Source organism: Amphiura filiformis, chromosome 10 (assembly GCF_039555335.1).
Source record: "Amphiura filiformis chromosome 10, Afil_fr2py, whole genome shotgun sequence".
In the NCBI taxonomy this organism is placed as follows: Eukaryota; Metazoa; Echinodermata; class Ophiuroidea; order Amphilepidida; family Amphiuridae; genus Amphiura; species Amphiura filiformis.
The window spans coordinates 44,834,740-44,906,828 of NC_092637.1; the positions used below are offsets into that span (position 1 = coordinate 44,834,740).

A 72,089-nucleotide genomic window follows, 5' to 3' on the forward strand; every position below is an offset into this window, starting at 1 on the left:
AGAGCGGTTCTCGGCTTTCGCGGTTCTCGGCATTCGCGGTTCTCGGTAGTGTGGGTTGGTCCGTATGTGACGTTTCTGTTCAGAACCTTGTGTGACCCTTCCCCCGAAAAAAAATCATCCGCCACCACTGGTTATAACAAGGGCCTTGTAAATGCAACTGGTGAGACAGAGCCTCGAATGACGTTTGTGTTTTCAGTCTGATTTCAGTTCCCTAACAGGTACAAAGTTTACGCATTATCATTAGGCCTACCAAGTATTGTATGTCCTATAATCTCTTATGTATGACATGGATCTTTACCATGATTGTGCAAGCCAAAAAATATCATTTCAATACCCCAAACATGCGTTAAAAAAAGACCATGTTTTACACATGCAACCTCAAGTTTAGACATATAATTTAATTTTCCCTAAACCCTCATGCACGGGAAAAATCATGCCGCCACCATTGGTTATGACAAGGGCCTTTTAGGGTGCACACCAGTAAATAACCCTCACTGACTTTCTGTACAGACAGGGGCCGGGAAAACAACTCAGTTCTTCAAAACTTCCCCTTTCTGCAAACAGACGGTCAGATGACGACATCCATTGTAAAATTTAATATATGGATTTCAGGATTTTTTTTCCAGAAATATTGTAAAAAGTTCAACCTATAACCCATACAGCTAACGCCACCTCACAAACAGCTTGGTGTTTCTGAAATGTAACACATTTTGAAAGTCGTCATAAAAAGTCGGATCCTGCTAAATTTACACAGACAATCTAATTTACAGGCCTAAATGATGATTAAATATGAATCAGGGCCTAATAGTTGCCTTTTAAGCCTTTTCTAATGTATTACATTAAGTCATATTGCACATTTCCTCGTTTCAAATACTGTTTTTTTCCTTCCAGGGTGTAGCTAGACTTCTCCGTACTCCACTTGCCAATTGTGCTTCTGGCTATTGCATTTAAGCTTAAAACTCTGATTATTATTTGTGCACAATTGATAGATTTTCACATCTAATCTTTTCAGTCACCGTACGCCCTCTGTTTGTTAGCTTCCCAAGTGGACTACTGACTTTGGATTGCGGATAACTTTTTAACACGGGATTCTATGGAGAGTTAGGCCAATTTCTGGCCTAACTAAAATTGGTCATGATGTAATGCATCTTTAAATGAATCTGGCTTGTGATTGGTCCCCAGATATCGTTATTGATTGAACAAATTCATCAGGACCGGTAGAGTAAACTAGTAAACCAGAGTTCGTAGTATCTGATCCAAGAAAATGCACTTACTGTGTACGTTTCAACAACCACTGTTGTCTTTGTCAACACTTGATGAGGAGTGACTGCAATCTACTGACAACCAACGCTAGAGGGATATGTAAAATCAGGCGGTTTTTGGCGATTTTAGCCATTAAGCCCCCCCCACCGCATAAATCTGAAAGCCCTCTGAGCCCCCCTCCTGGAGACGCTATTGCAAAATCAATGGAGAGAAACTATACTACCTTGTTTCTTAATAAAATGTAACGGGGTACATCAGGCAACTATGAGAGCCAAAAAGGCCTCAAATTGAGCAAAGAAAGACATTAATTTTCACGTGCATTTCAACCAAGACGCTTCATTAGTGGTGTTCGCCCTTAATGTCATATTATCATGACCGTTTTATTTTGTTTTATGTTAAGGGCTGGGGTATGAACGTTTGGACAGTATTTATTGTGGGACATTAGAGCACATCAGACATATCGAATTGCATTCTGAATACTAAGAATGTCCTGATATCAAATAATTTTGATTTTTTGAAATTCGCAATGTAATACACATTTTATGACAAATCATTAAAATTGATATTTTTGATATATAACAGTCCTCGAAGTAAATTTTATAAATTTAATGATACATTCTTTAAGTATATGTAGCTGGGAGGAAAGGCCGACGATCAATTGAAAATTTTGAGCTTTCGTATTGAAGATATGGATTCCCCCCCCCAAAAAAATAGGTCTTTTTGGGAAATAAAATCCATATCGTCAATATGAAAGGTCAAAATTTTCAATTGATCGTCGGCTTTTCCTCCCAGCTACATACACTTTAAGAATATGTCATTAGATTTATAAAATTTACTTCGAGGACTGTTATATATCAAAAATTTGAAAAATATCAAATTTTAATAATTTGTCATAAAATTTGCATTATATCGTGAATTTCAAAAAATGAAAATTATTTGATATGAGAAAGACATTCTTCGTATTCAGAATGCAATTCGATATGTCTGATGTGCTCTCATTTCCCACAAAAATACTGTCGAAACGCTCAAAACGCTCATTCCAGATCCCTTAAGTATATGTCATATTACATGTTTCACATTTGTACGATTTTAAATAATTCTTTATCATGTTTATAGGACATGCTCTGTTATATTTTTATATCCTCTTTTCATTCTTGAAAAGATAGATCATGCTTTTATTTCACCCATTGGGTATTTCTTTATTAATTTGTGTTTATATGGCGATTTCAAGTGGGATAATAACTCCTGGATGACGTAAGCATAATGTTGATAGATTTAAATATCATTATAAATAGGCACTTAATAATAATGATATTGAAATAAATTGATAAATAGATAAATTAATAGATAAATAAATAAAAGATATATAAGCCTAGATAAATAATAAATAAATGATAAACTAGGAGTAAATTGCAAACATTAAATATCTTAGAGCAAATGAGCATTTAATAAGTTTTTGCGACAAATATTTTGCCCCTTCTTGTACGTTTTATCATTATTTTATCTTTTACTAATTTTTTTTTTTTTGGGACATGCTCGCTTATTTATTTTTATGTGTTCCTCTTATCATTTGTGAAGTATTTCTTTATTTTTGTTTTAGTACAAGTGATCACTGAGTATGTTTAACTGTGGAAATATCGGTAGATAAGGTGTTTTTATTTCACCCTTGAGTATTATTTATAAGTGTATCAACATACATTTCACATGTCATGATTTTTCATTGTTTTATTTTAAAGCAATTCTTTATTGGGGTGCATGCTGTCATATATTAGGTGTTTTTTTTTCATGTTCCTCTTGTCATTCTTGATAGATGGCTGTTTATTTATGTCGCGTGTTAAGTATTTTTTTAATTTTTGGTCGAAGTGTATAATTATCATCACATGCTGTACGCTGTTTATTTATTTCGCCCTCATTTTCTTTACTTTTGTTTTTAGATCTTTAGTTCTTTATTTTTGTTTCTGTGAATATCATCCGAAAAGTAGGCCTTCTGCACATTATGATTTTTCCTTGCTTTATTTAACTCTTTACTGGGGTGCATGCTCTCTGCTGGTTTTTTCATGTTCCTCTTATCATTATTGACAAGATAGCACCTGCTGTACGCTGTTTATTTATTTCGCCCTAAATTATTTCTTTACTTTTGTTTTTAGATTTTGAAGTTGATATCATGATATCACACGCTATGTTTTATACCAACCGCATTGTCTGGTTAAAGACAGTTCTTGTTTTAAATCCTGAATACAATGTCAACATTCAGTTCGTTCACCTCACAATGCGGTGCGATGTTATATAACTGTATATATTGCAGGGTTGCCAAACCCGCGATGTAATAGGCCTAGGTCAATAGGATGAGTTTTGAAGATTTTCCTCGCGACAATTTCCTGTCCTATAGACACCAATTGATGGTTAAGAAAAATATTGCATGACTTCTCAACATTGGCTTACGCGACTTCTGGTAGTTTTTTATCTCATAGAAACCAACGGTTGATAAAAAAAAATATTGGGCGACTTTTCAATGATTTGACCCGCGGTTTGCCCTCATTTGTTTGGCAACCGTGGTCTGTGTTAAGTGAATATATTTCGGTAAGAAAATAATTATCATGTAGACAGAACGGACAATATAGTCATAGGCGCTCTCCTCCATTTTGAGAAATATACTTTTACACACACACTACATTTATAATTAAAATGATCAGCCTTAAAGTTTTACCTTTTAGTGGGTTAAGCCAAACCTAAGTGGATAAAATATAAATCAACACTTCTGGCACTGATTGGTTTCCGTAGTTGTTATATGGAATACGAGCTGTCTGTAGCTACAAAATTGTCTGCAAATCGGCTTTTGCCGGGCCTCTCTTTTCGGCGTTTTTCTCATTAAATTAGGGTCCCGTTCAAATAAAAAATAAACTGGTGTCTAGATGTAATCACAGTTAACACACCAGGAAAATTATAGAATACACAACAACCTAGTTACACCTGTAGACTGCGAACAAACATGCACCTGGCCAGACCTGGCCGTAAAACAAAGTGTTCTCCCTACGGATACCCTTAAGGGTCACACAAAAATTACAGTTTGTTATCTTTAATATGGAAACCACTAACTAATGTTTACCTCTTCATCTATCACAATATTATACATGCATTGGATTTCCATGCATTTTATAATATGTGACTCCTCGCCACAACTGAGCCCGGATGTCGCCAATCATCATTTTTGAGATATTCAACCAAAATATTCTGCTTGAAATTAGCTTTAAAATGATGTATATCATGTCTATAGTACTTGACATTTAAGTAGTGAAAAATCAATAAAACAGTCAATAAATCCTTTCTTTCCTATTGTTTATTGTTAAGTTCGATGGAGCATATCTCAATAGTGCAGGTAGTAAATTTAACTAAAATGACATAGTCTCCATAAAAGCTTCCACGGAATATAGAACAGAAATGGCAAAGACGCCATGGAAACTCCTACAGAAATAGCTAAGTCGCCACGAGAGTGATCACGTGTATGAGGGCGGTATAACAAGTCCATTTTATTTTACGCCGTGGTGACTTTGTCATTTTTGTAAAAGTAGACACGGTAGTCTATTGACCCAGTCGCTTAAAACGTATTAAAATCGTATTAATACTGGTTGCTCTTGCTCATTATAGTCTTCAACATTCAAGAAAATAATGTGTTATTAAAAAAATTGTCTGAAGATAAGCCGGGCCTGAAGATAAATAGTAACACATAATTGACAAAAATTGTTAAGTTAATTCATGTATAAACTGAAGGGACTTAATGTGTTAATATTGGCAACATTTTTCAACTTGAAAGGGATATACTCTTATTTGAGTAGATATGAAGCGAACAATATATATTATATTTACAATCGAATTTTATCCTCCTGTCGTTTACATTGCACACAATATAAATGATAGGCCTATACTTAATTATAACTTTTTTTATATCCTCATGCTTTGTCTTCGTGACGAATCGGTTAGTGCTATAATACGCCTAATATTATAGGCCTACGTAAGATGCGTGATATATAGCATGACAAGACTACAAATGTATAAAAAAAAAGTATAAACCGACTCAGTATAATGTAGGGCCATATGGCATATATAATATTGAAATAGGCTTAAGGAATTGGAGCTAATTGGACAACAACGTTTGTATGGTGTTTTTGTGGAGCCATCAGACACACCAAATTGCATTCTGAATACGAAGAATATCCTTATGATCAAATCATTTAGATTTTTTGGGTGGGTGTAGTTCTGTCCTGGCAAGAAGAAGTTTATGTTCACTAAGTCATCTGACCCCGGGCCACGAGGCTCCCAGTGTCATCTCAGGTCAAATTACTAAAAGTGTCGTGTGGATATGAAACTTGGTAGGTACAGTCACCATTTAGAGCCAAATTTTGGAAGGTCACCCAGGGGTCATCTGAGGTCAAATTACTAAAAACTGTCGTATGGCCATGGAACTTGGTGGGTAGGCCCTACAGTCAACATTTAGAGCCAAATTTCTGGAAGGTCATTTTGGGGTCACTAGGGGTCTCTGAGGTCAAATTAGTAAAAACTGTCATATTGGGCATGAAACTTAGTGGGTTCAGTCACCATCAGCCAGGTAATCGCGCCCGGCCGAGAACCGCCAAATATGGCTATTAAACCGCGTTGTAGGCCTAATGATTAATATTATCATACCGCATGCAGTTGATAGCACCGTATTATCATGACTATGTATGCCTAGTGTCTAGCAGATCGCTTGTTTCAAAGTATTGTCATGACTATGCTAAACGAGCCCATGCACAAAACTATGACTCCCAGATTTCTGATGGTATAATATTATAAGTTTTGTGGAGCAAGGGGGATGATGTCAGTGATTACGAAGTGCCCCTTTAAGATTGGCTATTAACTTGACACCAAAAGACCTATAAAGCATAATAGTGAACTTAGACTAGAGTGGTAGGCCTATACCGCAATTGAACACTTAAAATGATGCTGTGACGTGAACACTGCTGGGTCTATATTTTCTATATTAAAAAGCATGATAGTACATACCATGTCATACATAATTAAAACTGGCTATATACCATCTTATGGCCTTGGAGCAAGATGATGATGGGGGATGATGATGTTCATTATACGAAGTGCCCCTTAAGATTAGCGATCAACTTGACACCAAAAGACCTATAAATTATATACGAACCTGAAGAGGTACCGCAATTGAACTGCATGCTGTAGATACTGGGACTATAAGGGCATAATTATACACACTCGTATATATATATTATAATTTTCTATATATGGAACACAGCATGATACATAATTAATACCATCTCTACTGAGATAGCACATGTAAGATTGTGTAGCTTGCTATCTATAGTAGATAGCACCGATGAGGGTTTCTGGTGGTACGGTATACAATGGTACAAACTTTTTTGGAGTAAGCATGTAAAAAGCGTATATTCACACTAACAACAACCCACACACCCCACACATGTATACCTGCAGACCCCACGTTCATCAACTATATCTTCAATGTATAGGGCCTAATTTATAGCTTTTGATTTTGAGCGCAGAATTCAGAAAAATAGAGTTTGAACTCACTTTACATTATATTACACCCATGGCGACTTTGTCATTTTGGTAAAAGTAGACATGGTGACTTCCCTATTTTTGTAAAAGTAGCCACGGTAGTCTATCAATCCAGTCGCTTTGAAACGCTTGTTGAAAATCGTAATGCTGGTTGCACTATTCGAATCCTCGAAACTACTGTTTTGTGCGACGATAATTATACATTATATTTTATCATTGCTGTTTATAATGTTGTTAGTGTTTGTGGTGGTGGTGGTGTGTGTGTGTGGGGGGGGGGGTGTTTGGGTTTTTTGGGGTGGTGGTGTGGTGATAGTCTATCATTCATATATAAGTTCATTCATTCATTCATTCATCCATCCGCTCGTTCAACAATACATTCATTCATATATTCGTCTCAGATTCATTCATTCAACAATTCATTCATTCACTCCTTCATTCATTAAAGATACACATCTTGTAATCTTTATAAGATTGTAAATCATTATTTTATAAATTCAATCTAATAGTACTGCCATACTGGAACTATAAAATTTGCAACTCACTTTGCTCGTGTTGCGTCCGAAAACTTCGGATTTCATCAGGCATCTGATCGGAAGCAACGTAGCAAAGCGAGTTGCAAATTTTAGTTCCAGTATTATTAGTATACATTGTATATAGGCCTAGGCCTAGATTGAATATAATTATAAAATAATGTTTTGAACTACTGGATGAATAATCTACACCAAGATATTGTAAATCATTATTTTCTATTAATGTATGCAGTGCATATTTTAATAATTAGATGTCGTAAAAGCCTATCCTATATTTTGCATATTATCATATCATATAGGCCTAATTATCTTCATCGAATTATATCCCCAATTGTTCCCATTGTTTGCGTGTACAATAGGACATTTGCATATGAGCCGATCACATTGGTCAAGTTGATCATACTTCCTGGATTCCGACCACTTCAAATAATTATCCTCTATTATTTAGTCATACGTTTTTATTTCAGTAGATATGAACCAAACAATATTATTGAATATTATTAATAATAGAATTATACCCCCGCTATTGTTGCTATTGTTTATGCATATAGTGCGGCATTTGCATATGAGCTGATTACCTTGGTCAAGTTGATCAAATTTCCTGGTTTCCGACCACTTCAAATCATGATAGGCCTACTGTATAGTTAAAAGCTCTTAGCCTATATCAGTAGATATGAACCAAACAATATATATTATTGATAATCTATTGTTGCTATTGTTTATATAAAATTTGCATACTGAATCACGTCGACACTTTCTTGATTGTGACCACGGACCACTTTATCCTCCATAGGCTATAATAGACATATAATAAGAATAATTATAATAGGCCTACTATATAATATAATATAATATGATATAATATAATATAATATAATATAATATAATATAATATAATATAATATAATATAATATAATATAATATAAAATATAATAAAATATAATATATAATATATAATATAATATATAATATAATATAATATAATATAATATAATATAATATAATATAATATAATATAATATAATATATAATAATACAAATTATGACATGAAAATGTAATACGAAGCATGTCTTTCTGATATCAAATAATTTTCATTTTTTGAAAATCACAATATAATACAAATTTTATGACAAATTATAAAAATTTGATATTTTTCGAATTTTTGATATAACAGTCCTCGAAGTAAATTATATAAATCTAATGATATATTCTTAAAGTGTATGTAGCTGGGAGGAAAAGCCGACGGTCAATTGAAAATTTTGACATTTCATATTGAAGATATGGATTTTTTCCCAAAAAGACCTAATTTTTTTGGTGTTTTGGGGGAAAATGCATATCTTCAATACGAAAGGTCAAAATGTTCAATTGATCGTCGGCTTTTCAACCCACCTACATACACTTTAAGTATAAATCATCAGATTTACTTCAAGTACTGTTAAATATCAAAAATATCAATTTTTAATGATTTGCCATGATGTGTATTAAATTGCGAAAAAAAAAAATTCAAAATTATTTGATATCAGAATGACATTCTTCGTATTCAGAATGCAATTCGATACGTCTGATGTGCTCTAATGTCCAAAATAAATACTGTCCAAACGTTCATACCCCAGCCCTTAAGTAGGCCTACAAAATACCGTTTATAATAGTGAAATAATTATACTCATAATCAAGGTTTAGGCTATGCAAGGCCTATACCGTATAGTACGGTATGTTAGCCGCAATATATTTTGGGCAAATATGTGTGCAAAATACGACACTTTAAAATAGTAGGCCTAGGCCTATTTTGTTTAGAATGTTAGCATCAAGTTTTCAAAAATGTTTTTGAGTGTTATTTAAACGATTTTATACCCTTTATAAAACCGGACATTTTAACGTTTTTTGTAAAAGTGTGTTTGTTGGGTAGTGTACTAAGCTCAAATAATCATGGGTCATGAACATTGGAGTCGCCAAATCCCGGTGCGTCTCTGTCTCACGCCAAGCAATTCCAAAAAGTTGACATGTTATGAGGCCCAAAAGTTTCCATAATTCCAGGGTTCAGACCAACCTTAAAAGGATGCACAAAGGATTGAGGTTTGGTGTGAATTTACTTTAACAGCAAGTAACAGGATTTGATCAACTTTGAAATTCCACACCTGTATAAGCAGCCATTTTGGATTTATGCAAATTAGGTACTGTTCCACTACTTGGATTTTCGGGGACTTCTTTAATAATAATGTTTTTTGAAATGAATGGTGATTAAATGGATTCTGTTGCAATTAGTGATGGGTTAACCCCTTACTCATCTTAATTTGATTGGCCTACTAGACCGTGTTCCAACCAGCAAGTTTGCGTAAAAGTTGACAACCAGCTTTTTTTTTTAAATTGGGTATACTGAATTTGATTCAATTGTCTGCCAGGCAGAATTTTGAGACTGTGACCCTCAAAAAGACCCAATAGGATAGTATATAGGGGGGCAAATTTGATACCAAGAACACTTTCCAAGATGTCAAATTATTCATCCATCCCAAGGATCCCAGATATGTTTGTGCGCATACAATCTACAGTTAAGAAGTTATGGGACACAAAAGGTCCAAGTTCGAATTGCTTGTTGTGAATGGGTCCAAAGTTGCTCCAACTTTAGTAAAAATCAAGACAAATTGTTCATCTACAATCAAGTGCAAATTTGCTGGGACACTTTCATAGTTCAATGACCCTCCCCGCACCCCTTATTCTATGTTGTATATACCAAACGCCTCATTTTTAAAATGGCCTATATTTTTGCTCCAACATTGGTTGGTGGGGGAGGAGGGGATTCGAAATAGGTTGGAAACTATACAAATAAAATATCACATGGTGGACTTCATATGACCGGTTTTATTGAACAGATGGCGCGAAATATGAACAAGTGTCCCAGGGAAATTTGCACTTGATTGTAGCTTAGAGGCTTCAGAAAATGAAAAGTTTGCACTATCTACCATGTCTAGTTAGTATGTTACACGGCAAAGAGTTAAATAATGTTGGATTCAATAGCATTAAATATTTATTTATCATCTCTCTTCATAGTAACTATTCTTTCCCTGAATCACTTGAACTTGAGGAACAGTTTGCCCCCATTTTAACAAAAAACGGAGCAGCTTTCATTTTTCAACCGGCCTGTACAACATGCAAATTGAATTGATCTTAGACATGCTGAGCTTCATAACTTTGTAACTATTATTATGTTCTATGTGCACAGATGTTACTTAAATTTTGTGATCTTTAGGCCCAGACGAAGATTGATATGTTTTTAGAGAATTTGGAGCATGTTTTAAATGTTGTATTAAATTTTGTGCTATCGCATATTTTCTTTGAACTGAAATGCTTAAGGGGGTACCGGTACTACACCCCTGGCCAACTTTGTGCCTATTTTTGCATTTTTTCTCAAAAATTATAGCGCATTTATATCGCGTTAACGTTGTTAGTGATGGCAGTGTGAAGATAAAAGTCTAAGTTAGAAAACCTTCTCACACAGACCAATACGTATACGTATGAGCTTTGAGTTACACCACCCTCAGGATTGGAATTAGATAAATGCATGCACTGTGTAGAACACAGGATTGTAAAGTAAACTTTATAAAGCTAATGATTATGATATGTACTTTGTATGTATAGCTGGGATGAAAAGCAGACAATCAATTGAAAATTATGACATCACATATTGAAGATATTATACCGTATGGATTTTTTTTTCCAAAAACACAAAAACAAATTAGGTCTTTTCGGGAAAAAAATGTATATTTGAAAGTTCACAATTTTCAATTGATCGGCTTGGTCGGCTTTTCATCCCAGCTACATACACTTTAAATACATATCATTAGATTTAATATAAAGTTTACTTCAAGGCAGACTTGTAGTACCCGTACTCGGGTCCCAATTTCCAATGTCCCCAGACCCGTACTCATGCCAGATTTTTTTGAACACCCTATAATGTGAATTAGATATTTATATGTATAAAAGTAATGCCAGTTTTAGCCAAAGGAAATTTTACATTAAGTGCTCTGGTATGAACGTTTTGACAATATTTTTTGTGTGACATGAGAGAACATCAGACATATCAAATTGAATTCTTCTGATATCAAATAATATTGATTTTCTAAGGTTTTTTCTAATTTCTTATTTTATTAAGTACTTTGAACATCAAACAAAAACAATCTTATAATAAATCATGCAATTTATTTTTATACATGTTACAGTCTTCGAGTTTTCCTTTTATGCCTTAAAAGTTGTTTAAACCCCACGGAATTGCATGACACACATATTCCACTGCATAAATTAAAAGCTTGTTAAATCCTTAATTGCTTAAGTTTAAAATTAAGATTAACACTATGAAAATGCAGTTGTACTAAGTTAGATGCACCAAAGTGCAGAAATTCTTTATGCACACCAACTTCCCATTGGAATTACACAGAGCTCCTCCACTTCCTCCACCACCCGACTAATTAACTTGATTAAGCTTGCTTGTGACAACAGTCAAAGGTCAGCTCATCCAGCACCCCCGTTTCCTGTTTCATTGTTATGCAAATAGCGATCGATCAGCGTGGTGACTTTGCCTGTTTGGTAATAGTTTCCGTGGACATTTCAAAACACACCATAGGTCCATAGCGTCCTTCACGATCGATATCCGTGGTGACTTTGTGCTTCTTGATTTTTCTTCCGTGGAGACTTTGTCGGTTTGGTAAAAGTTTCCATGGAAAGTACCGTGGTGACTTCCTACTTTTTGCTCTCATTCCTAGCTCAATAGTGGCACTGGCGACATCCGGGCTCAGTTGTGGCGAGGAGTCACATATGTGCTAGATGAAGAGGTAAACATTAGTTAGTGGTTTGCATATTAAGGATAACAAACTGTAATTTTTTTATAATTTTTTCCAATTGTTTTCAAATTAACTGTGAATGATCCTAGCACTTCAGAATAGGTCCAGTGGTTCTCCTAAGTCGCCGAAAACTTTGGAAAAGAAATTTTAAAAAAATTATTAAAAAAAATTAAAAAAAAAAAAAAAAAAATTTCCCAGAAAATCGGAGTACTCCGATTTTCGGGGGTTTAAAACTCGGGAAATCGGAGTAACTCCGCGAAAATCGAAGTAGTTGGCAGGTATGAAATAGTTACTCGTCATATTTCCATGTATCGCCCAGGCCTATTAGTGGTATGTAACCTCTAGGTGTCTACCCAACATCAAGATACACAGGATATGCTTTTCTCATTGTACTCAACCAGTGTCAACTGACAACAAGGCTCATTTTCCAGACTCTGGGTGCCCTCACAACCAAACACCTACATACATTAGACATGCTTTTCTCATTGCACTCAACTGTCAGCAAGGAAAGCATCAAGGTAGACTTTCTAGTCACTAGGTGTACTCACAACCCAACACATACAACATCAGATATGCTTTTCTCATTGTATGCCACTGTCACCAAAGACAATACGAAGGTAGACTTTCCAGTCTCCGGGTGCCTTTACAACCAAACACCTGCATACATGAGATATGCTTTTCTCATTGTACTCAAATGTCAGCAAAGACAGTATCAAGGTACACTTTCCAGGATCAGTGTGTCCTAACAACCCAGCACATTAATGCATCAGATACGTTTTTTGATGCAACACGCCACTAGGATAGTAATAAAAGAAATTCTACAAAAACAAAATATTTTATTATAGTTCAATTTTATTGTAACATATTTTTTCAAAAATTGTCATGAAATAATATTAAATGCTTACAAATTCAGATAAGCACACAATCACATGCATTTAAAGTTATCTACCCTGACACTAGTTCTACATTGATAATGGCATGAGTGGTGGGTGGTGAAAAGGCAAGGTCATAGTCGTATATCTTGCTACTTTTATATTTCCTGCCAGTTTTATCTTTTTTCTATGGGTTGTCAGCATGTTTCATTTCAAAACTTTCCAACTTTAACATACCACCCCCACTACAGAACTATTCCCTCTGAAATTCATATACCGTAAACGTTCGCCTAATAGCGCTACGGGTTCGCTTGACATAACTGGAATTTTAGACACAAACTAAAACTAGAGCAACTGTGCCCTTTGCAAGGGCACGAGGTAAGTTAGGCGGATGACTGTGACGATCTGATCAAGCAGCAATACTGTGCTGGATAGTATTAATTTTAATAAGACTGTTTCATTAATTGCCGTTTTAATATACCTTGATCGTGGAAAGCTGGCATTTTGAAAACTTGACCTTTGACCTCTGTATGGCCGCCTTAATGACATTAAATGAATTTTAAAATATTTAAAACATGTTCAGAATGTCATAAGGATCATTGCATTTAAATTTCAGCTCAATTGAAGCATTTTGAAAACTTGACCTTTGACCCCTTTATTGCCCCTTAATGACCTTAAATGAATTTTAGAATATTTTCAACATGTTTAGAATGTCATAAGGATCATTGCATTTAAATTTCGGCTCAATCGGAGCATTTGGAAAACTTGACCTTTGACCCCTTTATGACCCCTTAATGACCTTAAATAAATTTTAAAATGTTTTAAACATGTTTAGAATATGTCATAAGGATCATTGCATTTAAATTTCAGCTCAATCGGAGCATTTTCGGTTAAAATGACCTTTTTGACCCCTGTGACCCTGGATGACCTCTGACGTTAAACAAATCCATAAATTTTGTAGCCAGCTACCCAATACTGCTTGTGACTGAGTTTGGTAAAAATCCGATTAAGGATGTGGAAGTAGTAGCAAATTGTGAGAAGAAAGAAAGAAAGAATGATTGTGACGATCTGATAAAGCAGCAATAGGCCTACTGTGCTGGATAGTATTAATTTTAATAAGACTGTTTCATTAATTGCCATTTTAATATACCTTGATCGTGGAAAGCTGGTATTTTGAAAACTTGACCTTTGACCCTTAATGACCTTAAATGAATTTCAAAATATTTAAAACATGTTAAGAATGTCATAAGGATCATTGCATTTAAATTTCAGCTCAATTGAAGCATTTTGAAAACTTGACCTTTGACCCCTTTATTGCCCCTTAATGACCTGAAATGAATTTAAAAATATTTTCAACATGGTTAGAATGTCATAAGGCTAATTGCATTTAAATTTCAGCTCAATCAGGGCATTTTGGAAAACTTGACCTTTGACCCCTTCATGACCCCTTAATGACCTTAAATAAATCTTAAAATGTTTTTAAAATGTTTAGAATGTCATAAGGATCATTGCATATAAATTTCAGCTCAATTGGAGCATTTTAAAACTTGACCTTTGACCCCTTTATGACCCCTTAATGACATTAAATGAATCTTGAATTTTTTTAAAAATGTTTAGAATGTCATAAGGATCATTGCATTTAAATTTCAGCTCAATTGGAGCATTTTGAAAAACTTGACCTTTGACCCCTTTATGGCCCCTTAATGACCTTAAATAAATTTAAACATGTTTTAAACATGGTTAGAATGTCATAAGGATCATTGCATTTAAATTTCAGCTCAATCGGAGCATTTTCGGTTTAAATGACCTTATTTGACCCTGTGACCCCTGGATGACCTCGGACGTTAAACAAATCCATAACTTTTGTAGCCAGCTACCCAATACTGCTTGTGACTGAGTTTGGTCGAAATCCGATCAAGGATGTGGGAGTAGTAGCAAATTGTGAGAAAGAAGAAGAAGAGGAAAGAAAGAAATGGCAAGAAAAAAATAAGTTAGGCTGCACGCCTAACTTAAGTACCTCCCATAAAAATCCCACCAGCAAATAAAGTGCACATACCCTTAATTCTTGTTGGGATTTTTAGAGAAGGGAGCTCTCTATTTATACATGAAATTTACCCCAGGCAAACTAGCCCAGGAGAACATTAGGAGAACATTAGGAGAACATTTACGGTATTGCTTTAGTCATCCATATCATTTAATGACAGGCAGCATCCATGGATAATGTATCCAACAAATTGTGTTAACTCCCTTTGTCTCATGAAAGCTAAGATTTACATCTGGCCACACACCAGCCACAGAATGTGTTAGGAACCATGAATGTGTACAAGACACTCTAACTGGTACCAATCTACCAGGCAATTTATATACCGGTATTGTCTTCTCCTCTTGTCTCTTTTGATCTCAGTAACATAAATTATTCCAACCTAAAGTACTATGGTTTGCCTTATAATTTGGGGCTACTGGTTAGACGAAAGTGTATACTTAATGGTTACACGAGACACCACGACAACTTGTGCCTATTTATGGTTACAAAGTATTTACGTTATGATCATAGAGCAAATGTTGATGATACAAGGTGGGTAAAACTCCAATGAAAGCTTACGCTTGGCAGTTTTATACAATACCATATTTGTTGTATTTATATAATGTTCGCTAGTTTTATTATATTGATTGTTTATTTTAAAGACATGATTGCAATGTTTCATCAAAGAGATAGCAAAAATGGAACACTGGTTTGAACAGCAACATAACAAATGGTTCAGTTTGATTTCAGGTTTGGCCTTTGGCAACATCAATACTTATAGAATGTGTCCTTAAATCACTATTAAAATGATACATCTTCAATTCATGGCAGGAAAACCATCTTGAAAGTTTAATTGAAATACATTTGAACCATTATGACATTGTTGTTGAAACCACATACTTTTGAACAAACTTTGTTCCTTGAACCACCCTATACATAAAATTTACACCAAGTGCAAGTTGTATTAAGTTGTGAAAGTGTACAACACTTTGAAAGTCATAAGTATACCAAACACAATGTATGCATTTACATACATGATTTTTAGTAGATCAGGGTCCATTTCACTAATAACATAAAAGCTCTGTAAGTCTCCAAATAGAATTGTAACTTACGATCAAAAATCCATTTCACTAAAATGATTTACGATCAGTACCGTTCATAAGTAATAGGGATTTACTACAGGAACCCTTAATAATATTACGTCTAGTAAACGGGTATTCGTAAGTTATCAAGAATGAAAAAAACCCAGATTATTGAATTCAATTAAAAATATTCCAAAACACTAATTTTTTGTTAAAGCTGCAAAAAGTGATTACAAATCTAGCCTTGTACAAAAATGGGCAAATTTAATTAACATTGAGAGAGATTTTATATCAATTAAGCAAATTGTACTATATTTGATCTTATCAGTGCCCTTCCCCCAATTAGTATCCCCACTGCATTTTTCTGACTTGCACCTGACCAACTACATGTAGAATGAATCCTTTGTCTTTTACACCGCACATGTATTTGTGTGATGCTCGTACCGTTTTGGACTCGCGAAAATATTTTCCCGCAACTTTGGTTTTGCGATATATATGTGTACATCCATATATCAAAATGATGCACTTGTCGGCTGCTACATATGTCTTTTTTTACATAACAGCTAGGAATAAATACCAGACTCATCTCCAGTGGAGGTCACTTCAAGTCATCCCCAAGTCACATGGTTAATGAATGTTCTCTGTATTCCTAATACATAATAGCTAGGAATAAATACCAGACTCATCTGAAGTGGAGGTCACTTCAAATCATCCCCAAGTCACATGGTTTAGGAATACAGAGAACATTCATTAACCATGTGACTTGGGATGACTTGAAGCGACCTCCACTGGAGATGAGTCTCGTATTTATTCCTAGCTATTATGTGAAATGAGATACATGTAGTACTAGCAGCCGACAAGTGCATCGTTTTGATATATGGATGTACACATATCGGTGTCGTGTCTTTTATACGATCGCACTTATAAGTTCTTAAAATATGTGATCAAACACAAATATGATCAAAAGGTCAATTTGTACACAGCTGCGAAGTCATGACACTTTCTTTGTACACATTAAGTTTATCAGTCTTCAACCTGGACATTGACCGACAGAGGGCAGCACTCTAAATAACCACCCCCTTTTAGCATGTAATTGGATAAAAAACAGTCTTGACATTGAATTTCAATGCTTCAATGTGAGTATACAAATTTAATAATATTATTTAGATATTAATATGTGAGAGTTTTGATTATTAAATACAAATAAATGCATTATTTTAGGAAAAAAAAACATTTATGTTAGTCCACATATTTGCTGGGGATAAACAGTTTTAGGATTCTGCAGGCAGAGCAACATGAACTGATCACGTTTTTTCAATTTTTCTACCTTTTTAATACTAAAAAAACCCATGGTACTTAAATTAATCTGAATACAAATTACAAACTGATTTGTTAGTTCAAAAGTTGAACATAAATACCTCAAAACAAAGAGAGTCTCCATGTGATCAATACTGATCATAACTTTGAGCACAATTAATTAATTAATTAAAAGCAATAAAATTAATGTGAACACAGGGAGAATTGTGCAATAAGCAAATCCAAATGATCTAGAAAATAAGGATTGAAAGAAGTTTGATACGATTTGACAAACGTGGCAAATTGAAACAAATTATGTGGTATGAAAATACATAGTCCAACATGTTCCACATGCATGTTTGATACCAATTACTGCCAATACCTTTGCACAGCAATGATGCTGCAAACTTTTTGAATCGCACCGAATTTCATTTTCATTCAATCTGAGACCATAAAGCATTCAATCATTCAACTTTTCGATCATTGTGATTTTTACGCAAGTATGGTATATCTAGCGGTATCTACGTTTACACGTTTAACGGACCACAAATTCACAATCCGTTTAGGAAAATCACTAACTATTTAAACGTAAAAAAACAAAGTAATTTTTTAAAAACTTTTTTTAAAACATACGTTTACACAGTTAACCGACCCGATTGTGGTCCGTTTAAACGGATAGACAAATAACTGTTAATTTACACCCTAGTGGTATCATACATGTACTGCAGGTAATTAAATTCTCCCCATGTTCATATTGATTTTCATGCCATTGCTTTGACTTAATTGTGCTTAGCAATACAACCACTGGAAATAGTGAGACCTCTTTTTTGAGGTGTTTGGCTTTCAAATAGTGCCCATAGGCACTGGGACAGGCACTCATTGTTTGGTAAGCTTCTTAAAAATTATTTATGAGGACTATGATGCATTAGTGATATTGTGCTAAATGAGAAGACATCTTACACTTCCCATAATGCATTTAATTTTCTGTACTGATTTGCTATCCAGTGCATGGGTCAATAGTGACAATATGTCATGTGCCTCTATGAAGATAACACATCCAGATCTTGTAAAATATCTTGACTATCAACCCATGTTTAGCCAGTCTATTCTCACAATAAAAGCAAAGGGAACCCGTATAAAGAAATGGGAGTATCATTTGATGAAATGGGAGTGTCATTTGATGAAATGAGGTGATGTATTATGTTGCAAAGGATTCTGGGAAGGGTAAGATATCTTCTCTACATACTTCCAAAAGGGCTTATTTTTTCCACACCCAAAAAGTATAAAATTTGCAAGCTTACATACTGCCGATATCAAAATGTTGCTACAAAAATGACTGGGCCCTGTAACACATAACAAGCCTTGAATGAATGCTGAAAATACTAACAAATTTAAAATACAACATAATTTTAATTCAAACACTTTTCATTATCATAATTTTAATTGCAAATAAGAACAGTTAAAATAATTTCAATTATCACAAAGTGGTACGATCTGCTCCATGTTGGAAAAAGGAGGAATTTTTGAAAATTGAGATACTATACTATTTATTATATTATCTTATACTTTATGTTATCATACACTGAAAACACCATGGGTCTAGCATACTTGGTTCTATTAAAAGTTCTGAAGTTTTGTATAAATTTGTATATATGTATTTTCTGATGTATTTTATTGTTTTTCTTACTCCATATTTTTGCCTTTATCTCATATTTCAAATTTGCCGCCTTTGGCCCCCATGGATCAGATTGTGTCACAAATTATCATCAATTAAACCAGGCCAATCTATATTTTGTAGGGTTGAATATCAGGGCTTGTTCTCCTTTTACCCCTTTGAGATGCATAGCAACACCTCACCGAGTCATACACAGCTGACAGTTAAATATTAATAGTTCTATTATAATATAGTTTTATTCAAAATTTGGCTATATATTCAAATTACTTTTGTTTTTTTCCAGACTCGCTTATTCTGCTTTATACAGTACCCTGTACAGTCCAACCTCTTTTATCTGGCCATGATGGGAAGAAGCATTGGTCGGATAAGTGAAAATCCGAATAAGTGATCATGTGTAACTTTGCATTGAATTGTTTAAACTGGGGCTGGGCAACAAAAGAGTACTCATACATGTATGGGGGTAATATCACACTGAAAGATGGTATTTGAGTGTAACATACATTGAAGATATGTCCTAAATGCTTCAGACCATAAAGGATTAAAAGTATTAAAACATATTTTTCTACGATGATCACACTTAGGCCTAAAAAATGTTTGACTGCCGTAACATAAAAAAATAGGGTAGGCAGGTCGGGATTTTTTTAAAATTAATTACCTGTAATTTATTAATTTTATGCAAAAAAAAAAATTCTAATGCCAGGCCAAATTTTTGGGTCGGTCGGGTTACGACAATCAAACAATTATTTTTTAGGCCTTTAAGAGATTGGACTGTAAATAGATTTGCGACATTGTTCTCAGTGTTATAATACTTAATTAATTATTCTATTATAGATATACCACAGCTCACATTTCATTGATCATACAAGCTCAAACCAAACAATTTATATTGAAAGAATCCTTTTTATAGCTCAAATTGTAACTCTCCATGGGAAATTCAACAATAATTTTCCAACGGAGAAAATATTTTCCTTGACCTCCCCGGGACTAATTCCTTCATTTACATGCAAAAGGTAATACATGTATTTGATCTATAAAAGTTAGATATCTTTATATTATATGCACATCCACATGTAACCAGGACTAAAATACATGTAGTATTGATATGGGTGGGTCATTTGCAACGGAGTGTACACTCTCCTTTATACCCAGAAGCAAAAGTGCTAATTTTTTCTTTCTTTATCTACAGATCTCAAAAACCACAAGGCCTGTGGAGCTATAAACATATAATATACGATATTGGGAGATTCTCAAAGTTCTTGGGAGTTTGAAAAAGTGTAAAGGGCATTGGACTTTGACCACTGCCTGCACTCCTGCAGTAAAGGGAACAGAATTAAAACATGCATTAACCCTAACCCAACCAGAGCTCACTAAAACTCACTATTGAAACCACTGCTCATGCATGCATTCCACATGATGCGATGATGCAATCAACCCAAGTCATATACCCAGGGAATAATTGCTGGCCGGGCCAGCGTAACCTCCGTGGCTACAGGCAAATGATCTTCTGTGTGGCCTGCGAGCCTGCGAGGGTCCGAGGTTCAAATCTTGTGGGTATCAAGTGACTTCTTTGTTCATCTTCTCTCCTTTTTCGTTTCTTCTTTCCCTTCCGATAGCTAAAAACACGGACACGGTTAGGGTTTTATGACATATAGCTCAATTCTGTGGATCCATAGGTTGCGGAAATCAGCATGTTTTTTAGATCCAATTTGGGCAAGTAATTGGATGATTATTGACAGGCAAACTTCAATTTCAAGCTAAGACCCTGTTCAATGATGTACATGTCGTCGTTGGGCAGGAAAAACCTGTGTCATTGGCCCCTGAACATGTTTAAAGCAAAATCTTTTATGTAACCTTTTGGCAGGTTTGTTTTAAACATGTTCAGGGGCCACAATCACATAGGAGGTTTTCCCAGCCCATCAACGATGTATGATAATTATTGTATTATTTAAACTCGTAAGATATTTAACATCCAATCATTAAATAACATGGATGCATTGATTTACAGGTAAACATATGTGACACGATCAAGGGAAATGAGTCGGATGTCGCTAAATATTGATTTTGAGATATTGGCAAAGAAAGTGTTAAAATTCTTTTGTTTTACATTGTTTTCAGCGATTGATAAATTGATGTAACTTCACAAAGAAAAGTCGTATCAACATGGGGGTTTCAATTTCTGAAAGCTGTAAATGTCCTCTTTAGAAACATAGGCCTATGTAAAACTCATTTTTGACCAGGGTCGACATGTGACTCATTCCCCTTGATATTACACCAAGCAAAAAAAAAAAAAAAAAAAAAAACTCTTCTACATACCCTCATCATCAACGGGTAAGATACAATAATTATGTACAATACAAAAATAAATCAATATTTACATGTCTAGTACAGTGGTTTATAGTGCACTAGCCTATAAACTTGTGTTGTTTCAACAGACTGACCAGGGGAGGAGGTACTTAGTATCAGCGGCACACCCCTACTACATACCCAAATCAAACTTGAGTAGCCCCCGGTAGACTGAGCACACTTTTTGCAGATTGTTGCGTTCCACACAATTCCTATAGGACTAGGACAAAATCTGAATTTCAAATCAAATTCTGCCAAGTGAGGCAATCAAAATATTAAAACTCCATGTAACTAGTTATATTTATGTGACCAGGGGCCCATTTCACAAAGACTTACGATTGATCTTACGATTGAATTAATAGGGGATTATGTGTGGTGGATCAATTGTAAGATCATTTGTAAGGCTTTGTGAAACAGGGCCCAGATCTGATCCTAATCAACATGTTGCTGTTTCGCGCGTGCATCAATGCGGTGTCTTTAAGCGTGTACGTTCATACGCCACCACTTTGAGCATCCGCTAGATACTTGAAGCTGCGCCCAATGAAATGCGCACTGATGTCACTACCACATTAGGCAAAAGTGAGGACAAAAACAGTAAAAAAATATTTATAGAAAATAGTTCATAAAGGACTTTGCAAGCAAATATTCAAGAGACCTGCCGATTCTATGGAATGCAATAGAATGCTTTGATCATTTAAAAATTGGTATCACAGTTTTGCACTTCCTTATTGGAGTCGTTATATTATACTAGTCTAACTCATGAATATTTTACACCAAGGGTATATCTAATTCTAACTGTGATCATAATTTGGAGTTTGGAGTATTTTCCAACCTGTCATAAAAGATGGAACCTTACATAAGTATCAAAAAGAATAATTGTAACTTTGTCCTAGCCCTATCCATACAACTCTCAAAACCATTATATTGGAAGCTTACTGAAATCTTAAACGGAAGCCTTTTTACAATTACATAAGTACAATCAGCCATTCAACTACCTGCTAAATCAGCTTACACACCTACTCCTACATATCTCACGTAAACTGCACACAAAAAAATATCATTACACTTCAATATAAAGATGCCACTTCCTGAAGAGATTAAAAGAATTGGTTCTGTGCATTTTGATACCTTTCTTGTCACAATACGACTAATTCCTTCAATTTGTATCCATTTAATTATAAAAAAAGGTAAGTTTGATCTAAAAATTACAACATTTCTATTGATTGTCCATCATAGAAGACATGACCTTAAGGGGGTACTACACCCCTGCCCAATGTTGTGCCTATTTTTGCATTTTTCTCAAAAAATATAGTTCATTGGGGACAAGTAAGATATGTATATTATAGGGGCAAGGACCAGGGTTCGAATTCGTTTAAAAATTTTGCGTAGCAGTTTTTGGCTAATTCCTCACAATCAGGATACTTCCATATACTAAAGCACTATAAAAAGTGCTATATAAATGCAAAATTGGGTAGCAGTTACTTCAAAATGTGGAGCAAACTGCTATGCGATACAGCCGAATTCGAACCCTGGCAAGGACTACAACTACTGCGCTGGAAATTTTATTTCAGCACAGACAACAGTTGTGGAGTTACAGTCAAAAATGAGGGAAACCACTATTTGATCAATAAATCAATAACTACTTGCTTTGAGTTGCTGAATTTTCAGTACAGTAGTTGTAGTCCTTGTCCCTATAATATACATATCTTACTTGTCACCAATGTGCTATAATTTTTGAGAAAAATGCAAAAATAGGCAAAAAAATGGCCAGGGGTGTACATGTAGTACCCCCTTAATCTCCCACACTGGGGATATATTTCAAAAGTCACCCCTTCAGGTAATTCCATTTGAAAATTCACATCCCTGTGTGGAAAATTAAGGTTGTGTCTCCCATATATAGCGGGTGTGTGGATTTCAACAAATAGCTCAATTCACAAGGAACGTCTTGCTGCCAAACAAATCTTGCTTAGGCCAAAAAAAAAAAATGGTTTGTCTCAAAGCTCACGAGAAATTTAAAACAAATGCGAAATCGATTTTTTTTTTTTTTACTATTTTGAGAAAAAAGTCTGATTTTCGCCGATTTTTTCTGAAAAAAAAACTAAAAAAAAATTTTTTTTGGAGCTTTGAGACGAACCTTTTGTTTTTTTTGGCCTTATTTTGGTATTATATTGTGTCTTGTCTCAAGTTGAGAGTAGTAATTGCATGTTGGATTTCTTAGTGACCGATTTAAATTATGCGCGCTAACCTAATACCACAGGGTGTATACACACGCGTAGAAGGGCGATTTGACCGTGTAAACGCACTGATTCGAGTCTACCACTACAAAATCCAACATGATGGTGTTACTCTCAACTTGAGACGAGACACAGTATACATGTTTTATGTTTGTGACTTTTACAGAATGAATAGCCCAAGGCTGACATTATAAATTGCCTCAAGTTTCGATTACATTACACATTTGTTTTTTTTAAAGATGCATTATTGTCAGTAACTATCCACAGGTTGCACATACAAGTACAGGGCAAACCTGCAACAGATTTTGAAAGTCAAATCAAGGATTCAAATGTGCATGAATGATGAAAGTCCCATCTGCAATAACTGCCACGTGTCATGTGTACAATACAATTATACAACATACAATGCAGAAATTGTCAGATGTTTATAGGGCAGCTGTTACATGCAGATATAGGGCCTTCTGGCATCACATGCTTGGACCCTTGAAATTATCCTTGGTTCAGGAATTTAAATAACTATCAATCATCAATTTTATTAATTATTAATTTTCCTGTTAACTTACTTTTATACTCTTATCCTGTACACACATTTTGTCAACCTACCTGCATGAAAGCTCTCAGTCTAACATGATCTCTCCCTTTGCATTTATACGTGTATGTATGTATAATGCATTGCACAATGCCGCTATACCATACACAGTTAGCGTACATGTGCTTACTATTAGCACTTTTAAAACATGCACACATGAAGAGCCCCATCCACAAACGTTTAAAGGGTTTTGAGCAAATCATCGATACACATAGTTAAGTAAACCTGCAAATGTGTGTCTCAACCCCATTAGCTCAGTTGGTAAAGTGCTGGACGTTGGTACAATTTCATGTTTTCAAAAACGCTCGATAGTAAGCACATATATATGCTAACTGTCATACAGGGCTCGAAAAAATGTTAATTTCCCGGGAAGCAAGCTAAATTTCCCACAATTTATAACATGTTTTTATATACAAAAAAGACACAATTTCCCTCCAAATACCAGAATTTCCCTGCAAACACCAACATTTCCTGGGAATGAGCTTCCCCAATTCCCCACTTTTTCGAGCCATGACTGTCAAGTTAGAGTTAGAGTAGTGCCAATCATTGATCTTATGCATCAATTTAGCCATCCCCTACTAATGTTGCTATGTTTAATTCTCGGACACAACATGTACAATTTGAAAGCAAAGAGTGTGTCCACATGCATTGATGAATCTGACGCTGTAAACTACGCAAGACTCGGAAAAAATATACACCAATCACACTACGCTATGTTGTTACTATCTGTCGGTCGCTAAGGTCCGAGCTTCTGCATGCTCACACATTTGACACGGCACATACTTTTGTCCGAGAATTAAAAATAGCAACAGTATGTCACCTAATTACATTTACGTTCACACTATATAGTGTAGTTTCACATTGTACGGTACAAAAAACAATTATTACAAACACTTTTTAAATGTTGCTACTTTAGCTACATCACATTCACATAGATTCTACTATATGTAATAACTTTCTTTGATGCTACACATTGGAGTAAATAATTATTCTAGAATCATTCTACATGTACCACTAAGTAGACTAGATATATAATAAATGTATATTGCATAATAACCCAAGTTTTTAGGGGGCAGTAAGAAGTGTCTTGTTTCTTCACAAATCGCTTAATTGCCATCACTGTATGGTCAATATCATTCTGATAATTCAAATATTCTACAAAACCGGTAAATTCCTCCTTATGTCAACAATATTTAAATACCATAATGTTGTTGGGTGCCGTTTTTTGTAAATAAATTAGGTGCATGTTTTTGAAATTTAACAGCCTCAGTGTGGTGCACAGATATTTACATCACTGAGCATCAATTATTACCAATACCACTTCTGTCTCAATCACTGCACAAGTAAATATATAATTATTATTATGTATTAGCGTAGCCATGCAGGATTGTTTTCAGAGGGGTCCGAGAGAAAAATAACTTGACGAAAAATGGAAATTTCTTGCACCCAATTACTTCTTCTTTACTCTCATACTCGCCATCAATTTCCCAAAAGTGTCCACATTCTTGACGTTGTTCGGATGACTGAGCAGAAGATGTTTCTTGAACCAAGTGTAATTACGGGACAGATAATCGCAATAACGCGACATTTGTACGTCGAGTAGCCCAAATGGCGTGCCACGTGGCGCTTCAGAGACGTCGGGGTCGAGAATCGCTTGTGACACTTGGTGCACTTCAGTTGACTTAAGTTGATTAACGAATCAATGTTCTGCAATTTACCCGTTCCGGATTTGGCGCTGGTTTTAGTCGGTGCAGGGGGCTTCTTCTCCGCTGCTTTCTTTGCCATGATGTGAATCTGAACATGACGCCTTAGTGAGCTGACGTACTGGAATTGTTTATTGCACTCGATGCATCGATTCTGGCGCTTGTCCATCAGTAGCATAGTTTCGTTGCTAGTACTAGAATTCTCGTCCTTATCCAGATTTAGTCTCTGTACCACTCCCGACGAGATGCTGCGATGATTCAGCCGTGCTTGTCTGATAGGCGTCTCACGTTTCGGAGATTCCGGTGCTACCATTTTGCGTGCGCTCGCGGGCGATGCCGACCGGCTGGAGGGATTCCGCAAGACAACTTCCGATGTCTTTGAGGAAGCAGACAGTGATTCTGCATCCTTTTTGACAGGGGCTCTCAGTTTTGTCGGAGTTGACAGGACTGGAGATGCACGTGAATTAGTGGTTGAATCTAATCCACGATCGCTTGAGGAATCACGATGCTCGCAAGCAACCTGCTGGCTCGTTCAACCATCACAATCGGCACTGTGACCTTTGTGGGTTGTACTTTACTTGCATCCCCATTCTTAGTTTTGTCCAATTTGACCTCTGCATTTTTATTCTTGTCCGACTTGGTTTCTCCATTTTTGTTTTTGTCAGAGTTGTCGTCATTTTTCTTGCTGGTTTCCGTCTTCTTGCCACCGTCGTCAGAATTCTTCTTGATGTCCTGTTTCGTGTGTAGGGTATGAGTGCTATTGGTATCATCCACCTCATTGTTGACAATCAAATTGATCCATAAACCAACCTTCATTTTCTTGATGGCTTTGGATATGAGAGGGATGGTACGGAACTGCGGGTGTCTGCCGTGCTTGCTCATCACGTGACGGCGCATCTGCGTGTAATCAACGTTTTCGTACTGGCACAGCGAGCACCGATAGCGATTCAACTTGAAATGATTGCAACAGTGCTGCTGCAGTCGACGGATGCCCGACAGGTGCTTGTGACATTTGCGGCATTTGATGTTCTTCTCATCCATGATCTGAAGGACGCGATTCTTTGCGATCTGCTCGCTGCTCAACTTACTACTGCCCACGATATGACCTTCGCGACGATGGATCTGCATGTGACGGTTCACGTTACGTGTACTCGCAAATGTCTTCTTGCAGACCGAGCATGTCGGTGTTTTAACAGGGGTGGTATTTCCACTACCCCCTTCCTCATCAGAAGACCCATCCTCCTCCTCCTCATCATCATCTTCATCTGACGAGGAGTCTAGTTTCTTCAGCTGTTGTTTCAGTCCAGCATCCCGGATTTGCACTTGCAATTGTTGGTCCCGATATTTAACCATGGAGTCTACCTTACTTGGAGTCAGGTGGTGCACATTCAACAGATGGCGCTTCAAATTGTACATGGTCTTCTGCGAAGAAAAACACAGGTCGCATTTGAAGTGTGGCTTCTTGTGCGCACGTTCGTGCCACGCCAACGCCGAAAAGTTTTTGCATTCCTTCTTGCATACTTTGCAGATTGCTTTCTTTGTGTGTCCCTGCTGATGCTGCTGTTTGCCATTAGCGAGCTTCTTCTGCTGACCCAGAGTGACCCTTAACACCTGTTTCGATGAAGTTGGAGTAGACCCATTTCCAACTGGTTTAGCTTTCGACGATAGTATAACTTTACTGGGGCTATTTGACACTGTGTTAACGACGCTGGATGACACCTTTGCATTTTTCAGCAGAGTGTGCAGAGTATTTCGCTTCTCTACTCCGTCCGTCTTCTCCGAGCCTGGACTCGTCTGGCACTTCTTTGCGGTTTTCTCTGCCTGCCGAATGGCAATCTCACCGACAAGTTTCGCCGTGCCATCACTCTCGTTTTTCCTGAAGTTGCTCAACATGTCGAGTTGACTCTGGTAGAGAATCTGATCTGGTCTGATAACCATCTGCTCCATGGCCTTTGTAGTAGCCGAAATTGGCCGGACTAAGATATACGTCGCATCCGGTTTACGAATAATCATCTGTTGCTTCGGTTTCACGTTGATAGGAACTTTTTTGTTTGATTTCATATTGGTTTGACTAGCTTCCTCCTCCGGGGCCTCTGGCTCTATAACTGGTATGGGTTCCTTATCTTGACACATCCACCGCTGAAGACCAGAGGGGGCACTCTGTGCTGATGCTGCTATTGCATTTTCAACACCAACACGCATTGTGCAGAAATTCTTCTTGTGATCGACAAAGTTTAGCAGACCTCTGAAGAGGGAACGGCATGCTCGGCACTCAAAGATTACATCCGTTTCTTGAAGCAAGAGTTGTCTGACAAAGGGCGTGCCTATGAGAGAAAAAAAGACAAGTATAATGATTACAATGTGATCAACCTGAGAATGATCCATATGCCATCTTCTAAACATGTTCACAATGGAGTCTGGACTATTCTTTTTGAAATCCATACACTCCTATGGATGATATTATTACCGTATCTAAAATCTCACTCACAGGGGTGTAGATTTCAAATGGAGTCACCCATTCCGGTAACCCCATTTGAAATTCACAATCCTTGTGTGGAAGATTACGGTCATGTCTTCCATAGGGGGTGTATGGATATCAAATAGAATAGCCAATTAAAAGCACAAGTTGGCAAAGCCATCATCAAAACCGCACCTAAAATGGACAGCATCACAATAACTATTGGCCATACAGTGTACCAGGTCATGGCTGTATATCACTGGCACAACCACCACATGTGGGTTCGGTCCCAGGGTTCGGTAAGGCAACAACAAAAACCTGTGTTCTATGGGCAGATGGACTGACTTGTCATGTGGGGTCAGTCAGTCTGGATAAAATCACTGTCATCACTGAAAGCGTGTACAATCTGAAATTTAAGACAAAATCAATCCCCTTCAGCCCAAAAATGGCTGTTTTTAATTTCATGCAGCTAAAAAAAACCCACAACCCTGAAATGCAAAATCTGCGTCACCCAGACCCATAGAACAGGGGTTTCATCGCCTAGAGGCTAGAGCATGTACTAGTTTTTCCTAACAATGTGTGCTGTCAGCAAAGAGCTTAGACCCAAAGAGAGTGGACTAGGAATTGGTCATGCATAATGCTATGGCATATCCACCATCGGGTGGCGCACATGGAGACCAAAATAGTGAAGCACTATCGGCAAAGCCCGATATACAATGATTTGAGTGTCATATGGCGTTTAACTTATAAACATGTGTTATCGCCACATCCAGGCCTGGAAAATATGTTCATTTCCCGGCAAGAGAGATAAACTTCCCTCCAACTTAGCAGGATTTCCCACCATTATGTATTTCTTTATTCAAAAAAGTAAAATTTCCCTCCAAATTATCAAATTTTCCAGCAAGGAGATTGCCAAATTGCCATTTTTTCCAGACCTGGCCACAACAAGCGCACACTTTAAACAAAGTTCACCCGGGGAAGGTGAAATAATGGGGGGGGGGGGCCCAAATATTTTTCTTGCCCCCCCCCCCAGTTTTGAGGCAAAACCCCCCAAATCACGTCAATTTCCACTTTTTGCGGCAATTTTGGCCCCCCGAAATTCACTTTGCCCCCTTCATTCCCCGAAAAAAATTCATGGCGCCGCCACTGTGCAGAGATATACTAAATGCAGAGATGCCACTTGCTTGTTGAAAAAAATCAGGAAGTTGCGAAGCGTAGCCACTCATTCATTGCCAAAAAAAATCCTGAATATTTGGCTTAAAATAGCAAAAATCAGGAATTCCTGACTGATACATGTATATCAGGAAAAGTGGCATCTCTGTAAATCTCTGTGATATTCAGTGGCTTCATTTTTGCCATATAACATGTTGGCCCGTCACTTTCAAACCGTAGTGCGACCCTGTTGAAAACGCCTTGCAATATTGTGTAACTAGTACAAAAGCAAATTATAGAAAAATATGAAAAGGAAAACATATTTATAGACGAATCCAATTTCACACATTCCTACTCCTCAATGGCAGCCATAGCCGCGACGGGGACCCAGCTATCTCACCTAAAATGTGAAATGATGCGGCCTTGAAGGGTGGTATTTTAAACTGCATTCTATCACCCGTGTTACCGTAGACAAAAGAATGATGACAGTTTACAACACAAAAGAATCTAACATAAAATATTAAGCAGGTTTAATCCACCCAATTGGGCACTCACACCACCTGTTTGGTGCATGCGGGGAACCAAATATGGCCGACCAAATCCTGACCATAGCTTGGCTCGTTGGATTCGTCTATAGAGTTGCAATGTACCTACCTGAGATAAGGACATCAAAGATCTGAGACACCCCTTGACGTGCTGCATGAGCTGGTGGGTTGAGGATGGTAACATCACGTTTGGTCTGCGTATTTGCCCGTTGCGGTGATGGTGATGTAGGCGGGCCATTGACAGTGATGGTCACTGGCTTCAACTGAGGCGATGAAGCGGCCATCTTGGTGATGATGATGGAGAATCACCAGATGATCTTCACTTTTTGGTTAAAGTCTGAAACCAGAACAAGACAAAATTTCAATGGTGCATGGTATTATCTTTGCAGGGGTAGACATAAGGAGCAATAATCAGCTGGCCTTCGGGCCAGCTGGGAAGGTTTCCAGCTGGCCCAAGGGCAAATCCACTGGCCCAGATTCTACTAAATTGTGTTTCTAATATTGTATCATGTCATCAATTCATAATTATGCCAAAAGCCCAACTGGCCCATCCAGAGAGAAAATCTCCTGGCCCGACAAGAAAACTACTGGCCAGGGCCACCGGGCCAGTGGCTAAATCGACTCCTGTCTTTGATCCCAAACTGCATGCATACATGTAGTTGCATACCTGGTACTCAATGAAACTAATTGGGTCTAAGTACATACTTATGCCTATCAAAATCAGTTACATTACATACTCCCGGGGGGGGGTGTACTCAGTACAAATGACCATACGGGGACGTGCCGCAAACATGGGTAGCATTTTCAGCCTTTTGGTATATCAATGACCCCTTTTTCAAAGCCTATTTTGGTATATGAATGGGTCTTTTTTTCAAATTTTTCTAAATTTTTTCGGAAAATAGCCCAATTTTTCCCTAATCTAGCCAATTGTAAAAACTAAGACAATTTGGGTTAAATTCGGCCGAAAATTTTGCCTTTTGGTATATCAATGGGTCCAAATTTCTTGAAAAAGTGGTATATTTATGAGTCCACTTTCAAATTCTCAGCGGCACGTCCCTACCAAAACCAAACTTGAGTACCCCCTCGGGCATATACTATCCACAAAGTGGCCGGTAGTAGCTGGTAGTGTAACCGGTAGTGTAACAGCCAGGGGGCGCAGGTGGAAGAGTGCTCCCCCACATGACTCGTACCAGGCTGATCTGCTCCATCTCCCAGAATTGCCCTTTGAATCTTCATTTTAGCATGATATAAATTGTATACCTTGGGGGGCAAAATTGACAAATTTAGCACAAAATTGCCGCAAAAAGCGGAAATTTACGTAATTTGGGGGGGTGGCCTCAAAACTGGGGGGCAAGAAAAATATTGGGGGGGCAAATGCAAAACACCCCTGGTATATATTGGTGACAAATAAGATGTATATTATAGGGGCAAGGACTACAACTACTGCACTGAAAATTCAGCAACTCAAGGCAAGTAGTTATTGATTTATTGATCAAATACTGGTTTTCCCTCATTTTTGACTGTAACTCCACAACTGTGTTGTCTGTGCTGAAATAAAATTTCCAGTTCAGTAGTTGTAGTCCTTGCCCCTATAATATATCCTACTTGTCACCAATGCGCTATAATTTTTGAGAAAAATGCAAAAATAGGCACAAAATTGGGCAGGGGTGTAGTACCCTCTTAAAGTTCAGGGAGGCCACCAAGGCCATTGCCTATACCCCTTTTCAGTTTTGACCTTGCTGCCCCAGATCTTTGTCAACTTCAAGGTATTCTTCATACAGGTCGTACACGCACAAAATTTATGATTTTGTGATCCTTACAATCAGACAGAAAATTGTGCTCTTGAGTGAAATCTGAGCATATTTTATTTTTTACCCCATTTTGAGGATCATTTGAGGGTCATGACTCAAAATAAGCCCCCTTTTTAATATTGGTGTCAGAAGTGGGATTCATGGGGGAAAGGATTTTTTGGATTAAAGCAAAAGGGGGAAGGGCAAGCAATTCAGGGACCAGGGTTGATGTGCACCCCCCCCCCCTATTTTACCCTCCCCCAGGGCTCATAATTATTGTAGCCCCCAAGTGGCAAATTTACCATTTTACAGAAAATGGAGCGACATGCTAACATAACGCGGGAGTCTAAATTCACTCAGTTAAATACTTTGCTCACCTTACACTAGAGGTGTGTCATAACGGGCAGGGGATGGGGGACGTCGTATCTCCAATAGAAGTGAAAATTGCCTAAAACGGTTGGCGGTGGAGTATCCGGTTCGGTGACAAATTAATTGCAAATTAATATTTTAAACCAGACAATAAACAAATGGGTCCCTGTCATTCTCTAGTACGAGCAATTGCTGCAACACCACATAAAAAAATTGAACATGAAAACGGCTGGCGATGAAACAAAAACAAACAACCGGTACTATTTACCCATGCACCGTATTAAAACATTTTTAGCAAATTTTAGTGCATGTACAATTTTAACAAAATTTTGTTGAAAATAATTTATGTACCCAAGTCCCAAACTGAGTCTGATTGAAATGAAAGAATGGTAAGAGGGAATAAATGGTGATATAGGAATTGAGAAGACCTATATTTTGCACTTGGGCCGGGGACATTGCACCAATGAGCATGCATTCATAAAAGAGAATGTTGGTACGCTCACTGACATTCATGAATGACATGACCAACTATAAATTGACGACAAGCCTGCGACCAAGGCTGTCACATGCATGTACACCAGGACATGTACACAGGCAGTACAGGCACTCAGATTTTCCAAATGATTGAGCCCGTTATATATTTATCACACAATAAACATAATGAGCCAATTTAGATGAATTCGCTAATCACACTTACACTTCTAGAAAGACAAAGAAAAGCGACACAACTTTCCAATTATTGATCTTTTTGTAATCAAACCGGCCGCCGATCGGAGCAGCTTGTGCATGTGTACGAACTGTCAATGGCACCTTGCATTGAGGACGCTCATGTCATGTCGGTAAATCTCGAAAACACACGATATGGAACAAAACGCTTGTAATTATTACTTCCTTGAGTATTTTTTGATACCAATTGCATTAATTAATTTTATTTTTAGCCATAAAAGGAAGCGCGCGAACCGAAACCAAAGGGGACATGTACTGACGTCATGCCAGACAGACTTGCCATGCGACAAAATATTCGGCATTATTTACAACTTCCGACATAAATTTGCACAACAAAAACATGCAGTATTTCTCACTTTTTCATTCTTTTCTCCCAATATTTACATGTATATACACTTCTTGTTTGTTTCTGAACATAGATATAAAAGGTCTAGTGCAAAGTTGGATGCAAAAAGTAATTTTTCATGATGAAAGTAAAATTCGGTTCCGAGGACGCTGAGCGTACTCCTGGGCCAGCCGATAATTCGTCAAAGCCGGCATTTCGTCAACAATTGCTACATGTTTCAACAAAATTCAAGATTTTAACGTACCTCTTCGAAAATAATCGTCCGTAGAGATGATGTAATAATCTTCACGCTTTATTTTAGTAGTATTTTCGTTTCTTGAATTGATCAAATAACGTAGAAAATCATGAAATATTCCGGCTCGACAGCGGTCTTTTACGCAGCTGCGCCCTGTAATAATGGCGTAGTTGCCCGTCTTTCTTCTCTAAATACGTTCCCACAATGCACAGCGACATCTCGGAATGGCTTGGATTTTAAAATATATAGCCGGATGGAGTAATAGATAAAAAAATTAAAATGTCTTATCTACAGCTAAAAATTACACTTACAACACATTTTGAATATTATAATTTATAAATATTACCATCACTATAAATTAAATACTTGCTATGCTTAAGTAAAGAGAAATTTGTACTCAGCTAATTATAAAATATTACCCTGCGGTCGATGCTGTTCAGTTCCATTACGCAGCACCAGCGCACAGGCAGGCAGCTAGCCGGCCGCACGCACTGTACACAAATTTATAATAGCACTGCTGCATTCAACTCTGGCTCTGCTCTTACAGCACTAGCAGCCGCCCAATGCATCAGTGTTATGGAAAAGCCTGGGAATGGATTGCGGGTGCGTTCTGGTGCGTGGGATTTAGAGCGTGGGCATGTTGTGCCTTGCCTCTTAAATAAATTGGGTTAGGGAATTATTGTGGCTTCTTTTGTTTGCTGCAATTTTGCTAATATGATTCGCAGATCGCATAATTTCTGCGACGGTCAAATTTTCACCATGATGTTTGTGCGCCGGGGATGAAAGCTGATGAACCATGGACCTCCTCTTTTTATAAAACTCAATGGAGAGTCACGTGTATTTTCCAATTTTCAAATTCTCTGGACATTGCCGGATGGGGTTCTCAATCAATTGACGCATATGCACCAGCTCTGCAGCTCTGGCCGTTGTTGCCAAAAAGGCTCCACATCATGATCTGCATCAGCATCGTCAGTAGATAGCATGATTAGTGATGACTCATCAGTAATTCGTCGCTATACCAAAATCATATAGGAGCTTATAGGGCCCCATATCATGGTCTTATTATCCAAAGGGCATTACAAAATAAATAGCATATTTAGATTATGAATGATAGGTGGTACGTAGCCTACGTGCGTGCCTTGAGCATGTTAGTACCCGTACCCTATAAATAAAATAAATTGTTTTTTTAGACTCGGCTACCCAATGAGCCCATTTTTGATGATCATCAAAAATGACATGATACAGAAACGTTCAAATTCTCAAATGTATGTTGTAAATTTGACAACATATTGGCTTAATAAGTTGGGACAAAATCACCCTTTAAAAAAAAATTTTCTGTCGACATGGTCGATGACCAATTGTTTGTTCTAAATTTTATGACCCTAGTTTTTTCAAAGTGTTTGATTTCCTTGCAATTTTTTTTTTTTGCTGAAACGATAAGGGCTATTCCAGAAAATAGATGCACACCCCCTATAGAGGAGTTCGGATATCCGGACTTTTTAGTCGTGACTGTTGGAAATCCAGACTTTTAAAGTGCCCAAAGGCAAAAAAATCCGGCAGAAAAATAGTTCAAAATCAGAAATCCTCAATTTGAGAGCTCATTTTCAACATTTCCATGATTTTTCCTTCATTTGATTGGATTTCCAAGCTTTTTCCAGTAACATTGGCAACTGGAATCCCAGTCGTTTTCAGATAGCAGACTTGGAAATCCAGACTTTTCTTTGATTGAAAATTTACTCCTCTATAGGGGGTGTGCACCTATTTTCTGGAATAGCCCATTGTTTCAGCTTACAGATTATAGACATAAAATGTTTTTTTAAACTTGTCGGTTTTCGTGTTTCGAGGGGAATGGGGGAAGGCTTACCAGCATTGATCACCTTAAGATTTTAAGTTCCTGGAGTGGAGGTCATGCCGGGGCCTGGACCACTAGATGGTTGATCATTATACGACGCATCAGCTTGACGAAACTGAGGTAAATCCGAGAATAGTCCCACTCCTGCCACCAACTTCTTCACTTGGTACTCTAAATTTTGCCATCAATATACGGTAATATATACGAGCGTATAGTAGGCCTACCATTTTTTCACAAATTTTTATGCTTTATCAAATTTGTCCGCCCTTTTATTTTTACTAATTCTTGTTGCCGCCCCCTTCGTTTTCGCCGCCCCTGTTTTTGCCGCCCCTTCTTCTTCTGCCGCCCCTTCATTTTCGCCGCCCCTGCTTTTACCCCGGGGGGCTGGCGCCCCAAAGCCAAAAAAAAAAAAAAAATACGCGCATGGTGAATTCAAGGAGGGCTCAGTCTGCATGTGTCCTACATTAACCTATGCAAACATCATTCTAGGCCTAGGCCAGTATTACATACATAGGCGTAAATCCAGGGAGGATGAGGGAGGGGCATATTGATAAGATGGTCTTTACAATCATCCCCCACACTCAATGGTGACGCATGTTGGTTTCTGACCAAATTAACCTCATAATTGGCTATTTGACGTATACCTGCAGCAGATAGCTAAATCATCAGTTCTGATATCAGCAGCAGTTACTTCATCCACACTGATATCAGCAGTAGATATAGCTTCTTCTATTCTGCAAGATATCAGTAGATATCAGAATGTTAAAATTTGAATTGCTTGAAAGTTATTGAAAGTATTGTCAAAATTCCAAACTTTGGATAGTTGACATTTTAAAAAGTGTAGGATATAGCCTACAGGGTGTCTCAATAAAAATAGGCCCTGTGGATCGGGGGACATAACTTAAAATATCAGCAGTAAAATTAAAACTTTCTTGCAGATTCAAAATCCATGAAGTGTCTTCTATAGATTGGTGCATAAACCATCAAAATCCGTTCACTCGTCACTGAGATAATTGGAAAACTATACAAATAGACTCATTTTTTGACCTTTCCAATGGGACAATACACATTAACAATAATGTGCTGCATTGTAGTTTAGAACGGAAGAAATGAATGAGGTTAAGGGTCGACTAAGTATTGTTGGTCGAACCAGACAAAAAGATCGATTTTCATTATCTAAATCCAAATATTATTGAAAAATAACACCTTGATGTTTTGCAAAACTTCACTTTGCAAACCTTGCTTGATTTATTGTTGTTAATGAGTTATGTACGTTTTACAAAATAGATGTTGTTTCATCCCTCTTTACAAAATAACTCGTGAACCACAGGACCTACAAAGTACAGCCTGTCTCAAAAAAATTGTGCAAGTAAAAAGCGCCCTCTATGGCAATTAGAAAATACCGTTTTGACATAACGCTTACATCAACGTCAAAGGCGCTGTCTTAGCTCTTAAATGCCGTTTGTTCTGTTCAATTTGCTTGTTTTAATCTCGAGATATGTTTAGCTAACAACGGAAGGGTAAAATCACAATTGTGCCACTTTTACTAGGGGAAGAGGACTGCACATGTAAATCAATGACAGCTGATGTTGACATGTCTAATGCACTCCCCCTTCGTGGCTCGTGCATAACACGCATCAACATCAGGGAGCATGCATTATTTTGTCTAATTTCTCTCCCAAGAAGTAATATGCGCTCATTAACCTATAAGTTTGCAATATGTTTGTCTTTTAACATGTCTTGAGTGACAAAAAAAACCCAGTATTTACCATGATAAAATCATTGACATGCACATGTATGTTATTTTACAGCAGAATGTGAAATATCTATTTCTCTTTTTATCTGTTTTTAGGTGGAAAAAGAGAATCATATAATACCTGTATCATGATAAAACAGTAAAAACTATTTTTATTTGTTGTGTAATAAATATTGATGCGTTCTTTTGATTTCACGAAGGAACTCTTGATAAACTTGATGCTATCACTGATTTACATATACAGTCCTCTTGATCTTCCCTAATAAAAGTGGCACAATAATTGTGATTTTACCCTTTCGTCGTTAACTAAACATATCTCAAAATTAAAACAACCAAATTGAACAGAACAAACGGCATTTGAGAGCTGAGACTACGCCCTTGACGTTGATGTAAGCATCATGTCACAACTTTATTTTCTAATTGCCATAGAGGGCGCTTTTCACTTGCACAATTTATTGAGACAGGCTGTATATCTGTAAATATCAATGCAATTTTTGCACAAGCTCACTACCATTTGGAATATGATGTGAACTACCAAATCGCAATAGTTTGAAATAGTATCACTAGGGTAGGAGATAACATGCCTGATCAGCAACTATGAGCTACTATGCCTCTTTTCTGTTATTGATGTTGTTTATCATTTTGAAGGAACCAATTTCTTTTGAATCAAATATTTCAGCCACTTCAATATAAAGTTCAGCCCTACTGTTGGTTGACTAATGTATGTATAATAATAAGTATACATTAAGTACATATCATTCGATTTATGAAGTTTACTTCGAGGATGGTTAAATTTATATCAAAAATACAAAAAATATTCAAATTTTAATAATATTTGTTATTAGAAGGACATTCCTTGTATTCAGAATGCAATTCGATATGTCTGATGTGTACTCTGTTCCCACAAAAAAATACTGTGCAAACGTTGCTATCCGAGCCCTTAACCCAAAGAGATACGTGTGAAAAACATTCTTTGGGAGATTGATTGATTGATTTCGAACTCCTACTCAGCAACACTTGGCGTTTCCTTTTATTTCTTTTATAATAAACTTCACATTATTGTTAATGTGTATTACCCCATTGGAATGGTCCAAAAATGTGTCTATTTGTACAAACTTAATTATCTCAGTGACGCGTGAACGGATTTGAATTTTTTTGCACCAATCTTTAGCAGACACCTAATGGTTTTTGAATTTTCAACTTTTTTTTTTATTTTACTGCCGATATTTTAAGTTATGCGCCACTTTCCATAGGGCCTATTTTTATTAGGACACCCTGTACATGTGTGGCTTCATACTTAAAAGGGCATTTCGTGATCCACAGCCTCATCCCCCCACTTTTCTCAAAAAAAGTTAAGATTTTTATACCACTGGAAACCTCTGGCTACATAATGTTTATGTACCAAAAAAATTTTCTTGCTGATTAATTCATTTAGCAAAAATATCGTCAAATTTGAATTTCGTTCTGGTATACCATTATAAAGCACTATTATTCGCTAAATACGCGCTGCTTAAACGCGAATAAAACATTTTCTAACGCGCTTGCGCCACATGTTATATACACAAACATTGAAATCCTTGTACTGGGGAGTCGTCTTACCGCAGCAGCTAAGGGCTAGCTCCCCTTCAGGGGAGTCGTCTTACCGCAGCAGCTAAGGGCCGGAGTCTATAAAACGTACTAGGCCTGACTTTATTGTAGGCCTCCTTATTACCGAATCAAATCAAATCTGAAAACTTACCCACTTCTGGAAAATTTACCGATCTAGCTGTTATGAGCGAAAGACATCAAGTGACAACGCCTAAATTCTTTCCGAATCACCTTACATGCCTGAGTGAACAAACTCTGAAACGCCTTTGTTAATTGATAACAATTACGCTATCAATAAATGCTTACTCATGTATGCTTCATCTCTGTATAGAAAATACATTTATTCGCTAAATACGCGCTGCTTAAACGCGAATAAAACATTTTCTAACGCGCTTGCGCCACATGTTATATACAAACATTTAAATCCTTGTACTGGGGAGTCGTCTTACCGCAGCAGCTAAGGGCTAGCTCCCCTTCATGTGAATCAAAGAACGGGAAAATCAGGAGTAAACATTAGGATGCTCAACATTTTATTATTAACACTAATCAAGAATCAATTATTGACTTGCCAAAAATATAGTCATGATACAAATGCTTATTGTTCATTTTAGATTATACAAACATAATAACAACATTCATTAAATGCCTAAATTGAGAGATACAGATTTTCTGACATCGTCAGAATCTTGAATGTAGCCATCTTTAGCGTTCTCTGAACGCCATCTTCCATGCTTTTTAAAAAGCCTATCTGGGACGCCCAAGTTAGCCGCAGCCGTAGCACCTCCTGCTCTTAAACTAGGGTACCTGCAGGTAATATGGGACCATTAAGGACGTTTAGCTTATTTGCATAAAAACTAAAGAAGATATGCCCACAAGAGATTGTTATGATGAACAACCTGTCCTTTAAGATTAATAAAACAGGCAATGTTACCTTGTTTTTATGTTTGTTTGGACGCTATGACGTCAAAATGACGTCATCGTCAAGTGTCCCATATTACCTGCATGTGCAGGTAATATGGGACACTGTGTTATCTCTATGGTGAAAATCAAAAGTTTAGAAAATCACTCTTTTGTTCTAAAAACATTTTTGTTACATGATTTTGAATGTTAAATGCAAATTTCTACAAGAAAATTCAATTTTCTAAATAGTTTTGCTTTTCGCATTGACAATGCACACAATTTCCTATGTGTCCCATATTACCTGCACCCATTCAGTTGAAAATCAGAAAATAATCATTTATAAAAGGCAAGTCCCACTTGTCAGTGGAATTTTACCTGCTGATAAGCTTAACCCATCACCTAAAGATCATAAAAAGTGACAAATGCACCCTCAGTACCAGAGTTTTTGGATACACAATCATAAAATGTGACGTCATTGATTTTATATCAGGCCAAAAAACGACATAATTTTTTGGGTAATTTCACTCTTTTTGGCATTGATTTCCAAGAGTTTGATACACAGACTCCAAAACTGCATTTCTAGAAGCACAATTGATGTCTCTAAACACTTAACAAATCAACTTAAAGTGTTTACCTTCTCTAAGCTACTTTTTGTTAAAATGAAAACAGGTGTCCCATATTACCTGCTGTCCCATATTACCTGCACCTACCCTATGAAGAGAGAACTTTTTGGGATCCTCTCCTATCTTCTTTATAGCATCACGGAATACTTCGCGCGCTCTTGTGTATGAAAGTTGTTTGTTCCTAAGCTTAAACGAGGATGATTTCTTGCAAAAAGAAAGCCCACAAAAATAAATTGATCAGATAATTCATTCTCCAGTAACCCTGATAACTGTAAGAACCGCGTCACCATAGCTACCGGACAAGTGACTTTCCCAGTAGCCGATATGATAACCCACGCACCTTGTCTGTATATGGTCGAATCCAACGAAAAGTGTACACGGCATGTTCAGGGCCATAACTTAAAAGTATTATTCAATTGGCATTCGTTATCTATGCCCGTGTTAACGGGGCATAGATATTGTATTTGTTGTGTTTAGTCTTCGGCTTCTCCTTCTCCTTCTTATCTATGCCCGTGCAACGGGGCATAGATATTGTATTTGTTGTGTTTAGTCTTCGACTTCTCCTTATCTATGCCCGTGCAACGGGGCATAGATATTGTATTTGTTGTGTTTAGTCTTCTCCTTCGTCTTCGCCTTCTCCTCCTTCTCCTTAAGACCACTTCTTTGCACTCCTCTAGCTCAAGAACTAAAGTAGCCTCGAGGCCCATACTTGGTATAATGATGGCCCATGACCCCTGAAAATTTCCTAGGGTACCCCCGACCCCAGAGGTCAAAGGTCATGGGCTACAGGGGGCAATATGTGTAAAATTTCAAACAGCTCTAGCTCAAGAACTATAGCGCCCTCAGGGTTCATACTTAGTATAATGATGACCCATGACCCTCAATGTACCCTATGGTAACCACGACCCCAGAGGTCAAAGGTCATAGGCTACAGGGCGTAATATGTGTAAACTTTTAAAACAGCTTTAGCTCAAGAACTATAGCGCCCTCAGGGTTCATACTGGTACAACGATGGCCCATGACCCTTAGATATTTTCTGCAGTAACATCGACCCCAGAGGTCAAAGGTCATGGGCTACAGGGGGCAATATGTGTAAAATTTCAAACAGCTCTAGCTCAGGAACTACAGCGCCCTCAGGGTTCATACTTGGTACAATGATGACCCATGACCCTAGATGTATTCTATGTTAGCCGCATCCCCAGAGGTCAAAGTCTAAAGGGTTTAAAAAGCAAAATAGGTACGACTTATTAACACAGTGTAGCGCAATAGGTAGTATTTTGTCAGCTACCTGTGTTTGCAATGATAAAGGTCTGAATCGTACGTCAAGGAAATTGATCACTTGACAAAAACTCCCTTAAAAGGGAATGTGTAGGCATTTTGATTTTTGATTTTGGACCACCTCAAAAGGTTGTCATGATGGGACAAGGGGTGTGGTTGATTAAGGGATGGGATATTAGAGAGTGTGGTCCAGTCTGGTGGTGTTTTAGAGAGTGTGAGGGCCTGATGGAGTATAAGAGAGAGTGAAGGCTTGATGGGGTATTAGATTAGAGAGAGTATGGGTCAGTCTGGCATAGGGCCTGCACTTTGGCTGGACATTTGAAAGGGGCGTGAATTCATTTTTGGATACGCCCCTATTATAATTTGGTAATACTCGACTCACACACATTCCGTATATACATGTACCACATGTAGTAAATCTGCCTGCTTTATCTGTACTTTGCCGTTCTTAAGCAAATAGGGTAGTTAAACACGATTTCATCAAACATTATAACAATAGCTCTTTTACAGTGTGCAATCATCCCGGGAAATAATTGGGCAATAATAGAGGATGTGCGTGAAATTATTGATTGGCTCCATACAAAGGAATTGAACCGGTGTCCTTCACCGTAATCATGGCGCAATGCAGTACATTCAATCAAACGTTGTCGTCAACCTATTTGATCGTACATGTAGCCTATAGTGCATTTGTTATGTGTGTGAGACGAGCTGTCGCGGTAGATTGCAATAGCTTGTAATCATGCTTTTGTTGAATGAATTTGAGTACTCCGCCATATTTACGGTATGATACGTCATAATCTAGGTGATTATTTGCATTGGATGTCTTGAATACGCTGGCGAGGTTGTGTAATAATCGGATTAATGCTATAACAGTAGGTGAATACAAGTTTTGAATATATCGCGTTGCAAAGCCCCATTCAGTGATCCCAGCGAAAGTGAAAAAAAAAATCAAATTGTTACTTTTATAAAAAATTTAATGAAAACAATTGGCAAAAAACCCAAGAAAACGGCAGTATTGACGAAGTTGAAGCCCCATTCAAATACATGTAGCTAATTTATATATACTGTCAGTATATAAATTACAGATTCACGTAAATGCATTATTTTTGTCTTAAATAGGCCTACACGGCTTAGGGCTGAACCACTAGCAGAAGACACCAAGTTGATGTTTTATGACCTTTGAGTTTGACATTCTTTTGTGGCGAGTGACATGGTCAGTTCAATTCACGCCGAGTGTCCTTGACAGGTTTAACTCTGCTTCAGTGGTCATGAAAGAATTCAAAAGATAACCTCTGCCCCAACAATCCCAAGCAATTGTCTGAAACTGCTCTTCGGGTGATGTATCATAAGAACTCAGTCGTCAAATGATGATAGTCATATAATGACCAAAAGATTATTACTGACTATATCATTGAAGACTGAGTTCCGCAGTCTTGTATGATTTTTACGATCGTCCGGATGAAAAAAAATCACTGAATGGGCCGTTAGTTCCCTCCTCTCCTTACACTGGCAATATGAATCAAAGAAAAATAAAGAAAAAAATAAATAAAACAAGAAAAAAAAAGACAAAGAAAAGAAACAATAAAAGAAAAACAAATATGAAAAGTTCGAACAATATTTGGTTTATAAAATTAATGTGACCGTGATGAGGCTCGAACTCACCACCTTCCGATTTAAAGTTCGAAGCGCTAGTGTACCAAATTCTGATGCCTTACCAAGTGAGCTGTGCTCCTGAGATACGAAATAAAAATTAAATAATACACTGTATACCTGCTTGTGTTGGTAATTGATTTACTCAAATTCCATAATGGTACAGTGCAACAGAGCAAAATGCCCAAAATTTAAAGCTATATAATTTATGACCACTATACACTACACACATAAAAAATACTAATACAAGGGAATTTCAACGTAAGAATCCAAACAATTAAGTACCAACATGCACAGCATTGTCCTTATATCACATTTGGGTTTTTAACAAAATGTTATCAAACCTCTACTGTGATTGGCAGCTGCACAAGGCATCTCTTTGATAGTTGATAATGGCCATCCATTCAGCAAGTGGCTACTAACTGACCTTGACAGGCTTGAATGAGCACTGTCATCTGCTACAAAACCATCACACTCTAGGACCTGGTCACTCCATAATGCTACAGGGAGCACAGTACTTTGACAATGGAGTGAAAGACTATTATTATTGATTAGGCGCGGATTTTAAAAGTACAGCTCCTATGCGCTCTGACCAATTTATAAAGCATTTCATTAGCTTTAATTTGACATATTGTTTGACATATTTGGAATTATGGTAAATCATTAAATAAAATATTTATTAATTAATCAATTATGTCAATTAATTAAAAATTTAATGCCAATATGCATATTTCTCTGACAGAATTGTAGGATTTGACAAGAGCCATCTTTCTTGTAAGTTTGATTCTTATAACATACCGGTATCGTATTGCGTCCCGTTATAGTTGAAAAAAAAAATACGCGTGCAGGACACACACACACACACACACACCCCACACCCCCCCCCCACCCCCAGAGGATCGTACCGTTTTACAATCGTATAACATTCATTGGCGCTAGTAGTAGTAAATTCCAATTTTCTTTGCTTTACCTCACTTGTTCTGCTCAAAGTTAAAAGGGGACATATCTGACAGTAAAAGCTTACATTTTATGGAAATTATGTTTAACTATTTGCTTAAACAGCACAAAACAGATAAATCAGACAAATTTACTATACATAGGCCTATACATGTATGGTATGCCAAGGACTGTTTAAGAATATAACATTAGATTTATGATATTTACTTCGAGGACTGTTATATATAAAAAATGTGAAAAATATCAAATTTTAATTATTTGTCATAAAATTTGTATTATATCGTGAATTTCAAACAATGAAATTCATTTGATATCAGAAAGACATTCTTCGTATTCAGAATGCAATTCGATATCTCTGATGTGCCCTCATGTCCCACAAAAATACTATCGACGCTCATTCCAGATCCCTTAATTTGGTTAATTTTCTTTGTCTTTTTTTTTCTTTTCTTGTTTTATTTATTTTTTTTTTTTTTTTTCTTTGATTTATATTGCCAGGGTAAGGAGAGGAGGGAACTAAAGGCCCATTCAGTGATTTTTTGATTTTTTTTCATCCCGGCGATCGTAAAAATCATCAAAATTCAGATTTTGGATACTAGACTGCGGAACTCAGTCTTCAATGATAGTCAGTAATTTTTATATTTTGGACATTATTATGACTATCATTTAAGGACTGAGTTCTTATGATCCGAGGAGCAGTTTCAGACAATTGCTTGGGATTATTGGGGCAGAGGTTATCTTTTGAATTCTTTCATGACCACTGAAGCATAGTCAAACCTGTCAAGGACACTCGGCGTGAATTGAAAGACCATGTCACTCGCCACAAAAGAATGTCAAAGGTCATAAAACACCACTTTGGTGTCTTCTGCTATCTAAAGGCCTATGGCTGATTTTGTACCTTTCGTCATTGTCATAGATGTGCTAACATAGCTTGCTAGTGCAGTGGTTCAGCCGAAAGCCGTGTGTCTAAGACAAAAATAATGCATTTACGTGAGTCTGTAATTTATATACCGGTACTGACAGTATATAAATTAGCTACATGTATTTGAATGGGGCTTCAACTTCGTCAATACTGTCGTTTTCCTGTTTTGTTTTTTGTTTTCATTAAAAAATTTATAAACGTAACAATTTGATTTTTTTTCACTTTCGCTGGGATCACTGAATGGGACTTTATAGCGCGGATTATTCAAAACTTGTTTTTACCTACTGCTATATAGTATTAATCCGATTATTACATAACTTTGCCAGCGTATTCAAGACATAGGTTATGTAGGGATAAACTGTACATGGGTATAGAGGCCCTGCATGCTTTTATCGATTGGCTCCAAACAAAGGAGTTGAACCGGTGTCCTTCACCGTAATCACGGCGCAGTAGCCTACAGTCCATTCAATCAAATGTTGTCAGTGTGCGAGACGAACGATGTATGAGGTCACATTACCACTTATCATGCTTATTGTAAAAAGTTTGTCCAATGCATATACTGTGTGTATTGTTCCCGGGTATTGTCAATGCAGTCAAGCAAACAGGTATTATATTTTGAAAAGGCCGCTATAGTATATTCACAGGGGTGTCTTGAATGGCCAATCGTGTGGGACATAATCAAATTGCAGTGACTGCTTCCTTTGTTACCACATGTCAGTCATCTTGTGATTATTGGACCATGTAAACCTGCAAAAAACGAGCCAAAGTGCAGGCCCTATGTGATGTTTTAGAGCGAGTGAGTGTCTGATGGGGTATAAGAGAGAGTGAGTGTCTGGTGGGGTATTAGAGAGAGTGAGGGTCTGGTGGGTATTAGAGAGAGTGTGGTCCAGTCTTGTGGTGTTTCAGAGAGAGTGATGATCTGGTGGAGTATAAGAGAGATTGAGGGTTCTGATGGGGTATAAGAGAGATTGTGGTCCAGTCTGGTGGTGTTTTAGAGAGAGTGGTGGTCTGATGGGGGTATAAATGAGAGTGAAGGCTTGGTAGGGTATTAGAGAGAGAGTGTGGGCCAGTCCGGTGGTGTGAGCATGAGAGGGATATCAAATGAAAGCTTAAAACAAGTGCTTTCACATGGTGCTCACCAATTTTTCGTTTATTTAGGGGAAAGGGGTTAGGTGTGGTCACGGGCATAGATATTCGTGTTTGGTAAAACACATTACTGTGGCATCTAGTTATCTATGCCCGTGTTAACGGGGCATAGATATTCTGCTTATGCTCTTTATTCTTCTCCTCCTCTTTCTTCTTCTTCTTCTCCTCCTCAAGATCAGTCCTTTGCACTCCTCTAGCTCAAGAACTAAAGTAGCCTCGGGGCCCATACTTGGTATAATGATGGCCCATGACCCCTAGAAACATCCTTTGGTACACCTGACCCCAGAGGTCAAAGGTCATGGGCTACAGGGGGCAATATGTGTAAAATTTGAAACATCTCTAGCCCAAGAACTATAGCGCCCTCAGGGTTCATACTTAGTATAATTATGACCCATGACCCCTAAAAGTATTATATGCTAGCAATGACCCCAGAGGTCAAAGTTCATAGGCTACAGGGAGCAATATGTGTATATTTAGGAATTTAGGTACATAGGATGTCAACCTTGAAGGTATATAGGATGTTAGCCTTGTGCTCATCACGCTATTGCCAAGGATAATTAAATCAGGATGTGACAATAGCTTATTAGCATGTGTCCAATTGATTCTTATGTATATATGTATTGTTATAGAGCTATTCCAGATGGAGTATGTAAATTAAATGGAACAGCCATTAAAGGGACACTCAGTTTTGGGATTAAAGGGGTATTCAGATTTTTTTTTTTTTTTTTTTTGATTTTTTTTGGATGGAACATGTTTATTGATTTATTTAAGGAGGAGCGCCTCAAGCGTTTACACAGCAAATGCAATTAAAGGGCATTCCTTGATTTTCAATTTAATATTTTAGTCAGTATACTGATAGCCCTTTTAGAATCAAACATATTACGGGGTGTCAGGTGGATTAAAGGTGTCATGATAGGTTAAGGGCCGAGGAGTGTTAGGGTGATGGAATAGCCATTAAAGGACACTCCGTTTTGGGATTAAAGGGTATTCAGATTTTTTATTTTTTATTTTTTATTTTTTTTGTATGGAACATGTTTGTTAATTTATTTAAGGAGGAGCGCCCTCAAGCGTTTACACAGCAAATGCAATTAAAGGGGCATTTCTTGATTTTCAATTTAATATTTTAGTCAGTATACTGATAGCCCTTTTAGAATCAAACATATTACGGGGTGTCAGGTGGATTAAAGGTGTCATGATAGGTTAAGGGCCGAGGGGGTGTTAGGGTGATGGAATAGCCATTAAAGGGACACTCCGTTTTGGGATTAAAGGGGTATTCAGATTTTTTGATTTTTTTTTTTTTTTTTGTATGGAACATGTTTGTTGATTTATTTAAGGACGAGCGCCCTCAAGCGTTTACACAGCAAATGCAATTAAAGGGCATTCCTTGATTTTCAATTTAATATTTTAGTCAGTATACTAATAGCCCTTTTAGAATCAAACATATTACGGGGTGTCAGGTGGATTAAAGGTGTCATGGTAGGTTAAGGGCTGAGGGAGTGTTAGGGTGAAAGTCATCACGGGCATAGATATTTGTGTTTGGTCAAACACAGCTGTGCCATCTAGTTCTCCTCCTTCTCCTTCTCCTTCTTCTCAAGATCAGTCCTTTGCACCCCTCTAGCTCAGGAACTAAAGTAGCCCCTGGGCCCATACTTGGTACAATGATGGCCCATGACCCCTAGATACATCCTAGGGTACCCCCGACCCCAAAGGTCAAAGGTCATGGGCTACAGCGGGCAATATGTGTAAAATTTCAAACAGCTCTAGCTCAACTACTATAGCGCCCTCAGGGTTCATACTTGGTACAATGATGGCCTATGACCCTAGAAGTATGCTATGCTAGCCGCAACCCCAGAGGTCAAAGTTCATATGCTTTAAAAAGCAAAATAGGTACGACCGGTTAACACAGTGTATCGCAATAGGTAGCATTTTGGTAGCTACCTGTATTTGCAATGATGAAGGCTTCAAATATACGTCAAGACGTACAATGGGGTTAAGAGGTTAACCGCTTAAAGGGACACAATGTTTTGGGATTAAAGGGGTATTCTCCAGTCTGGTGGTGTTTCAGAGAGAGTGAGGGTCTGATGGAGTATAAGAGAGAGTGATGGCTTGGTGGGGTATTAGAGAGAGTTTGGGCCAGCCTGGTGGTGTTTTAGAGCGAGTGAGTGTCTGGTGGATTATAAGAGAGAGTGAGGGTCTGGTGAGGTATTAGAGAGAGTGTGCGCCAAGCTGGGGGTGTTTTAGAGCTAGTGAGTGTCTGGTGGAGTATAAGAGCGAGTGATGGCTGGGTGGGGTATTAGAGAGAGTTGGGGTCAGCCTGGTGGTGTTTTAGAGCGAGTGAGTGTCTGGTGGAGTATAAGAGAGAGTGAAGGCTTGCTGGGGTATTAGAGAGAGTATGAGTCAGCCTGTTGGTGTTTTAGAGCGAGTGAGTGTCTGGTGGAGTATAAGAGAGAGTGAAGGCTTGGTGGGGTATTAGAGAGAGTATGGGTCAGCCTGTTGGTGTTTTAGAGCGAGTGAGTGTCTGGTGGAGTATAAGAGAGAGTGATGGCTGGGTGGGGTATTAGAGAGAGTTTGGGTCAGCCTGGTGGTGTTTTAGAGCGAGTGAGTGTCTGGTGGCGTATAAGAGAGAGTGAGGGTCTGGTGGGGTATTAGAAAGAGTGTGTGCCAGTCTGGTGGTGTTTTAGAGCTAGAGAGTGTCTGGTGGAGTATAAGAGAGAGTGATGGCTTGGTGGGGTATTAGAGAGAGTTTGGGTCAGCCTGGTGGTGTTTTAGAGCGAGTGAGTGTCTGGTGGCGTATAAGAGAGGGGGTCTGGTGGGTATTAGAGAGAATGTGGTCCAGTCTGGTGGTGTTTTAGAGAGATTGATGGTCTGATGAGGTATAAGAGAGAGTGAAGGCTTGGTAGGGTATTAGAGAGAGTATGGGTCAGCCTGGTGGTGTTTTAGAGAGAGTGAGTGTATAGTGGAGTATAACAGAGAGTGAAGGCTTAGTGGGGTATTAGAGAGAGTATGGGTCAGCCTGTTGGTGTTTTAGAGCGTGTGAGTGTCTGGTGGAGTATAATAAGAGAGAGTGGGGGTTTGGTGGGGCATTAGAGAGTATGGGTCAGCCTGATGGTGTTTTAGAGCGAGTGAGTGTCTGGTGGAGTATAAGAGAGAGTGAGGGTCTGGTGGGGTATTAGAGAGAGTGTGGTCCAGTCTCGTGGTGTTTTAGAGCGAGTGAGTGTCTGGTGGAGTATAAGAGAGTGATGGTCTGGTGGGGTGTTAGAGAGAGTGTGGGCCACGGGCATAGATATTCGTGTTTGGTCAAACACAACTGTGGTTTCTAGTTCTCCTTCTTCTCCTTCTCAAGATCAGTCCTTTGCACCCCTCTAGCTCAGGAACTAAAGTAGCCCCTGGGCCCATACTTGGAACAATGATGGCCCATGACCCCTAGATACATCCTAGGGTACCCCCGACCCCAAAGGTCAAAGGTCATGGGCTACAGGGGGCAATATGTGTAAAATTTCAAACAGCTCTAGCTCAACTACTATAGCGCCCTCGGGGTTCATACTTGGAACAATGATGGCCTATGACCCTAGAAGTATGCTATGCTAGCCGCAACCCAAGAGGTCAAAGATCATATGCTTTAAAAAGCAAAATAGGTACGACCGGTTAACACAGTGTATCGCAATAGGTAGCATTTTGGTAGCTACCTGTATTTGCAATGATGAAGGCTTCAAATATACGTCAAGACGTACAATGGGGTTAAGAGGTTAACCGCTTAAAGGGACACAATGTTTTGGGATTAAATGGGTATTCTCCAGTCTGGTGGTGTTTCAGAGAGAGTGAGGGTCTGATGGAGTTAAGAGAGAGTGAATGCTTGGTGGGGTATTAGAGAGAGTTTGGGCCAGCCTGGTGGTGTTTTAGAGCGAGTGAGTGTCTGGTGGATTATAAGAGAGAGTGAGGGTCTGGTGAGGTATTAGAGAGAGTGTGCGCCAATCTGGGGGGTTTTAGAGCTAGTGTCTGGTGGAGTATAAGAGCGAGTGATGGCTGGGTGGGGTATTAGAGAGAGTTGGGGTCAGCCTGGTGGTGTTTTAGAGCGAGTGAGTGTCTGGTGGAGTATAAGAGAGAGTGAAGGCTTGGTGGGGTATTAGAGAGAGTATGGGTCAGCCTGTTGGTGTTTTAGAGCGAGTGAGTGTCTGGTGGAGTATAAGAGAGAGTGAAGGCTTGGTGGGGTATTAGAGAGAGTATGGGTCAGCCTGTTGGTGTTTTAGAGCGAGTGAGTGTCTGGTGGTGTATAAGAGAGAGTGATGGCTGGGTGGGGTATTAGAGAGAGTTTGGGTCAGCCTGGTGGTGTTTTAGAGCGAATGAGTGTCTGGTGGCGTATAAGAGAGAGTGAGGGTCTTGTGGGGTATTAGAAACAGTGTGTGCCAGTCTGGTGGTGTTTTAGAGCTAGTGAGTGTCTGGTGGAGTATAAGAGAGAGTGATAGCTTGGTGGGGTATTAGAGAGAGTTTGGGTCAGCCTGGTGGTGTTTATGAGCGAGTGAGTGTCTGGTGGCGTATAAGAGAGAGGGTCTGGTGGGGTATTAGAGAGAATTTGGTCCAGTCTAGTGGTGTTTTAGAGAGATTGATGGTCTGATGAGGTATAAGAGAGAGTGAAGGCTTGGTAGGGTATTAGAGAGAGTATGGGTCAGCCTGGTGGTGTTTTAGAGAGAGTGAGTGTATAGTGGAGTATAAGAGAGAGTGAAGGCTTAGTGGGGTATTAGAGAGAGTATGGGTCAGCCTGTTGATGTTTTAGAGCGTGTGAGTGTCTGGTGGAGTATAAGAGAGAGTGGGAGTCTGGTGGGGCATTAGAGAGAGTATGGGTCAGCCTGATGGTGTTTTAGAGCGAGTGAGTGTCTGGTGGAGTACAAGAGAGACTGAGGGTCTGGTGGGGTATTAGAGAGAGTGTGGTCCAGTCTGGTGGTGTTTTAGAGCGAGTGAGTGTCTGGTGGAGTATAAGAGAGTGATGGTCTGGTGGGGTGTTAGAGAGAGTGTGGGCCACGGGCATAGATATTCGTGTTTGGTCAAACACAACTGTGGTTTCTAGTTATCTATGCCCGTGCAACGGGGCATAGATATTGTATTTGTTGTGTTTAGTCTTCGACTTCTCCTTCTCCTCCTTCTCCTTATCTATGCCCGTGGAACGGTGGCATAGATATTGTATTTGTTGTGTTTAGTCTTCGACTTCTTCTTCTCCTCCTCCTTCTCCTTCTTCTTCTCAAGACCACTTCTTTGCTCTCCTCTAGCTCAAGAACTAAAGTAGCCTCGGGTCCCATACTTGGTACAATGATGGCCCATGATCCCTAGAAACATCCTAGGGTACCCCCGACCCCAGAGGTCAAAGGTCATGGGCTACAGGGGGCAATATGTGTAAAATTTCAAACATCTCTAGCTCAAGAACTATAGCGCCCTCATGGTTCATACTTAGTATAATGATGGCCCATGATCCCTAGAAGTAACTTATGGTAGCCTCGACCCCAGGGGTCAAAGGTCACAGGCTACAGGGGGCAATATGTGTAAATTTTTAAAACCGCTTTAGCTCAAGAACTATAGCGCCCTCAGCGTTCATACTTAGTACAATGATGACCCATGACCCTTAGGATATTTTCTGCAGTAACATCGACCCCAGAGGTCAAAAGTCATGGGCTACAGGGAGCAATATGTGTAAAATTTCAAACATCTCCAGCTCAAGAACTACAGCGCCCTCAGGGTTCATACTTGGTACAATGATGACCCATAACCCTAGATGTATTCTGTGGTAGCCGCAACCCCAGAGGTCAAAGTTCAAAGGCTTTAAACTGCAAATTAGGTACGAACTATTAACACAGTGTAGCGCAATAGGCCGCATTTTGTTAGCTACCTGTATTTGCAATGATAACGGCCTGAATCGTACGTCAAGGAAACTGATCACTTGACAAAACTCCCTTAAAAGGGAATGTGTAGGCATTTTGATTTTGGTTCCTTGGACCACCTCAATAGGTTGTCATGATGGGACAAGGAGTGTGGTTGGTTAAGGGGTGGGGTATAAGAGAGTGTGTGGTCAAGTCTGGTGGTGTTTAAGAGAGAGTGAGGGTCTGATGGGGTATAAGAGAGAGTGAAGGCTTAGTAGTGTATTAGAGAGAGAGTGTGGGCCAGTCTGGTGGTGTTTTAGAGAGAGAGCGTGTATAATGGAGTATAAGAGAGAGTTAAGGCTTGGTGGGGTATTAGAGAGAGTGTGGTATGGGGTTTTAGAGAGAGAGCGTGTATAATGGAGTATAAGAGAGAGTTAAGGCTTGGTGGGGTATTAGAGAGAGTGTGGTCCAGTCTGGTGGTGTTTTAGAGAGATTGATTTTCTAATGGGGTATAAGAGAGAGTGAAGGCTTGGTAGGGTATAAGAGAGAGTGTGGGCCAGTCTGGTGGTGTTTTAGAGAGAGTGCGTGTATAATGGAGTATAAGAGAGAGTTAAGGCTTGGTGGGGTATTAGAGAGAATATGGGTCAGCCTGGTGGTGTTTTAGAGCGAGTGAGTGTCTGGAGGAGTATAAGAGAGAGTGAGGGTCTGGTGGGGTATTAGAGAGAGTGTGGTCCAGTCTGGTGGTGTTTTAGAGAGAGTGATGGTCTGGTGGAGTATAAGAGAGAGTGAGGGTCTGGTGGGGTATTAGAGAGAGTGTGGTCCAGTCTGGTGGTGTTTTAGAGAGAGTGATGGTCTGGTGGAGTATAAGAGAGAGTGAGGGTCTGGTGGGGTATTAGAGAGAGTGTGTTCCAGTCTGGTGGTGTTTTAGAGAGAGTGAGTGTATAGTGGAGTATAAGAGAGAGTGAAGGCTTGGTGCGGTATTAGAGAGAGTATGGGTCAGCCTGGTGGTGTTTTAGAGCGAGTGAGTTTCTGGTGGAGTATAAGAGAGAGTGACGGTCTGGTGGGGTATCAGAGAGAGTGTGGTCCAGTCTGGTGGTGTTTTAGAGAGAGTGAGGGTCTGGTGGGGTATAAATGAGAGTGAAGGCTTGGTAGGATATTAGAGAGAGTGTGGGCCAGTCTAGTGTTATGAGCATTACATGTATATCAAATGAAAGTTTAAAACAATTGGTTTCACATGGTGCTCACCAAGTTTTCGTTTGTGAATAGGGGAAGGGGGTTAGGTGTGGTCATCACGGGCATAGATATTCGTGTTTGGTCAAACACAACTGTGGTTTCTAGTTTTTGTATTGTGTTTATTCGCCTTGATCATACGCTTCGCGCCATATATCATAAGACCCCCTTCTGTGAAAAACTTAGACACAGAGACCCCAAATCATGCTATTTTTACCCATTTTTCAAAATATTTCTTAAAGTATTTTTAAAAACATCTAAATCAGTTATGAAAAGAAGTCATTGGATTGAATCTAAATTGATTTCCTGAAAGGTGTGTATTCAAAGATTGCCTGTTCGATTTTTCACATATTTGTACATAATTATGAATTTTTTGTGATAATTTTTTGAGTGGTATTTTTTTACATTACCTACGAATACAATTTTTCATAGCACTAGATATATCTTTAAAAAATGGAAATCACTAATAAATGCGCAATTGATACAAGCTTTGATATGTCCAATACTGAAATGCATTGCATTCGGACATCTTTATTATTGTGTTTAGCTGCCAGAAATTCTAAATGGCACAAAGGTAGGTTTGGTAAAAAATATGCATTACCTCCGAATACATGTTAAAAGCTGTGCCATTTCCACAAAGTGAGAGAATAGTAAACAATAGTTAAGCAATAGGTGCAGGGTAATACACTCTTTATTTCTACCAAGTTTCAATAACCTGCGTTTAAATATTTTTGAGATGTCAACAATAAAAGCAAGTATTCGTAGGTAAATTTCGGTAACCGAATGTTACCTACGAATACACTTTGACATCATGACAGTATTGTGAAACACCGCCATTCATGCCAATGCCCATATTGGTACATAACGAAGGCCTGTATGTTTGCTATCAAATCATATGTCAATGAAAGTTGTGAATTCACATACATGCCCACCATGCAAAACTGAATACGGCTTAATTGGTGAAAAATATGTACTGAAATAGGCGACGGTCTGCTCATTTGAAAGAAAAATCAGATTCAAAGAAGATTAGAAGGGATAAATACTTGGATTTGTCAACTGTCATGTGTGCTTCATTTTAAATGTTTACCGACCTTCTGGTTTCTTAGTAATTTGTGTCCAAATTGATTTATTCGAAGGTAACTTTTGACGTTTTCGCTAAGGTTACCTACGAATACCATGGAAAAAACGACTGTTCTCATTGTCTCATGATCTAGACAATACTTTAATGGACCCTGGTATAAAGCTAATTGTAGTTGCCCTCAAACGAAAGGCCAGAAGACGTAACTGACTCCAAGATGGACTTCACAAGTCTGCAATAACGGTTTTATGTGCAATTAAGAAAATTAAAGTCACTTTAGTGCCTTTGTTTCTTACTTCAATCCTCTTTCAACCGCTGTGAACCGACATTATTAATACATGATAGGGTCTAAAGTATCAATAAACGCACATAAAGAAAGTAATACATTCAAAGTGCTTTATAAAATGAAGTTTTGATTGCGATATCCACCAAAAGTCTAATTCTTACCTACAAATACTGAAATGTTACTTACGAATACAGCATAATACATGACATGTGTAATGAAGTGTCCCTACCAATGGAAATTAATTGTCAAAAACTTTAAGCGGTACCCCAGGACACTATTATTACCCATATAAGGATTCATTCAACAATTATTTATTATGTAAAATTGCTGATTAACTACTTGTATATCAAAATGAAGTGGTCAAAATCTTGCTAAATGAATCAAAAAATTTTTGATCTAAGGTAATAGCATTTATTCATTTGGACGTACCATCTGAAAGAGATCTAAAACTACCATTTTATTAATTCATTACCATAATAGCAAAATTTAAACTTATAAACTCAATATAGATATTGTTAAATCGCTCATGTTACCTACGAATACCCGGGTTTCTTCACCTTTTCATTGTATAAAGCGTTAGGTGTATGCGTATAATTCCTAATATTCTTGAAAACATATATCATACTCGTTCTTATACAATGTGTAAATTGATTCATACTCATTTGATAAATAAAATACAGAAACTGACCTAAACTTCATTTTTCAAAATAAACTAGCATAAATTGACTAAGATCATATTGATCGCGTTATAAAAATAAAAACAAATATTTTCTGGTTGAGTTAGCATTTTCCTGACACCCTGTGGTCTACATTACACGAAAAAAGCGTTAATGGGAATATTCCATTTGTTTTAGGTTGATTAGTATTGCGATAGTGAAAGCATCCTAGTGGTATTCGTAGGTAACATTGGGTTTTGATATCACATTTACTATCACACGTCCTGGATTTATTTTTCAAGATTAGTAATGGCACTTTTGGTTCCTATAAGGCCAATATGTCATCAATCAATGGGCAAAAGGAAAACATTGTGGAGACATTTTTATTTCGGACTTTTATTTTTGGCCCGTGGACACTTTTGGTTGGATTCGACCATATATCCGTTTTACTTTTCTCCACGAAAATATGAGCAAATTCATCATGCAATTGAATGTCACATCTTTTAATATTTACCAGTTCACTAAACCTAAAAAACCCCGCGTATCCCAATAAGCACAACGTACTGACGCGGAGATCCAGCAATGACGCGGAAGGATAGGCAAATTGTGAACAAATCTTTAGAAGCATAGAAGCAGAGACTGGGGATTTTTTGACAACTGGTTTTGATAGAATTCTCTTTAAACCTTCAACAACTAAATGCAAGAATTTTGAATCGCAAGGATTATCGTGATTAGCAATATCATGTCTCCACTTAATACCGTAAAACGCTGCCTCTATTCTTGAAAACGGTGCATCTTCTTGAAACATTGAAACTAAATAACTTGCTACATGTTCAGTATTGCTCGGGAGTGATGGAAAACCTCTGTTGCTTGCCCATTTTTCCCAGGAATCAAACGCCGCATTGTACTTGGAAGATGTAGAAGTAGCTCTCGAAGACTGTAACACATGGTTTAGAACACTATGAAAATCGTTTGGAATGTTAGGAGATGCCATGTTGGTACGATTCTTACTCATAGGTGCTTTGGGTTGAACGAAAACTGAAATAGCAAAAAACAAAAACAACAAGGCCGTTGGCTATGCAATCGCATCTTAAAGCCAAAACAGATACGGGTCCAATTTAATTGTAATGTCCTCAATTCATCAAAAACCCATATTCTATATACATATAATTATATTCCTTTGCAATTATGGCTTTTTATATTATTCCTGTGACTTATCTCTTACACCAGTCACAATATACCTAGCCCAGTGGCTACTTTCTTCACAATTTTTTCCCAGCGACTAACCCATCGCCTGGCCCATTGGCCTTAATGCCCATTGGCAATTTGTCCATCGAACTACCCATCACCCAATGGTGATGTTCATGCTTCACGACATTTATAATTGTCATCAGATGCAATTTATCTAGCATCTAGCCTAATTACCATAACTGGTGCTTGAAATGTGTCTGACCCAAACAATGAGCGGTTGTTACAACCATGAATAAACACACCACGAGAATCTGTAATCTCAAACACACTTGATACTATATATCTCACACAACTATATCTGGAGAAAAGAATGGGCCAGAATGAAGAAGATGGCCATACAGGGATCACCAAAGTACCTACTGCTTTGGAAGCGACTAAATGAAAAATAGCTTTTGTGACGAGAGCTAACGGGGAACTATCCAGTTGTTTTCTCCTTCCCAAGATAAAGAAAAAGCATCGACTCTATCTGACCCTCGGCACCAGAACCTGGAATTGAACTTAGGTAGTTTTGAGTTCATTTCATCGGCAAAACGATCTACTGTGTGAGGACCATAAATGTTATCTACAAAAGAGAAAAACGCCGATGACACGCCCCAGTCGTCCCAGTCTACAAATCTACTGATCTCATCTGCCAATTGATTCTCTTTTCTCGGTATCCACTGTACGTCCAACGTCACTGCCCGATCTCTACAAAAATTGTGAATAGCTAGACTCAAAACATGTAATTTCAAATTCATGGATCCAGATTGGTATATAGAAACTGCATTCTTATTATCTGTAAAAACTTTGACAGAACTGGAAGTAATCCTTGAAGAAAAGGAAATCAAAGCATAAAGAATGGCATGCAATTCTCTCCAAGTAGAACTCTCCAATATTTCAGTGTCGTCCCAGGTCCGATTACTGATGACGTCAGAACCTAAAATGAAAGCTCCGCATCCTGTACTACTGGCGTCACTAAAAACAAAGGTATGTGGAACAAGATACTTAGCAAAATCACGCTGAACTGGAATTTTGAACTTGGACTTCCAGAAAAACAACTCGTTAATACTCAAACTACTGGAAGGAATATTAAAAAGATCATCCCATGATGTTCTCTTAATAATTTCGTGATGCAGAAACCGTGTCATAAGCTTGGTGGTATTACCTAAAACAGGAAAGGTTGAAACAATCTTGCCAGTGACTGATGCTAACTTCCTGGCAGATGTTTTAGGCAGAGAAGAAATCAAGGAATTGATTGACTCGATAATATCCTGAATCCGACTATGAGATATCTGCAGATATCCATCTTTACTATTCCACAGCAACCCGAGCCATTGCAACTGCTGTGTGGGAACCCAAACAGATTTTTCGCAATTTGGAACGAGACCAGCGCTAATCAGATCTGACTTCACTTTCTTAGTAATAATAGAACATGATTCTTCATCTGGAGCCCGACACCAACCGTCATCTAAATATAAAACAAGGAAAAACCCCAACTTTCTCCAGTGTTTTACCAATGGTCTCAAAGTTTTTGTGAAGACATAGGGAGCCGATGTTAACCCGAATGGGAGAACGGTGAAGGTATAGAATCTCATTTTACCATTGATAAACCACGAGAACCCTAAATATTGTTGATGAGGGGGGAATATATCTATATGGTGGTAACCGGACTTCAAATCAAATGAAAATAAAAATCTCCTTTTGAAATATAACTAAGAGCAGTCTGCCAATCATCAAATTTCACTTTATCTTTCCAAATATGGACATTCACATGCCTTAAGTCTAAGATTAATCTAAGTTTTCCCGATTTCTGCACAGAAACAGACAGTGGATTAACTACAGTCGGTTTACTATTTACTTCCACTGCTAGCCCTGCACTTACTAATTCTGAAATAGCTTTAGAAACAAATTCTGCATGAGCTATGGAAGACTTATTGTTCTTAAGAACTACGGATGTTGGTAATGAAATAAGTGGAAGTTTGTATCCTTGCTCAATAATACTTATTACAAATTCATTTGCACCAATTGAGCGCCAAAATTGAACAGACGTTTTGAGTCTTCCTTTAATGAAAGGATCAGAAGTACCCGCTTCGTAATCATAATAATTCTTCATCATGTCATCAAAGTCCAAAAAATATGGAAGTTCCGGTAGATTAATGATATCAGAGGCGTTGAAAACCGATGTTCTTGGAAGATCTGTTGTCCTTTGCAGAGATTTCTGAAAATCAGTGGTTGATGACTGGGGGGCCAGTAGGTGGGGGGTGGGTGCCACTGGGTCGCTTAAACGGACAGTTTGCTCTGAAATGCCCTGGTCGCCCACATCCAAAACAGTTACCGGAGCTTTGCGGTGAGAATCCAATTCCAAAACTGCGTCTGTTGAATTGGTTAGAGCCGCGAAAAAAATCAGTAGAAGTAGCCGCCATGTTGGATTTGAAATTTGGGTCTTGAGCACGGCGCTTGGACGAATCTGATTTTGACGAATTTGGCGTTTTTACGAGCTGCCCCACGATTCTGTGCTGACCGTATACGCTTGTCATCTTCGCTATCTGACGCAAGGTCATCCTCTTCGTATTCTTCTACCGCCAACCAGCCCCCGTCACTCTTGTCTGCGAGACGAATCAGCTTATTTCTGTGTTTAATACTCGCCGCAGCCTGTTTCAGCACTTCTTTGCTTCACCCACTTTATTCTTCTCAAGAAATACGCTCGCTTCTTCAACTTTATCTCCTACCTCAGTATTGAACCGCCATTGTTTCTTGTTGCTTTTATAATTAAATTCCGGTTCTGGCGTTTGTAGCTTTTCCACTTTTTCCCTGGTCAGCGAACTTTGATCCGTAATTTCCTTGCGAAAACTATCCAGTTTGCCTTCAAAGTAAGACTTGAAATTGTCCAACAATCCTGCGAATTCTTGTGTAGAACCAGTAGATTTACTCTTGGCCCCTTGGCTTGGTCCCGATTCCTCCTCTGACATAGTAATTAATAACCGATGTACAACTGACTGCCACGAATCGAACAAGCATACACGCACAAGGACAATACTCCGTACCGATCTAGCTGTTATGAGCGAAAGACATCAAGTGACAACGCCTAAATTCTTTCCGAATCACCTTACATGCCTGAGTGAACAAACTCTGAAACGCCTTTGTTAATTGATAACAATTACGCTATCAATAAATGCTTACTCATGTATGCTTCATCTCTGTATAGAAAATACATTTAATGCCCTATATCATATAATGCCACTAAGGGTCGGTTCATAGTGAATATTCGAAGGCGAATATTCGGCTTCGAATACTTTTTGTGACGTCAAAATATATACGGCAACGAATAAAATATGAGTTGGATCGGATTAAATATCGCTCAACTGATAGCGAGATACTATTGATTTATATGAAAGGCTCGAGGTCACCTGAATATCGTTCGAGGAACGATGATTTCAAAAATCCCCAATGATTTTGACATGCTCTCAAGACTGCAAACCCGATTCTGCTATTTTTTAATTCGCGGACCTATTTTCTCAAAAATTATAAAATGCGACTTTTTTTTGTAAAAATGCGACGAATTTATGTATAGGCTTTCCACTTTTATTTAAGCTATAATTCGCCACTCTTTCTGATTAATAAGTCTAAAGACCAGCCCAAAATACCTCAAATAGTTTCTGTATTTTACCGGAACTCATTAGGGTTACACAAATGGCGCATTGATTTAGTGGTGTGCCCCCTTATTAGTGCGGTACAAGCGTACCCATTTTTATATGATATGAAAGTAAGACGTCCAGGAAAATGCCTGGCAGGCAATAGCATTCCAATGCTGTAGTGATGGTATAAAGTAATGTTTTATGCATAATTATGATATTTAGGCTTACAAACATAACCTAAATGTACAAGTGAATGTTTCCATATTAACGTAGCTCTATTTCAATCGACTGATGCAGGAAAAAAGGTCTTAACTCCAAATTCAGATTTATGCCTCCACCCCGGTTCAGAGGATGATTTAAGCACTTCCCACCACGCCACTGTGTTGACTTGCGGTTAGCACAGCTGTGTGAGTGAACATGACACCACTGCTCGCACATTGCATTGACGGGCATGGTTAAATTTGAATTTGGACTGATATATTTACAATAAAAACGCATTCAAAATGCTAGCCGATTTCACATTTTATATTACCTACAGAAGGTGTGAATTATCCTTTATGCATACATCACTTTTGTTCTGAAATCGACCAAGTAATAATGACACACGCACAATATTCTTAAACAACATCTTTTGCACAGAATTCAATGGGATTTGAAAAGTAAAGTGGCAGTTGAAACTCTAGTGATAACACGTTTGCAGTGCATGATGGGGCTTCCTTAAATCATCCTCTGACCCCGGTTTTACATACATCAATAATGTTTGGCCCCAGTTCTAGGTCCCCATATGCATCTGCCCCTGGCAGAGGATGTGTGAGGGTCTGGGGTGGTAAATCATTGGTTATTGATATAAAATGCGTTTGCCACGGAGGTTCACCCATTTTTGTCATCTTTTCCGCACTAGCGGAATTCTTGACGTTTTTGGGCACCTATAAACGATGTTATTTTGGGCGGAATAAAGATGTAATGCGTTCAGTCAAATTCATAATTATAATTAATAATTAAGAGGGCAAAATAAGTAACATGTAGGAATGGATATATAGCGCTTTGCAATGAATATCTTCATAAACTATGCAGAACAACCAAAACCACTAAATCTTGTTTATTTCTATAATTTGTGAATCAGGCATTAAAACACACTTAGGCCCTAGATATGTAGGCCTACACAAGTTCGGAACGAGACTTTTTATCTTTTGACGCGTATTTCGGTCGAATGCCAAAATTGATTGCTCAATGAATCATGAAATGAGAGCAATACTACTTTGATGATACCGATCTCAAGTGGATATCAGCCAATGAAAAAAGTATTTACCGGAAATATATTTGTGGGAGTTGAATTCGACAGATATATATTTGGTGGGTCACCGTTGGTGGTCTCATATATAACACTTGTGAGGGCTGTCATATTTGTCGTCGCTTCAATCATATCTTATGATATTTATATTTATTTATTTATTTAAATTTATTTATTTATTTATTTATTTATTTATTTATTTATTTAATTATTTATGTATTTATTGACTTATTTATTTATTTATTATTTATTTATTTATCTATTGCCTCATTCATTTCTTGATTTGCTTTGCAGTTGAAACCTGCAAGAAGGTATGGGTCAACCTCCGCGCCGGTTACAGGCAGGTCGTAAATGCCCTGAAAAGCAAATCTTTTTGACTCTCAGGGCGTAACCAGACCTGACCTTCCGGGGGGGGGGGGGCAGATTGAAAAATTTCCCAATTTCTGATCAAAAGTTTTAGTATTTATGTTCGAGAGAAAGCTCGCTTGCCGCGAAGCGTTAAACGGGTGGAGTCGGTGGGGTCCAGGGGCAAAGCCCAGGCGGGGTCAAGGGGGCTGAGCGCCATGAAGCTCCTGGTTTTTGGCATATTAGAAAATATCAGTGTTTCAGAGTACAAATTTCACAATGAAAGTAGTAGGCCTATAGATCTTCTTCTCTCTTTCTTTCCCTTTTCTCTTCTCCCTTGAGTTTTTTCTCTTCTCCCTTCCCCCTTCCCTTCCCTTTTCTTTCCCTTTTTTCTCCCCTTTTTTCTCTTCTCCTTCCCCTTTTTCTCTTCTTTCCCTTTCTCTTCCTCTTTTTCTTCCATCTTTTCTCTCTTTCCCCTTTCCCCTTCCCAATTTTTGACTCTTCTTCCAGGTTTTTGTGTCCGGGGCAGCTTGCACCCCCCCCGGCCCCACTGGTTACGCCACTGCTCCTATTTAGACTCATTTATACAGACATTAAATCATGACAATAGTTAAATGGAGTTTACCTATTATGATTTTATTAACTTCGTTAAAGAAATTCTCTAAATTTTGCTTACCCTGGTCAACGGGCAATACTTGTTAACAGTCGGGCAACGCTGTGAATTGTAGAAATATATCTTTCTCCGGTTCATAGTTTTATATTCGAAGCCGCATATATTTTGACGCCCAAAACGTATTCGAAGCCGAATATTCGCCTTCGAATATTCACTTTGAACCGGCCTTAAATACAAGATCTTTCTCCCTTCTAATCTATATTAAGTGCATCGTCAACATTTAGCAATTTTTTTTTATAAAGACAAAATAATGCTGGTGGCAATTCAAACGCTTAATTTTCAATTAGACCATTATATTGGTAATAAGCAATTTTTTATCAAGACAAAATGGTGGTGGCGACTCAAACGCCAAAAAAAATTTGTTTACTCAAGAAGTTTTTTGTGACTGAAAAACCCGTTTGGGGGGATTTTCTCCAAATTGAGCATTTTTGCCCAAATTGGCCTCATAGATGGATTAATAAAAGTCATTTCAATTTTTATTTGTGATCCACAGCCTCGTCCTCCCACTTTTCTCAAAAAATACACATAATAATGCATAACTCGCAAACGCAAAATCGGAATCAACTGAAATATTTGGGAATAAGCTTTTTTGGTGGATATTTTATACTGAAAAATCCACTTCTTTCATTGATGTCTTCATTATTGCAGAATAAAATATAAGAAATAATTTGGTGTTAATAAGAAAAGCGCTTCAATCTTTGGATTTGACTTGTTTAAACATATTTCTCAAAAACACAACATTTTGGGGACAATTGCTACAAGCATTATGGGAAATGTTCCCGAATTTAACCAATTTCATTTAATTTGTTGTCAGGCGTCACAATGTAGATAGGTAATGGCACATGGGAAAACGCGGTAAATCGCAAATTAATTTTGCATGATCTCTGCTCATTTATCTTCATTTCAGCTGATTTTGTAGGATTTTAAGCTTTCTTAGGGAACGTTCATAAATACTTTGGTAGGGGGGCTGGAAAATTTTGATTTCGGTATGTCAAAACTTTTTTGCCCCCCCTCTCTGTCTGTATGTTAAACTTTTAGAACCCCCCCCCTCTTTATGGACTGAAAACTTTTTTGACCCCCCTTTTGTATACACCCAAACTTTTTACACCCCCCCCCCCACACACACACACACATAATGAAGGTATAGGCCTACTAGTACTTAAAATACTCCGCTCTTGTTTCCACTATAGGTAATGCTTTATTTTGGATTTTAAACTTATACAGTTTCAACCTTGTTACAAATTCAAGCAAACAGATCCGCAATAAATGTATCATTATCAGTGTCACTCTAGGCCTTATGTCTATAATAGGCCTAAATTGTCAGGACATCATAACATATAAATTGCTTTCAAATAAGGTCTCAAAAGTTATTGCATGGATGTATCAGGGGTGTATCCAGCTTTCTTGTTGTGGGGGGGCAAATAAAATTTTGGGGCACATACGAAAAACAATTGCAGTTGCTTTACATACATATATACCGGAGCTTTAAAAATGCTTAACTGGATGTGCGCGCATAGCGTGCAAAAATTTTGTATTTTACTCTATTTATGCCTATGATCGAGATGAAAAGGGCGTTATCGTGACAATGTGCGGGCGTAGCGCGCACAAATTTTGTATTTAACTTGTTAGACCCCCCCTTTATGGTTGTCAAAACTTTTTTGACCCCCCCTTTTGCCATGTCAAAACTTTTTGACCCCCTACAAATTTTCCAGCCCCCCCACCAAGGTATTTATGAACGTTCCCTTAGCAGACTTTTGGCGATTTTCGGCGATTGATCAAAATTTGAAACAATTTTGCAAAATTTATCTCAATTTGCTGTGGTTTAACAAAATTTTTGCTTCCCCCACCCCCTTTACAAATGCAAGATTTGGGGGAACCCAAATATAAAACCTTGTCTATTTGAACATGTTCCTAACGTTTTCCTACACCTTTTTAGGGCGTTATAGAACCGAGTACCCAAAACATTTGTGCCAAAAATCGCTTGCCCCCCCTTCGACTTACCAAAATCGCTTTCCCCCCTTTCTAACTGCTTAGGGGCCGTTCCTATGGATTTTGCCGCCCTAGGCAAAGCCTTCCCTGCTGCCCCACCAAAGCATACCAAAAGGGTGTTAAGGGGGCCCTCGACCGTTTTCCTGTAAAGTGGCGTAGATTTCTTTTTGATATGGGGGGATGGGTTGAAAACATTTCTTGAAATATGTGACGTGTTCTGTCAAAAGTAGACGCTTCTGGCAAAAATTGAAAGTGAGATTTATAGCCAAAATATGATATTAATTTTTATTATATTTCTCTTATTTGCAAAATCAAAATGTCGTAACATTGCACAGGAATATCCAATTTCAAACATAATTTTCATATTTATGAGATGACGTCATTTAATTAGCATATTCATGTCATGACGTCATTTGATTTGCATATTCATGAGGTGACGTCATTAATTTGCATATTCATAAGGTGACATTAATTTGCATATTGATGAAATGATGTCATAAATTTGCATATTCATGATTTGACATCATTAATTTGTATCATTTTCTGCCTCTTCGAGAGTATGGCCAGGGCTATGACGACACTCACCTCATTTGCATGGCAAAATTACCCGTCTCCTCTGCAGCCAATTTGGTTTCGCTCCATCGAAATCAAGCTGGTCACGGAGGAGACTACCCTCCTTGTGTTTGTTCATTTGTGTATGGAGAGCCCTTTTGGAGTCTATAATGACTTAGGCTACGCTCTCAGCTAGAGTCCGACGCTGCATTGTACTAGAAATACCTTTTTTGTGAAATCGCTATAGAGCCAATCGGGAACACGTACGGTATTCGTTTTGAAAATATAGTGCTTTAAAATTAGTATCACCCTTGTGGCCCCCGTGCAGTGGAAAACCTTAATTCTTTCATTAAAAGGAAATGAAAATTAAAAAAACACGGATCTACCTGTGCACCTATAAAATGGGCACAGCAATTTGTCTCAAATATGAATGAATTTTAAGAAACATACGGGATATGATGAACATTGCCCTGACGCCATGATAGTAGGATCTATTAGTCGTTTTATATACAATGTATATACCGTATTGTCATAATACCAATATTTGTCATTATATATGATGAGTAATATTTACCAACGTAAATGTGCAGTTCATATGCACAAACGAATACTGATCTTTATGATATTCAGGTTTTGTACATCACATATAACATGTCACATAGGAGGTCATACGTGTTGACCTTCATCTATTGTATTTGTTCATCTGTGTATGGAGAGGATTAACGCCATTAAAACTCCATCAGTATTAGGGCGTAGTTCAGTGAACTCACCGGATTGCTGTTCCAAGTACTTTGATAATACAGATAATATGTATTAATGGGTCGAGGCGATTGCATTGAAAAACCTAATAAATTATTCATAACAGTTACGTAATCAATCGATAGTGCGGACACTTTTCATTTGCAAACCACCAAAATTCGTGATCTTTTAGCGTTGGAAAAGAAACCACGTGAATAGAGTGCCCTCTCAAGAATATCAACTCTCTGGTATGGCCATGGATGATCTTGAAGATATTATTTTTGTTGGTGACATGGAGCACTTGATATTTTTTGAGATTGAACTCCATCAACAAATCTTTCTCCCTTCTGCAGTTAATCGAGATTATGCTGGAAACTAGCTGCATCTAGCATCTTCCTCCATCTGGATTTTCAGGTAGAGGATACAGTAATCTTCAAATAACTTAACCGTGGATTGAGGTGATATAACATCAGGAAAAAGAGCAATGGCCCAAGCACGCTGCCTTGTGGGACCCCGGAGTGGACAGGAGATGAGATGTAGCTCCATCCATCACTTGCGGCGGAGCGAAGGTTCAGAAAATCAGCAATCCATGTGCTGCACAGCTTATCCACACCATCCAAGATTTGGCAAAGAGCATTGAGACATTGATAATTTCTAAGGGGCTGTGCAATAATTATGAGCCCTGGGGAGGGTAAAATTGGGGGGGGGCAAGAAATTTTGGCTCGCCAAAGGGGGGGCAAGCAATTTTTGGCAAGCCGAGAGGGAGGGCAAGCGATTTTTGGCACATATTCTTGGGGTGCCTTTTAAATAAAGCCGTACGGAAATGCTTAAATATGAGTCCTGCTCGCTGCGCTCGCAACATGTATATAAACCATTAGTTTGCAAATTGGGATCCCAAAAATTTGGCATGTGCAAGGGGGGGGGGGCAAAGATTTCTTGGCGGGCCGAGAGGGGGGGCAAGTGATTTTTGGCGAGCCGAGAGGGGGGCAATTGATTCTTGGCAAGCCGTTTGGAATTTTTTGGGGGGACTGATAATTTCTGAATGACCCGCCAACTTATCGCTTACTCCCCTCTCGGCCCGCCAAAAATCTTTGCCCCGGCCCCCCTTTACACATGCCAAATGTTTGGCGCAGCGAGCATGAAAATTTGCATGTTAAAGCATTTCTGTACTGTTTTTCTAAACCTTTGTAGAGCGTTTTAGGCCTATAAGGCACCCCATGAATGCGTGGACAAAAATCGCTTGCCCACCCCCTTTTGGCTTACCAAAAATGTCTTGCCCCTCCCCCCCCCCCACTTTTACCCTCCCCTCAGGACTCATAATTATTGCACAACCCCTCTCAGGTCCCATAAAAAGTACTGTGCAAACGTCGCTATCCGAGCCCTTAAAAATAGTGTAATGATTTTTCCTCAACGGGGTATTGGTACGGATTCCGGTTTAACACGAATAACAACATAAAGTGGAGCAAAAGACAAATCAAATACGGTATCACAAAGAAAGACAATTTATTCACAATATAAGAAACCTAAGTGACAAAAACCGCTGTATGAATCGTCATGTCATTAAAATAATGGTAAGTCGTACAGTGATGCACAGAAAGAAAAGTACGTGTTCAAATGACAAGCTCCGAAACAAAAGTGATGACAGACTGTTGCTGAGGCACGTACGCCAGGCGCCAAAAAGTAAAGCCTGCCCTCCTCAACAACAGTACAGCCAATCAGGAACGTCGCCACGAGAGGGCGACGCAACTTTCCGTCTACCAGGCCGTGCATAAATGCGTCTACCTTTCGCCGCAATAAGAAAAAAAAAAAGAGAGACACATTAGCAACCATGCAGAAGGGAAGTATGGGGATAATTAACATCGCAATTAGCATTAATTAATCATAAAACAAGGAATAATTTGGTTATCATAAAGATAAAATAGCCAGAAAACGCCAATTCAGAATGTGCGCCCTGTGCATACTGAAGCAAATACGTCATGATCATGCGCGAGTCGATCGGTCAACAAACTCTCCAGGTCAATGTCCGTTCGTCAGTCAAAGGCGACGCATTTTTGCATCGCCAAAGTCACTCAATTTGAAGTAAGCTTAAATGTACAAGTAAAAAGGTAAAGCCTGAAAAAGACAGGGAGACACCCGTAGGCTCAGGGCATTTCACTCTCCCCACCTATAAAAAAAAGATTTGTACACAAATCTTGTACAATAAATGATTTTAAAATAATGCATATAATTTTGGCGACAGTAAAGAAGCATTGAAAATTTTTCCACCGAAACAAATATTTACATTTATGAAGCAATAATTTTGGTAGCTCACACAGTGGCCAAGATATAAAATTTCATTAATCAAAAATAGCGGTGGCACAAAGCCCCGCAAATTTGCGTCTACTCAAGAAGCTTCAAATTGTTTACTGTCAATGCATTTCAATTTTTGTACATGTAAAAACAACAAAGTGCCGAAAACAGTTCATGAAAAATGGGCCTAAATTTGGGTGCCTACACATTTGGAAATTTTGCTTTCATTTCAATAAAATAGATCTTAAAATTACGCCTAAACTCAACCTAAAGGCCTAACGTTGAGTTCTGTCATGTCAGCGGTGCCTAAGTTTGGGTAAATATAACTCGCTAGCTGTTGTTTACAAATTTTGATAAAACCAATGAAAACCAGAAAACCACTAGGACTAGAATGCTAGGGCCTAGATGAATCGATCACAATTTTTGGATTTTAGTGAACATTTTTACAACAGCCGGGCCTAAGGGAAATAGCCAAAAGTGCCAAAACAATCAATATACAATTTGTAACATTTGTCAGAATAGGGAGCGAGTTACACTTACCCTACAATAATACAAGTTATAAAATATTCACAGTCATGCAGTTTATAAAAGTCCTATAATCTTCATGACGATCTTGATGCTTAGCCTTTAAGCCCTAGTCTTTAAAAAGACTCAAAAGCATTTAACAAACGTCGCATGGTCGAAAACGTAAAGAAATCAGTTCCAAATCCAATGGCAAATGTCAATGATCAATGCATCCATTTTGGGTCTCCATATTGTAATGATTGATGTCCATGTACAAAGATTTAGCAAATGTTCATAATCCAATTGACGTCGCAGAAACCGTCATCACAGTAGCGTCAGCATTTACCATAGTCATTCAGCATGTTCAGAGTCTTGTAGCCTCGGTGTCCGCACTTTTGCGTCGACATTTTCGTCAAATTCTTCATCACAAGTTGTTGTTTTCCACGGCGACATGCAGCTGTTGTCATCAATGTTGCAAACTCGCTCTGTATCGCCAAATTTCGCGGTACAGGAGCTGTTCGCTTCCGGGTTGACATTACTGAAAATGCGTAAATTCGCATGTAGACAGCCTTTGGTGCCTTTTTCTATAAATTGAGTCATAGAAAACTTCAAAACTTCTTGTGCGTTTCGGTTATGTTTGACTTTGTGGGTTATTAAAACATCTTGATTTGGCTTCAACTTTTCGATTTAAAAATTCGCATCTCCTCGCTTGAATGATTAGACAGACCAAACTTGCATTATCCATTAGATTTCTTTTTAAGTTCTCTTAAAACTCGACCAGCAAGTTCAGAACTTTCTTAAATCAAAACTGTACTGCATGATGAACATACTGCAGGACATAAAGAACATTTCGGCCGTTCGTTCAGCAATACCTGCAGGCTTTCTAAGTTCATCATAACAATCATATAGGCCACAACCCATTTCACAAGTTGGTTACATCTTCAATCGTTTTCATCCAATCAAGCAATTTTTGCGTTAAAGCCAACATCAATTTTCATACATGTAGGCCTATAGGCCTACAAAATTATATTCCGATTTGCTTTCACGGAATAATCAAACAACCACGCACATGAAGTGTCTTTAAAGACTTCAATTCAAACCCACAAAATGGGCATGTTCTTCATGTTCTTATACAGCTGTCTTTCTTTTCATATCACGTGCTATTTATAGGCCTATTTAGGCCTTAATGTCAAACCCAGTTTGTAATTTTCATAGTGAAAAACTTCACTGGTTTCTTTAAATCAATAAGATGAGGAAAGAATGTTTTAACATTTTTTTTTTTAATTGATGATGATTCTGGCTTAAAAAATGCTTTCATTATTATCACTTTGATATCACTACAATTAATAATTTCACCTTTCTCATATCTCAAACAGTTATGCGTGTTAGCCTTTCCATTATGAACTACAAAGTACAAACACTTTTATCGCATGACATCCGGAACATTTTGAGCGCTCTATGTTCCAAATTTCATTTAAGCAACACCTATAGGATTTCTAGTTCATCAGCTCTTGAGCTGTTACACGTAGGCCTATTTCTGATATCCAACAGAGCTTCTCTGTGAGCTTCTGTTTATCATTTCCGGATACCAATACTCACAATCAACTGCCTACAGGATTTCTAGTTCATCCAACATCAACTCTTGAGCACGTAGGCCTAATTCTGATATCCAACAGAGCTTCTCTGAGCTTCTGTTTATCATTTCTGGATTCAGTACTCACAATCAACTCGCCTACAGGCTAACACACAAACCGTCTCACACATTTTCAGAAATGAGAATCTTCAAAATCAACAAATTTTGTTCATTGAAAAGCCATAGGCCTAAAGAGCCATAATCATCACCATTTAAATAAACCCTTCTTTTTCCATAAAATTCACATAGGCTTAACAATTCCGTTTTAAAAGCGGAATAGGCCTATGTCGGGTTTTCTTCTTTTCCTCACATTTGTTAAAATTTTCTATCATTTTAAATTAATGATATCAGAAAATTTTTCACGCCTGGGTTTTCGTGTTGTAGGCCCAATTAATGCGGGTTGTTTAATTGGGGTCGTGTCACTTTTGGCCTATTTACAGAGTAGTTGAGTAACCTTTTCGGTTTGTGTTCCATCTAACTCTGCACAAGTGCGTCGCCACAGATCAAGCAGATGGTCAGGGATGCAATTTTGCGGGCACTCTTCAGGAGCGCACTTTTGCGTCGACTCCCCTGGAGTGCACTTTTGCGTCGCCTCATGGACGCTATTTTCTCCCGCCTTTTTATCTGTTGCAACATGAGTCGGTCACGTTTCGACAGCATGTGCTATCGGCATGATCGGAGTTGTTTTTCACAATCTCTGACACTCATGTCTAACTGAAATTGTCCAATTCCCATATTTAGGAAGAGGTGGTTAATTACACATTTGATTTTAAGTTTTTACAACTTAAAAATTGTCGGGCGGCTTCCCGAATCTGAATTGACATATTTACATAGATCTGTCTCCACCGACCTCTGACCCTCGAGATCGGTTTCTACTCCAATCTAATGGTTTTCTGAACTATTTGATGTCATTACTGAGCGGCATTCTGGGGTAGGCCTACACCCTGTGCCCTGCAATATCTTTGTATATGACCTTGCTTGCCACACTTATAGCATGTATAGCTTTTGTGTGTGTTGAAATTGTTGTGAGGTCTTTGCCCGCTATTTGTACTCTCACCAGCACGTTGAGTTTGCTGAGCAGCCTTATTCTCTGATTGATTAATAGCCAACTTTTGGACCATTGTAACCAGGGTGGTTAACAGCTCTTCAGTTTTGTCGGGGGTGGATGTTTCTACCATTCCGACCGCCCTAACACGACCAAATCCTGATGCTCTTTGGTTTTCGGCCTTTTTAAAAGCCTCACACTCGACTGCAATTTCAAGCGCATCATCGAGGGTTTTAGGCCTTGCTTGGAAAATTTTCCAGCGAAGGTCTGTGTCTTGTAGCGCATCTAGGAACTGATCTTTGGCTAAGCTGTCTTGTAAGGCAAATGGTGCATCTGGATATGCATATTTTGCTATACGGCGTAAGTTCTGAGCCAGTTCTGGGAGACTCTCGTCTTTTTTTCGCATCCTATTTTTAAGGAGCGTTCTGTTGAGCTCGGCTTTGTTTTCAGAACAGAACCGTCTTTCAAGTGCACCTACTATAGCTTTATAGTAGTGTCTTGATCTTTCATCAAGATCACTTAAAACTGCTCTCGCAACTCCTCTCAAACTACTGGCCAGGTATATGGCCTTGGCATCTTGTTGCCAGTTGTTTAGTTCGGTTATTAGCTCAAACTGTGTCAAATAGTCTGGCAACGGTGTAGTGCCATCATAAGTTGATGGTTTCATCAATGGTTTTGATGACCTACACTCATTATACGGCATTACCGTACTGGATATGTACGGGCCATGTGAGGGTAAAAACCCTTCCTCTGATTCACGGG

The 72,089-nt window shown here is 38.3% G+C and overlaps 1 protein-coding gene across 1 annotated transcript; it reads right to left on the reverse strand.

The window, feature by feature from the left end:
• Window positions 1–24,288: 24,288 nt before the first annotated feature.
• Window positions 24,289–33,800, reverse strand: LOC140162925 (uncharacterized). Its single transcript, XM_072186239.1, is given in 5 exon segments — window positions 24,289–25,897; window positions 25,900–26,540; window positions 26,543–28,342; window positions 30,283–30,510; window positions 33,649–33,800. Coding segments are annotated over 4 exon segments (2,748 nt in total). The 5' UTR covers window positions 30,458–30,510; window positions 33,649–33,800; the 3' UTR covers window positions 24,289–25,765.
• Window positions 33,801–72,089: the final 38,289 nt, after the last annotated feature.